This window comes from Peromyscus maniculatus, chromosome 20 (genome assembly GCF_049852395.1).
Source record: "Peromyscus maniculatus bairdii isolate BWxNUB_F1_BW_parent chromosome 20, HU_Pman_BW_mat_3.1, whole genome shotgun sequence".
NCBI lineage: Eukaryota > Metazoa > Chordata > Mammalia > Rodentia > Cricetidae > Peromyscus > Peromyscus maniculatus.
Genome location: NC_134871.1, coordinates 71,584,851 through 71,651,651, shown reverse-complemented (window position 1 = coordinate 71,651,651; position 66,801 = coordinate 71,584,851). Strand labels below are relative to the sequence as shown.

Below are 66,801 nucleotides of genomic sequence, written 5' to 3'. Positions count from 1 at the left end.
TATCTGAATTTAATTTTAGAATCTAGATAAATGTGCACTAGAGGTGGCTAGTAGCCTGCGAAACATTCATTGTCCCTTAAAAAAAAGGAAAGAAAAGAAAAGAAGAAAATCACTCAGGGTAGACTGGAAAGGCCCTTCCTGGACAGGGAGAATTGCAAGAGTACAATCAAGAGACATCAGGATAGACACTAAGTTTAAAGGTAGTAGAGCCACCTTTAAATACATATATCTATATATCTATATCTATCTATTTATCTATCTATATGTGTGTGTCTGTATCCCCATTTTGTGTGTTTATATCTATATCTATCTATCTATCTATCTATCTATCTATCTATCTATCTATCTATCTATCTCATAGACAATAAGCAGTCAGATCTCGGGGGTTGGTGGAAGACTAGATGTAGGCAGGGCAGGGTGAGAGGGTGAGACTGAGGCGGCTGGGGGAAGCTGGCCTCCACGTACCCAGCCTGGTGACACCAGTGGCTACAGGCAGAGGATGGGGTGGCGATCCAGGAAGTCAGCAGCTGCCTCTGCTCTGGTTCGTTTCCTACCAGGGCTGCAGATGTAAACTAGAATCACCCGTGTCTGGAAAACAGAGTGAGTCCTCAGATAACTTGGAAAGAAGAGCTAGTGTGTGTGCCACAGAGAACTTCCAAAGGAAACACCTTCTCAAGTGGAGAAAGCGTCCAGGAGTGAGAGTCAGGCTTCCTGAAGGGCCGTTCAGCAAAAACCTTGAGGTCTCTGGTGAGACTCCTCAAAAGTCATTATCAGAAGTCAGCTGCAACATGTCATCTCTTGGTGGCCTAATGCGGATGGGACACCTGCTACTTTTCTAAACAGTCACAGCCAGCAGGAGGGGACTCTACGAATGCAGCGGCATGGCCAACATTCTCCTGTCCCTTCTCCCCCTTTCTCTGGCACCCACCGTCCTGAGTGTCTTGAATAACCTCCCAAAGGTATTTAGGTACATCAAGAGAGAACGTGTACACCTACTTGCTGTTCTTTCTCAGGCTTTCTCCTGCTCTGGACTTCTTTCCTAAACCTGCTTGACTGTCCCCACCCCACTGGGATTTGAATGCATGCCACACAGCTGATAAGCCTTTTGGAACCTGGCTGTAGCTTCTACCCATAGGTGATACAGCACTGCCTGGTTTCCGCATTTTGTGTGAATTTTCAGATACCTGCAGATACCTCCTCCCTTGGCCTAGACCCAAGCGTCTCCCTCAGCGTCATAGAGCTGGAAAGACAGAATCCCTTCCTTAGCTGTTGACTGAAGAAGCCATGGGAATATCTCTGGGCCATTCTTTTTCCTTGAAAAGTCACTATGTTCTAGTTGTTGGCCAGTCCCCTCTATAGCTGGCTGGAGTCTTCCCACCCTACAATGATTGGCTCCTCTAGAGTCACCTCTCTAACAGAGCTGAGCCCTTTATCTCCAGAGATGACTGGGTTCCCACTTCCCTACCTCCACACCAGCTGCCTCCTCTCCCACTACATCAGCCCCAAGACAACCTCCTGGAGACCCTGGGAACACAGCAGCTCTCCCCAGACCTGTCACCTCTAGCATCCTGATATGGCTTAGCTCAATTCACCATCCAACTCCTTCCTGTGGGTTTTCACTGAGTCAGGGGCTGTTTGCTAGCATTTAGGGAGAAAGAAAGCCAAAAGATGATATGGAAGTGGAGCCTTTGATGTTCTTGAGTTTTAGGAACTAAAATCCTCAAGAAGCCTTCATTAGAATAAAGATGGAGTGGTCTCATATATCTACATTTATCTATCTATCTGTCTATCTGTCTATCTATCTATCTATCTATCTATCTGTCTGTCTGTCTGTCTGTCTGTCTGTCTGTCTGTCTGTCTATCTATCTCAGCTTGGGGATTGGGAATATACAACTCAATAGCAGAGTTTTGCTTAACATATGTAAGGTCCTATTTTCAATTCTCAGCACTGTAAATAAATATAAAGCAAAGCAAAGCAAAACAAATAAACAAAAAACCGGACCAACCAACCACCACCACCAACAAAAAAGGCATAAAATCTTAGTCTTATGAATACCGATAAAAGTTTCTTTGGAAAAAGAATATTAGTATTATCATTATTGTTATTGGAGACAGTGCCTCACTCTTTAGCCTAGGATGGCCTGGAACTTACTGTATATCCCAGGCTTGCCTTGAGCTGGTGGCAATCCTCCTACTTTGGGCTCCCAAGCACTGAAATTACAGACAAGAGCCACCAAGTCTGGTTAAAATGTTATTTCCTTGGGTCAGGATTCTAAAGGTATCAGTCTCATTGCTTGACTCATGACAAAAAATTAAAGTAAGACCCTGCACCGTCAGGATGAGAAAAGCATAGATATTTTATGATTATATTGGCCCAGCTGTACACAGGAGACACAAAAGGAAAAGTTGGTAATACTCTCACACGCATATTTTAAATAAGTTTTTATTAATTCACTGAGAATTTCATATGTTCAAGTATTTTAATCCTATTCACCTCCCACAGATCCAGCCCCACTCCTCCCCTGCCCGACTTATGTCCCCCACCTTTTAAAATTTAAATTTTTAAAATTCATTTTACATACAAACCCCAGATTCCCCTCTCATCCCTCCTTCCACTCCCCCCAGCCTCTCCCCACCAATCTCTCCCACCTTTTTGTGCCACACATATACTCACAGCTATGGGGGGTTATCTGATAAGGGGGCGTGGTCGACCTACCAGGGCCACACCCCTTTGAAGGAAACTAATTCTTCTTCCCTAGTAGCCATCAGCTGTGAGTGGTTTCTAGCCAGGGGTGGGGACTTGGAAACCCCTTCCCACTCCACATATTTTCTTATGTAGGATCTCAGGCCAGGTTGCTTTGGAATAGAGAAGGAATCAGTGTTGTGCCCAAATCCTGAATCATTGTTCAAGTTGGTGTTGTTGACATCCTGAATAGCTTCATCATTGATGACACAAGTTTACAATGAGGCGAAAAACTCCAGTAAGTTTCCTGATGAAAGGGAAATGCGTTCTTTTTCTCTAGATAGCAGCTACTTCCGCAAGAACTCAGGGCATCGAAAGTGGCAGAAGCACTTTTCATTTGCATGTGACACGTATTCTGGAAGTCAAGCACAATCTGATCTCAATCACTAGATGTCAGCAGCACCACCGTGTCAGAGTGACAAGCGAAAACTGTATCCAGAGCTTTCCAAAAGATCCCTAGGACAGCAACCATCTTTAGGGTGTGCGTGCGTGCGTGCATTTGTGTGAGTGTTAGAGTGGGGACATTATTAGAGCATTCTGAGATTAGCCTAAGGCACATCATTTCAACTATATCCCCACTCCTCTTATCTCTTCCGGTCATGGAAAAGCATTATCTCCACCTGAGAATCTCCACCTGAGAGAATAGTAGATGAATTCTTGAATGTATAACTTTCTTCATTAGTTTGTTCTATTCGACATTAAAACAACATATTCTTGTAACTGAAGTTTTCCTGTGTCCCACCCAGTCCGCAGCTGCTCACACCCAAGTAAGCACACACAGGTTTATATTAATTAAAACTGCTTGGCCATTGGCTCGGGCCTACACTGACTAGCTTTTACACTTAAACTCAGCCCATTTCTGTTAATCTATATGTCGCCATGTGTTCCATGGCTTTACCTGTGTGCCATTACATGCTGCTCCCTGGATGGCAGACTGTCATCTCCTGACTCAGACTTCCTCTCCTGAGAATTCTCCTTGTCTGTTTATCCTGCCTATACTTCCTGCCTGGCTTCTGGCCAATCAGCATTTTATTTATCAACCAATCAGAGCAACAAATTCACAGCATACAGAACATCCCACAGCACCTCCCCTTTTCTGTCTAATCAAAAAGGAAGGGTTTAACTTTAACATAGTAAAATTACATATAACAAAACAGTAATCAAGCAAGAATTACAGTTATAATATCTAGTCTATTTGTATTTGGCAAAATTAAAGAAAATATTCTATCTATCCTATATTTGTGAGTCTAAAGTTTTATCTCTAATTTATCTTTTATCATAACCAAGGAAAATTGTAATTATCTAGTCTTCAACTACATCTCAGAAGTATATAATATTACCTAAGTAAACAGGAAGAACATTGAAAGCAACTTCCAAAAATATAGAATGACAGACAGCTGGCTGCCTGGACAGTCACCAAAAGTTCCTCTGCAATGTTGGGACATCTATCTTTTCAGCCTATAGGCCTAGTCTCTCATTCACTTTTTCCTGTGTCCTGTAGAATGTTTGGAAGTTTCTTCTGCGAAGTAGGAACCTGAAGGACCATCTTGTCTTGCAAAGTTCAGTGGTCACCTTCCTATGAGTCCTGCATGTCCATTCGATACAACATTTTGTCAAGCAGTCCAGGCAAGAGCAGTTTCTTGTCCAAATGGCTAACTTTTGCCATGAAGAAGATGAACTCCATATGAAGTGTCTTTGGTGCCCGTCATCTTCCTTGAAGTAATTGGTGCTGCCAGGAGCAGATGTGTCTCATTGTCCAGAAAAGTCTAAGTTTTTAAAACATTTTAAATACCATATTCTGTAGGTCTTTGAAGTATTTGAAGATTACCTACATAACTGAATTATATCTATGTATACCTGGAAAACTAAGCTAACATGACTATAAGTTTGACTGTCATAGATGATTAACTATTAATCTGTATTTCTTAATGATATATTATAATTTAAATGAGCTGCACAAACATAATACCTTAAACAAGAGTAGAAATACACATACAGTATAACAAAATTAACTTTAAATTTTTATCAAGAAACTAAAATCCACAGCAATGTAAAACATTTTAAACAAGGTATTGTTCTTTAACAGTAGATTCAATAATCTATCCTTTTATCTTATCATATCTATATCCTATATTTTATATAATATCCTCCTTTTTTTTTTTTTTAGAAAGAGATTGATTATGACCAATAACAATATGTAACCAACAACTGAAACAAAGACAAACATCTATAATCCATTTTTTGGGAATGTGGGCCTAGTTTTCAGGCTACTTGCTGCTGATAAAGGGCACTGTATTCTTATGAGGATCGTGAGAAAATGAAGAATTATGGTCAAGTCCTGACTGAAATAGTCTGTGAGGCTGCATTGTCTGAGCCAGTTGCCTTGAAAACGTTCTGAATGTTGGATCATCTGGGTCAATGGTGTCATCAGAGACTTTCAGGGGGTCTTGGCTGGTCAAACCTGATGTATTTTAATCTGGAACAAATGCATAGTCTCTTGCTTCCTGTGGAAACAAAAGCAGAGCCTCCTTTCCAAAGCAACATATCCTTAGATCCAAATTTTGAAGTCAAGGTACCTTTAACATATACATATTGGTTTAACTGGGTAGCCTTTACAATCAAATGCCTCTCTGCAGTTAAAAATCCTAAAGACAACACAGTCCAGATTCTCTGTGTAATATCAATCTTTACATGGCTTATTTTTTATATTACTTTTACTCTCTCTTAAAGGCTTTATTTTTTTTAAAACTTTCTGTTTCTTTACATAACTGCATATATACCTTTTCTCTCTCTTTTAAGCCTACATACATTTTTTTTTTTTTTTTTTTTTTTTGGTTTTTTCGAGACAGGGTTTCTCTGTGTAGCTTTGTGCCTTTCCTGGAGCTCACTTGGTAGCCCAGGCTGGCCTCGAACTCACAAAGATCCGCCTGGCTCTGCCTCCCGAGTGCTGGGATTAAAGGCGTGCGCCACCACGCCCGGCTCGCCTACATACATTTTTACACACACTGTAAACCATTTAAAGTCTTGTTCCATCTGAATCTACCTTATTGTGAATCTATTGCCTTAAACTGCAGCATTACTAGGATTGAAATGGCATCTTTGGCTGCTGGCTCCACCCACCTCAGCTTCTCAACATGGCGGAATTATGTTTACAGCCAGCTCTGGGAACCATGCTCACTGCCGACTCTGGGAAGCAGTGGGTCTATGCTTCCATCCAGCAGTGTGTAGTTCAGAAACCTCTTTTTTTTTTTTTTTTTTTTTTCTGTCTGTTCTAGCAAAGGCTAAATCCACCATGCAGTATAATGTGCAGCTTGGAGATGCCCCAGGTCAAGTCCACATGCCATGAACCTACCATAGCTCAAGCCTGCATATTGTGGTGTTTTGCCGCCCACATGAGACATGAAGCAGGAACCTGTTTTTGGCTCTGTTTAGAATTGCTTCTTAAATATTTTCAGGTTTCAGGTGGAAACTCAAGCCGTTGGGCGCCATTTGTAGCTGAAAGTTTTCCTGTGCCCACCTGGCTCCTGTGTCCTTGTGGTCCTGCAGCCGCTCAGACCCAAATTAACACACAGAGGCTTATATTAATTATGTACTGTATGGTCTATTGGCTCAGGCATCTCGCTAGCTAGCTCTTACATCTTAAATTAAACCATTTCTATAAATCTATACTTTTCCACATGGCTCGTGGCTTACCGGTACCTTTACATCTTGCTTCTCATGGTGGCAGCATCTCCTCTGTCCTCTTAGAAAATTTTTCTTCTTTAAGATGATAGTTAATTCACTTTTGGTTTTTGACTGCCTAATTCAATATTTAAATTTTTTTTGTATTCTGTACTTCAATATTGTAAGATTTTTTTTCTTCAAATGATCTTTACAACCCAGACATGAGAGCAACACTCTCAGGTCACACTGCTAACTATAATGAAATGAAATGGACGGAAAACTGAGGAGGTTCCCTTTGATCTGCAGGTGAGCAAATTTTCAACATGTGAACAATTCAGACTCTCCGAATGTCCCTCAAAATGAGAATACTTCCACTAGGAAGTCAATATATTTTTCTTTAAAATTAAAGATTGGTCACTATAAAGACTGAACAACCCCCCCCCTCCACAAACAACTAAGTCATCTCTACTCAATGCCTGTACTCCCCACAAAAACAGAGAACTAGCAGGAGCTGAAGCCTCTACATCTGAAATCTCAGTTCCTAAGATATGGAGGCTACGTGCTTGAACTGTGTACTCCATTCTATGTACTCCATTCTCCATGTGCCCCATTTATAAATTTATCTACACACACACACACACACACACACACACACACACACACACACACTCATTTGCTCTCAAGTAAGACACTTTTTTGTGTTTGTTGATAAATTATGAGGAATATGAACTAGCTGTGTACAAGGTTTTATAGGTACTTTGTAAACATCAGAGTCAGTTGGGTCCTTTTCTCCAAAAGCCTGAAATCATGTGATGCAACCAGGAACCACTGCTTCCCTAGACGCTGTTCACAAGGTGCAAACTGACGAAGGGCGGAGAAAAAGTCCTCATAGCTGATGTTTAGGTGAGAAGGCAAAGAGATGATCTCAGTCAATCTGATTTGTCAGGGAAGAGAGCCTAACATGCTGTCCCCAGGACCAAACTTCAACACTAAATCAGGGCCAGGGAAACTGTGTGAACTAAGTAAGCCGTCTAGCAGATCTACATCCAGATCTGTGGGTCTCCTCTGCTGCTGAGCTACTAACCGGCAAAAGTCCTGGGCAGCTCTCACAGCACCCGCTTTTCCATCTTCTGGGGACAGCACCTTCACTGCTGAAGGGCAATTTAAAACTTGATCGTCTTTGTCCTTACTGTTTGCAAACTCTGGTGAGTATTTGGAACGATCTAAGCCCAAAGGTTCCTGCCGTTGTTTTAAAATTTCATCCATCCGTCTGGAATTACTTCTCTTGAAAACACCTTGGTGGTCGTAGAGAGAAGATGATTAGAAACAAAACCCAAGGGCCACTCTGCCTACAGACGAAGAAGAAAACAAACAGTTAACTGTGTTAAGGGAGCTGCCACTAATCGCTGTCATGGAAACTGAGAGGGGAGTGAATTGCAAGAAGCAGCCTGGAAGAGAAGTCCATGGGGACCGAGGATTCAAGTTGAGAAGAGCCAGGGCAAGGTCAAGATACAGGCAGGGGGGAGCTGTCAGGTAAGCAGCAGAGGCCCCTTCCCTGAAGATGCGGCCTGCAGGCAGCTGCAGAGGGAAGGCACAGATGTGGTCTATAGAACGGCTCTCTAAAGCAAAGCTTGGCTGGATCCTTGTGCCAGACAGAAGGGGCGGGAAGATGCCCACGAGACATCTGGGTGGTGCCGGTAAATTTTAGGTCTTTGATGAAAGGATGGATACCCATGATGCCCTGCACCACTGTGTCACGTTCTCGCTCCTCCCATATCTGCTGGAGGACACCTGACACTCCCTGCCCATCCATTATCAGAAAAATGGCGCTGTCTTAGTCAACTTGTGACCTTCCCAGGTTCATGCCGAGGTGTTCCCACCCCTCCCAGGGGCCCACACCCAGTTTCCAATCTGTCAATAGGTCCTTCTTGTTCTGTCTAGGCAGTGTGGAGTGTCCTCTGCTGGTACAGAGGTGTCGTTACACACAGACGCTGCTGCCGGGACTAGCTGGGCAAGGCTTCTGGGTCCAGGGAGGGAAGACGCTTTAGTCGGAACAGCTCAGGACGATTCTTGGCAGTGACAGCAGGAAAAGCGATTTCCTTTGTTCTGTTCACTGGGTGTGAAGATGTGGGGAGGCCGCTCGATCCCTCTTGGTATGGGGATTCGCTGGCAGAAGGTGCAAGGTCTTATCCCTGGAGACTGGGCTCAGTCCTGAGCACTGGAGGGACAGCCCAGTGGTTAAGAGCACTGGCTGCTCTTCCGAGGACACAGGTTCAATTCCCAGCACCCACATGGCGGCTCACAACTGTTTGTAATTCCTGTTCCAGATGATCTGACACCTTCACACAGACATGAATGCAGGCAAAACCTCAACGCATTGAGAAAGAGAGAGAGAGAGAGAGAGAGAGAGAGAGAGAGAGAGAGAGAGAGAGAACAGAAAGGGGACTTGAAAGATCAGAGATGGTGATGGAGGCTGGGGTGTGATGGCCAGTTTTGGTGAAGATGAACCACACCACTCTTGCATGGAAGAGGGTCAGGCTTCTTAGGAATTATAGCGGCCACTCTAAAGAACGTTCACCCAGGCCCAGCAGTCTGCATGGCAGGGGCTGTCCTTTGAGAATGAGTTAAGCTCCCTGAACGGAGGTGACTCCAGCTAGGGGGCGCTATAGAGCGAACTCAAGCCTTGGGTAGAAGGCAGATCTCTTCCAATTGCGCGATCCCATGTCTGTCTGTTCCCCACTCTCGTCCCACATCTTCCAGATTCTTTCTTTCCCATGCCAGATAGTCTCAGGTTCCTGGACTGAACTTCTAGAATATTTTGACCATCTATTTTAAAAACTGTAAAGGCCGGGATTTGCCTTGGGCTACCTTGTAGGCTTTTTGGAGAACATTTTTGCTTGTTCAGTTAAAAAAAAAAAAGCTAGGGGCTGGAGAGATGGCTCAGTGGTTAAGAGCACTGGCTGATCTTGCAGAGGACCTGGGTTCAATTCCCAGCATCCACATGGCAGCCCACAACCATCTGTAACTCTAGTTCCGGGGGATCCAGTGTCCTCTTCTGGCCTCCATGGGCATGAGGCATGGGCCTATTGCCTACACATACATATGTGCAGATGATAAACACTTATGCACATAAACTGAAAATATAGAACTCTTTTTAAAAAGAGTTCAGTTTTTGGAATGATTTAATCCTGCCCAGGTTCCTGGTACATATGCAGTGTGGCTCAAAATCTCGCAGACAGGGACTGTAAAGATGCCAAGGACGGGGTGGGGGAGTGGGGGGTGCAGGGGTGGGGGATGTGGGGGTGGGGTGGGGTGGGGGTGGGGTGCTGTGCCTGCTGCAGTTCCTCCACTCCCACACTCTTCTCTGTAGCTGTAGTAATGGTCTACCATCTCACCAGGATATTTACAGGACGGGGAATGGAAATAGTTCATTTGAGGTCGTTAGGGCCTATTGTTTACCCTCAATCTAAAAATTCCACAAACAATGTAATAGCAATATGAAAGAAGATAGAAAGGAATAAAAAGTCACCTCTATGAGAAATGATGGCTTCCATGTTTGTTCTTGACTCTGCAGCCGGAACTGCAAAGTACATACAATTATTAGGACGTTTAAAATAGACATTTTCAGACAGGCCTGGTAGAGTAGGTATAATCCCAGCTGCTGCAGAGGCAGAGGCAGAGGCAGAGGCAGAGGCAGAGGCAGAGGCAGAGGCAGAGGCAGAGGCAGAGGCAGAGGCAGGAGGATCCCAAGTTCAAGGCCAGCCCAGGCAACCTAAGCTGAGATCTGGGGTGACGAAGCTCTTGCCTGACATGCGTGAGGTGCTATTCTATTCCTAGTACTTTAAAGAAATACCATTTGGGAGCTACAGAGACGACTCCGTGGTTAAGAGCACTGGCTGCTCTTCCGGAGGATTCAAGTTTGATTCTCAGCAACCACACATTGGCTCACAGTCATCTATAACTCCAGCCCCAGGAGACCCAATGCCTTCTTCCGGCCTTTCTGGACACCAGGCATGCACATAGTGCATAGACATATCACACAATCAAAACACTCACACACATGAGGTGAAATAAGTAAATGTAAAGAATTAAAAAATGACATTTCACTCAAGGTCCAGACAAATGCCGCAATCTCTAGGAGGATATGCTAAGAGAGGACCCCTTCCATTTTAACCTCTCCATGTCCCCGTGTTTGAGATATGATGTGCCTCTGTCACCTGAGTGATTTGGGAGGCCTTAATGAGTGGCAGGGTCATCCTTTATTTATTTCTGACTCTTTTAAAATAGGTTTAACATCACTAAGAAGCAGCATATGGGGTCTTTAATTTTGAGTCTTCAAACTGCTTCAGGTACAGAAGTGTGTCCTCGTGAAGTGCGCTCCACGATCTACAACACGTTCCCTGGCTTTCCTTGCTAGCTAGCACGTGCCAGGACAGTGTTTCCTGTGCGGGGCTGGGCTGGGAGTGGTGGGGAGGGGAGGGAGCCTGGCCGGAGAAGCAATGGCATTTGTACTTTGCAGGACTGGAGAGGTCCCTAGCGCCATTCTTGGGGGCGGCAGGCCCAGCAAGGAGAGGGGACTAGTCATCTCTTTAGAAAGACCACAGAGAGCTAATACCTCCTGAAATCGGGGATCAGGTGGGGAGTTGGGGGTGTGCAGTAAGCCACATAATCATTTACTAGTGGGGAACTGGCCATGGGCAAAGTGGGTGCTGCAATGTTAGAAGATCTAGATAGGGAAAGCTGTGTCAGTGTTGTGTGACAGACTTTCCCTGAAGAGATACCATACACACACACTCACACACACTCACAACACACATACAATCATACTCATGCACACACTGACACAAACTCATACATTTGCATACACGCACACATTCACACATGCTTGCACACACTCAAACACATGCACACTTACAATACACTCTTACACTCACTCATACACACACTCAAACACACACAGACACCCTCACAAACACTCAAACACAGCATACTCAAATGCACACTCACACACATACACTTACACACTAAAACACAATCACATACACTTTCACATGCTCTCACACACACACACTCATACACTCACACACATATTCACATAGTCACACACACACAAGCTCACACACATCCACACTCAAACACACATACTCATTCACACATGCTCAAACACCCACACTCACATCTACTCACATACCCAAACACACACACACACACACACACACACACACACACACACACACACACACACACACACGTTTACTCACCTCAGAAAAGGGAGCCCATGAAGACCATTGCAACAATGTCTAATTTTGTGAGCCAAGGAGGTTGTTTTGGGCTTACTAACAGGAGTACAGATGAGGGGTTAGTTATGTGGTGCAGGGGTAGTTCAGAAGCAGAAAGCCCACCTGACGTAGGAGATGACTCCCTAAAACCTGCAACCCCGAGCTCTATTCAGTCAACCCCACAATCTAAACATCTTCTCAGTTTGGCTGACCCAAAGTCTCTCCCCCTACCCATTGTTCAATCCCTTTTGTTCTGTTGGTAGAAGCCCTCAGGAATTCTAGCTTCTATTCCTCCTAGAGACCTGACTTTTTTCACTACTCCAGGCTCTAGAGAAGCAGTTCTCAACCTGTGGGTCATGACCCCACTGGGAGTCAAATGACCTTTTCACAGGGGTCGCCTAAGGCCATCGGGAAACACAGATATTTACATTACGATTCATAACAGTAGCAAAATTACAGTTAGGACGTAGCAACAAAGATAATGTTATGGTTGGGGGTCACCACAGCGTGAGGAGCTGTATTGAAGGGTGGCAGCGTCAGGAAGGTTGAGACCCACCGCTCCAGAGCCTTCCATCTCTCTAGGAGCAAATGCTCCACTCTGGAGGGGATGTTGCCGTTCTGAGGAACATGCCATGCAGCAGTGCCAGGGTAGCCTAGCCTCTGAGACCGTTTCCGGGTGATGTGAAGCCCCTTGTCTTGATTTTACTAGAAAGGCAAGCCAAAGGCCTCAGTCATGGGTAGATGCCGTCAGCTCTGCCCTGGGATGAGCAGCCTTTGGGGTGCTGCTGTCTTGTTATCACCCTTCTTTCTCTTTTCCCGTGTGTGTGTGTGTGTGTGTGTGTGTGTGTGTGTGTGTGTGTGTGTGTATACACAGGAGGCAACTTGGTGTTGTTTCTCGGGTGCTGTCTGCCTGTTTTCCTGAGACAGGGTCTCTCACTGGAGCCTGTGTCTCCCTGAGTATGGCAGGCCAGCCGGTCAGTACGGCCCAGAATTACAGGCGCACACAGCCACTCTTGGCTTCTTGCGTGGGCGCTGGGTACTGAATTCAGGTCTTCACGCTGACACAACACTTTGCTGACTGAGCTACCTCCATATCCTTGTCACTCATCTTTTTTTAAAGACCTGTCCATCAAGTTCACCCAATTCAGGAGACAAACCATGAACCACACCAAACATTTAACTTTAGTAAGATATCCTGCTTCAGATGTTATCGCCATGACAGCTGCCCCTCAGATACACCAAGCAGGTTCTCCTGAGATGCCACAGAGGCAGGACCTGCTGGGGTTAGTCCTGTGGAAGAAGGTGGCAAGGTCATGGGGTCCTGGCTGAGAACCTACATAGGACACTTCTCACATCCGTCTGTCGGGAGTGTTACTGGGGATGTTCTTGCCTAGGCCAGGCCTAGGGAGAGGTGTGGAATTGCTATCTGCTAATGAACCAAACGGACCCATCTTTATGCAAATGCTTCCTCATCTCAGAGTTCCCCTCTTCCTTTTCTGCGCGTAACACACATCGGTCCTCTGAAAACCAGCTCTCAGGTTTCCTTCTTCCCCAGCTCTTGCATCACTTTTTCTAATTCTATTTTCTTTTTTCCTGGTAGGCATGTCTGGTGGTGTGGCAGCTCACAGAAACCAGCTGAGTGCCTTTGTTTTTAGCTATAGTCCATCATCTCACGTGATAGCTTGAAGTTAGCCATGGTGGGTGTTTTTTTACACCACATAAATTAGAAAATACTCCAAATCAGGGCTTTCCTCCATAAACACTGACCAGCACATCACCTCCACAGTGTATAGCTCTATGGTACCCTGGCTCATGAGTCTCTCATCCATGGGATAATGACTTTCTTGAGGGAGGGGACCGTGTCTTTACCTTTTCATCCCAAGGATACAGTAGAGTGTATGTTGTACACTACAGATGAGCAGGGAATTCTTGTTGTTTAGTGACTTAAACAGACAGAAACCAGAGGGAGGGACCCCATGGCACAGGTCTCTGGTCCACCAGTCCAGAAGAAAGCAGGCCTGGGTTGGGTCTTGGAGAGTGGATCAAGGTCGTGGGTGGAGAAGGGATGGGTGGGTAGACAGGATCCCCAGGCATTTCTCATCTCAAAAGAAGAGCCTGTAAGTCAGTCTCCAGTTTGGATGGTTGTCACCCGCCTGTCTCATTCAACCTCGATTGTATGGAATTGTAGAAGTGGTGTAGGAGACGGAGCCTAGACTCAGCTTTCTGTTCCCAAACCCTGGACTGCCTCACACTCAACATTTGCACTCTTTATTCACCATGGCCATTGGTGTAAGTTTCCCCTGATGTCAGCATAGCTGATTTCCTCTTGTCCTGTACCTGGTGAGGCTGGAAGAACATTCCAGGCAAGTGATGAACATGATATCTATCTCTGTGTTCCCGAAGAAAGAATGAAACAATTCTCAGGCGAGATCACCCATGATCGGCATGTACTGCGAAACAGTTGGGTGTCTCCATTCCCACTGTGCTAACTGCTAAGGTGTGTTTGGGATTAGAGAAAACCTTCTGGGCTCCGGGGGAGGAGTGCTCTGGTTTTGGCTGCACCTCCTCATCCATCCTCTCTTGGTTTTACAATGGACTGAAAGGATTTCCATGGTAAAGACATCAGGCTTGGAGGCAAGGTGGTGTGTCAGAAGCCTTGGGCCGCCTCACTGGTATATGTAGCCTGCCACGTGCCACCGCAGAGAGGTGTATGCTTAGCAGGAGCAGGGGAAATGCAGTCATTTCACGGCAAAGCTGCCACCAACCCGTGACTGCTGAGGCGGGGGTTGGGCAACTTGGTCCTGAACAAAATTAATCAGCCCCTTTCCTGGCCCATCTACAGGGAAGCCAGTAGGGAGGTGCAGCTGATCTGGTGCCCTGACAGCCCCAAGGGAAGGAAGCATTGCAATGAAAGATTTAGACGGCTGTAAAGGACACAACTGTGTGCTCCTACTTCCCATCATTATGGGTAATTGAGTGTTGACTGCGGTGTTGATTAGGCCCCTGCCTCTGCTCCTGAGCTTTGCTCCTGAGCCCTTTGTTTTGGCTGTGAAATTAGTGCTGTCTGGGCTGGTACAGGTTGGTGAGGGAGCAGCTGGGCTGGTACAGGTTGGTGAGGGAGCAGCTGGGCCGGGATCCTGCTTTGTCACCGACCTCCACGAGTCACTCAGCTGGGCCTTGTCCTCTTAAATGTTAAGACAGCAAGTAGCTAAGGGGATCTCTGCCAGGTTTCTGAGCTGTCTGTGCAGAGGCCAGGAGGGAGAAACCCCTTCACGGGGCAGAAAACCTCAGCTCAGTTATTGTCCCCCAGTGCAGGGAATTGGGCCAGAGAGGGTGGAGCTGACAGATGTGGGGATCCCTGACAGATGTGGGATCTGTGGTCCTCAGCAGTCCTCTTTGCTCCTTAGAGACTCTACTGTGTGTGAAATGCTTTAGTGCTGACCATAGTTATTTCAAGGGGAGGTTGCCAAAGCGAATGACATGTACAGGGGTGACCTGCAGGGGCTCTGTCCCTGCTGCTCCTCCTTGACAAGGTACCGAGTGTAGAATGAGGTGCATCTGAGGTTCCCGGGCAGGACCACTTCCCTGATGGCCAAGAGATATGTCCTTCTTCATTTTCCTGTGTCTTCAAGCACGCAAGTACCTTCCCTGGAGTAGAAATGTGGATGCCTTGGCTTGATCGGTGAATGCTGGCCACCCCTGTTGAGTCATTGCCCTCTGCCCCACAAATACGTGCAGCTGAAATTTCAATGAGAAGCTCCTCTAAAAGCAAAAGTGGCACTGGAGAGGAGGCTTGGCAGTTAGGAATGCTTGCTGCTCTTCCAAAGGTCCAGGGTTCGGTCCTCAACATCCATGGTGGTCAGCTCTCACAGCTGTCTGTAACTTCAGCTTCAGGGGAATCTTTTGTCCTCCACAGGAACCTCCCCAACATGCTACATGAGTGTGTACACACACACACACACACACACACACACACACACACACACACACACACACACACACACTAAAAAAAAAGCAAAATCCATTTATTATGAGGAAGTCCATTCCCCAAAGCTGCTATATAAGGGCTGGATGCCTGGCACCGGCCCGGGGGAGGAGCCCAGAGCTGGCTGGGATTGGCAGGAAGAAGGGGCAAACCGTGGACAAGGGGACACATATGCTTTGCGCTGGGGGCCGTGCTGAATGTTGTGGGCACAGCTGGTCCTTTAGCTAATCCTGGCACTGTTATCTTTTCTTCACAGGTCAGGAGACAGAGGCCAACCAGGGGTAGGTCACCCTTGCAAGGTCCAGAGGGTAATCAGTGATGAAGCCGGGCCTCAGTCCAGCGGTGCAGGGTGGGTAACGTGTCCTTTGTGTCCTTCATGAGTGCATAACCAGAGCGGGGCTTGGGGTTGGAGACCCGCCAACCCTCCTTCAGACAGCCTGGGCTCAGGACAGCACCGATGCCATGTTCGTTGAAGGGCCCCATTGCCAGGATTAGAATCATCGCTGTCTCCCCTAAATAGATAATCCCTCAAAATCATTCCCATGGGGATACCACAGGCATTGACAATAAATACTGAGCGTAGGGCAGAGAGAAGCCCCAAATGACGGGGAGAGAACCCTTTCCTCGGCTGGGCAACTTTCCTTTCCAGTGTCGTAGGGGAACTGGGGAGCAGGACTGCTCGCCGTTGGGTGGCAGACAGGTGCTATTGTTTGGGACATAGGCGAAATCTGCTTTTCAAGGTAAAGTGGGTTCTTGCCTGATCTAGTGTGATTCAGGATGGGTCATGGTGCCAGACTGCATGGTGCCAGGGGCAGGTATCTCTTGTAGCTGGAGCACTCCCAGGCAGGAGCAGGGCTCCGAGTCTCAGTGCTCATCTAGGGAGGAAGGATGTGAAAGGAGAACCCAGGAGGGTGTGTAGTGAGTAAGAGACCAAATCTGAGGGAGGAGCTGGGCGAATGTGTCCATCCTCCAGCACTGGCTCCCTGCTTCCCAGGTGCTTTGCCTTCCCTCTCAGGTCCAGTCATTTACCCAGTGGACCGTCCTTCGTGTCTTCTTCCGGAGAACCCTGGAACTCAGGGATTCGCACTCTGTCTTGCAGTCCTCGCTCTGCTGTCACGGCCTTCTCCCAGGCAGGCTGGGTACTCCCTATGGTGCGGTGGCAGCCCAGCTTTACGCCTGGACTCCCACTGCACCCGAAGCAGGGCTTTGGGTAAAGTAGGCCATTCCCTCTTTTCTTAACTGTTTGTCTTCACACTGTTTTTGTGTTCCCAAAGTCAACAGGACAAGGGTCTCTGAAATATGTCCTTTAAAAGTTTCCTGCTGATGTCACACACCCGATAGGAGGTAAGCTACGCTCTCTCCTCACAGAGAGGAAGGATGACAAGATTTCCTGTCCCTTCCAGTTTGTGGCATCTGGACTCCCGAGACTTCAGAGAGCCAGGGGTCTGCTCTTCTTCCTCATCAGCCTGACAGTTTGTAGTTCTTTTCCTCTCTCCCAGTCCTGTGGCTCAACACTCCCCCAGCCCCTCCCACTCTGTGCCGGCCCACCCACCATCTCCACCCTCTGGGGTGTGAGCAGAAACCAAGAGAATCCAGACACAGCAAAGTTCTCTCCACACGTGTCTTGGTATGTGCTTAGGGAGCAGTGGCCTAGGAAAAGACAGCCAATCGGGATCTGATTGGGCACTGTCATGTGCCAACGTTGGTTCTGGGCGCCATGGCCTGGAGCAGCTGGTGAGAAACACAGGGAAGTCAGGGCAGTTCAGGACAGAGGCGAATATATTTAGGTCATAAAGCCTGTGAACATGTGAGATTCCTTCTCAAGGAAGAAACTGCTCCTGGGTCAGCATTCTACTTCATGCAGGTGGCCCCGAGTCCAGCCAGGGACTCCTGCTTAAGAACCAAGCTGAGGAGTTGGCGATCTGAGAACCCAAGTGTTCCTTGACACTCAACCTGGAATAAGAGAAGAAGGGGAAGTGGAGGCAGAGCTGTGACGGAAGAACAAGGAGCATAAGTTTAAAGGAACAAAGACATCTGTTGGGGTTACCAGCTCAGGAGAGCTGGGGTGGAATGGTGGGGGGGGGGAGGGGCAGGTGGAAAGGAAGTCAGGAGGGTGAGCACACCGCACCACCAACCGTCTGGAGTTCGCAGAGATGCTGGGAATCCCTGTGATGAACACCATAAACAAATGTCCTGGGCATAGACTCTGTGTACCTTGGAGAAACTCTTCTGTCCCCATTTCCCAATCTGTCATGATTCTCCTCTCATGGGGTTGTTAGCAGATTGAGAATGAGAATAGGAAAGTACACACACACTCAACACACAACACTCACACACACAGAAACACACTCACAGACACACACATGCACACATACACAGTCAACACACAACACTCACACACACAGAAACACACTCACAGACACACTCACACACATACACTAAAATATACACACAGACACACTGAACACACAACATTCACACACACACAGAAACACATGCACATATACACTCTCACACACACAGACACACAGACTCACACACACAGACATACACATACACACATTCACACACACACACACACACACACACACACACACACGGAAGTACTGATCCAATGAGAGGACTTTCCGGTCCCACCAAGGATGCCACAGAGAAGTGGAGCGGCAGCTTTGGCCCCCTGTCTCCTGCTCTGCTCCTGGGGGACAGTAACTCCAGATGCTGTCTTCTCTGTGGCATGGGAGGGGTCTGGGGAGACCTGGTTGGCGAAGCCAGGCCCTTCTTCCTGCTTCCCAGCATCTGTACCTGGCAGGGCAATGATAATGTATGTTGGCAATGATCTGGCTTCATGGATTTGCCTGGACAAGCCTGTATAACATCTTCATCGTAAAATTCTGACATTATAATTTTTCTTACTACAGAGACATTATTTCTGCCTGACAGGGAACGGCTGGCGTGGAGTTAAACCTGCAGTGAGGATTCTGTTCAGACACTTGATGACACCTGCATCTTTGGGTCTTCCTCCATGTGGGAGACACAGCACGGAGGCACGCAGACCCAGACAAGGCAGGTGGGTCGAGGTGGGCAGCGGACAGTTTAGGTGCTGGTGTCTGAGAGAGGCTTGGAGATAATTACACATGGCCAGAGACTCCAGTCTTTTAGAGATTTCTTTAAAGTATTCCTGCATGGTGGGTGTGGTACCCCAGGAGGGAAGGTGAAGTGGCCACCTGCCCTGGTGCCTTGGAGGAGGAGGACGCTGAGGGACGGGGAGAGAGCAGAGCTGCAGAGCTGGTTCACAGTGGTTCAGCTCCATTTTGGAGACAAAAAGGAGTCTCAAAGAGGTGTCTATGTGTGGGTCTGCTCTAGACATCTCTGAAGGATCAGGGATGACCACCCCCAGGAGCTCAGATTGGGGGCACCAAATACAAGGAAGCTTGTCTGTCCAGATCCTAACATCTGTCTATAATGTCTGTTCACCCCGCAGGCAAAACCCGGTCACCAGCTGTTGACATCTGACTACTCTCCCTTCCTCTCCGCTCTGCAGGGCTCCTGCAGTCCACCTTTTTTTGAACCTGACTGGGAATGGTTGGACACAGGGATTGCATAGCATATTTTGTCCCTAGGCTCCCCAAGAGCTGCCTCAGCCCTCAAAAGGGCTTATCTCTGGAAGTTCTTGAAGCATGGTTGTTATCTGAACCCCTTGGCTCTGGAGTCCAGCACCCACATTTCACAGAGGAGAAACCCAAGGCCCAGAATGGCTAGGGGTTGGGCCCAGAGTGGTCACGAGTCAGGGGACCCAGGTCCTCTGACACCTTCTCCAAGCGGCTCTCTGATGGTCACTAAGGCCTTCGGTCCACAGGCAACGAATGGGGCTGAGTGAGGTGACATGTGAGGTGACAGGCACATGGTCCAAGGACTTGACCTTTGCTTCTAAGCACTCTTCCTGGGTTAGCACACAGCTTCGCTTCTAAGTCCGTTAACCAGAGGTGAACACACTTCTCTGAATACCCAATGGGCTGTGAAGTGTGCCCAAAGCCCATAAAAATATAATTCAGGTCATAAATTTAATACAGCCGGGGTGAATGACTGTAATAGCTCTGTTTTTAACCACTTAATTAGCAATGGTTTCATTTGATTTTTTTTGTTTTGTTTTGGATTTAAAGGGTTTTTTAAAGAAGAATTCTCAAGATCCATTGTTTTCGATGTCAAGAAACGCAAAGCTATTCAAAGAGTTCTGAACAGTTGCCTTTCTCCAAATCTCACCCAAGAGTAAAGCCTGTGCTTGTTTTAGATGGTTTTTATAAGAAGTTCATTGCTAGACAGAGCAGCAGGGATTGCTCAAATTTAGACTTTCAAAATAAAATTTGTTTCAATGCATATTTTGATTCATTTTTTGGGGGAGAGGGCTTCGCTCCACCAGCCTCCGCCTACGATTATCCCCACAGAGGCAATACGGGAACTCTGACAAGAAGAAGGAGCTCTTCCTACTGGCGTTGGAGGGGAGGGGAGGGGAAGCCAGGTGTGAATTAGGACAGTCAGTGGTGGCAGTGTGGTATGGGATTGGTAGGAGGGCCCCCCACTTTTGAGAGGCTGGGTGAGACGGGGGGAACACTAAATGTGAAGAGCCTGGGGAGTCTCTGAACCATGAGGACCACATGACCCCACAGCTGCGATGATGCTCCTGTTTGGATTCTGCCTAGGGTCGGGTATCTGACGACCTGGTTCTTCTAGGTTTGAGTGGCTTTGTAGGAAATGGACAGTGCCCGGATCTGGCCGGGGAGAATGTGGTAACTGTATCTCTGGAAGGAGGGTTGTGGCTGGAACAGTAGTGCTGTCCATGGATGACAGTTTTCTCTGTATGAATGAAGGCATGGGACCACACTTATGTACCATGTTAGCCAACAGGGCACAGGTCTCCATGAACCTTTACGATGCCTGCACAAAAAGCTGAGTAGATGCAGCTGCAGATCCACCATGTAGAGAGCAAATCCACAATACAGAATACAGTTTTCTGGGCCAGAAGGCTGGGCATGGCAGTACATGTCTATAATCCTCACACTTGGGAGCCTAGAGCTGGAGGGCCTTGAGCTCAGTGCTAGCCTGGGTTATGGGACCCCATTTCAAAACACCCAAACACACACACACACACACACACACACACACACACACACACACACACACACACACAATTAAAATTAAATTACATGTGTCATATATGTCCACAGCAAAAGGGAAAGGAAGTGACTTTCATTCATTACCAAGTTCTATGCTAGTGTTTTCTTTCATTGACTTATTGATTTGTTTTTCACCAATTACTACATTCCACAAACGTATGACAGATGCCTGCTGGCCACTGGGCCCTGCCCACTCCTGTCCTCATTGTCCATCTGCCTCTGAAGCTTGCACACCCTGCTTTTCCCAGAAGCCGACATGTGTGTCCTGGAATGTCCTCCTTCTGGGACTGTCCTGCAGAGGAAGGGAACTGCCACTTAGCCTTTCCAGGAACAGCCAGTTTGACGAGGGCCCCTTAAAGCCAGCGGTCCCATGCTTTTCTTTCAGAAGAGGGGGGGGGGGGCGAACAGAGCCCAAACTACTGAAAAATGAACAGGTTAGGTAAGACATGAAGGGGAGGCTTGAGTCGGGATGGGGAACTGGGTCAGGGCCTGGGACTTGGACTGAGTAAGCAGTTTAGAATAATCGTTTGGAAAGAAAGGCCCCGGAGGAAGAAGTTGAGCAAGTGGCTCCCGCTGGGCGTCTGCCAGGCTGACCCACCTTTGCTTGCAGCCACTGGCTCCATGGTGGTGCTCTTTGGAGCAGCGTCCTGGTGCTGGGAGGGAAACAGAAGGGGGCTGCAGGCAGTGCAGGCTCACTGGCCACCGTGGGACTGGCTCTACTCTGGTTTTTTGCCACTTTCAGCAATCAGGGGCTGGAGGAGGAGGGCTGTGGTTTGTTTTATTTTTTGTTTTAAAAAAACCCAAACACTTATTTAGTATCCTGAGAGTGCCTGGGTATTTATTCTGTTCAGCTAATGCACAGACGTTGGGAAAGGGAGATGAGCTGGTTCGAGGTTAGGAAGAGGGAACCCTGCTAGAGAGACACAGAGACGTGTGACCATTCCCAGATCTTCAGGGACTCTACAGGGGAGGCCGCAAAGACTCAGGCAAGCTCACCACTGTAGTCCTGGACCAGGGCCAGCCTGCAGTCCCAAACCAAACCTCAGAAATGAGGAGGTTTTGGTCACAGGCTTATTCCTGGGGTGACTACGCTGGGAGAGGGAGGTTTCTGGTAAAGATGAATATGACCTTGGCTCTTCTCTGCGTAAGTCTAGGAGCAGGTTCATTATAACATGGGGAACATTGTGCCGAGGAGGCTGTAAGGGACATGCTGCTAAGGCGGTGTGGAGCAGAAGACTTCCTGCTCTCAGCACCCACCTCTGCTTCAACTTCACTTCTGTGGGTTAGAGAATGACTCTCCCTCTGCTTACCACCGAGGCCTCAGTGTTCTGCCCCACTGGCCAGCAGACAGGCTTTTGCAAACCCCTGAGAAGCACCAGGGGCTTGAGCTTGCTGGCAGCAGGAAGGGGTTTGTGCCGCAGCATTCCTGCTCTGTTTTGAGAGACAAAAACTGTCCTTTTCACGGGAGCTAATATCTTTGTAACACAGTGAGGATCTGAGGATCTGGGTGGGATTAAGATTCCCATGGACATAAACATCAAACCACAGCCAGACCAAGGGTCTTAATTCCCATCTCACCCCCTTTAATAATGCAAAACATGCTATATTTAAAAAAAATACATCAAAATTATTTTTAAAAAGGTTAAATTAAAAACAAAACACATAGAAATAAAATCTCCACACTTCTAACCTCCACTTTTCAATAGACGAAGAGGATTCTTCCCCAAATTGATTTTCACACACCACAGGCTGGGTCTAGAAGGGGCAGGTGCTCAGTGGAGACTCGAGAGAGCAGAATTAAAATGTTTGTGTTGACCAGGCACTGGGCACAAAACTAGGACGCAGCAAATGCCCCCTGCGTGTTTATTCCTTTTCTTCACTTAGGGATTAAGACCCTCTGAATCTGGCATGGCCTCAGCAGAGTCATATGTGGAGCAATGGACAATTAGGGCGTTGCTGAGATATCCATAGATAATGACACATTTGGCTTTGGAGTGAGACTCTGGAGCTTTTAGCTCTATAGTTGATTTGCATGATTGTAATTATATAAGCTGGATTGGGAAAAAAATCGAGGAGACTCTTGGGCTGCTTCGTTCAGCTTCGTTCAGCATCTTTCACTGTAAATCAAACAGCCCAACACGTTCCCCGTCCTTATCTCTGTTCCCACCCCGCTGTGTGGTTACCACACAGGGCCGGGAAGGGGAGAAGAAGAGGGTTCAATCCAATGCATCAAGTTTCAGTCATTAACTAGCATTGTATCCTGCAATGTGTTCTTCTTCCTCCTCTTCCGCCTCCTCCTTCTTCTATTCCTGTTCCTCCCTCTCTTTCTCTTCTCCCTTCTTTCTTCCTCCTCCCCTGCTTTCTATAGCCGAGGAAACCGAGCAACCGAGGCTCACAGAATGTGACTTATACAATGCCATTTCTCTCAAACAGTGAAAGTGTGACCTAAGCCATTAGAAGAGAGACTAGCACACTGAGGTTGAAAGGAAAAGAAAATGCCTTTGTTTCACTCAAAATAACAGCATTTAACATTTATGATAGTATAGTTACCAAAACATTGCATATCAGTTTTCTACTCCGTAGCTAAGGCAACGAAACCACAAAGTTTAATTCAAGGTCATATAAGCCAATACATGGCCAGACTGCGATGTAAACCTAGAACCTCTGATTTGGCGTTGGTTCTGTTTCTCTGCAGCATCTGTCCCATGAGCAGCCACTTGAACAGGAGAGGCTGCCCGGATTTGGTGTGAACATAGCATGTGCAGCTGATGACCCTGCATAGACAGACTGGCTGGGTTCCCCAAAGCTCACCCGTCTTTGAAGGCAGTGAAGAGCCTGCCTTCTCATGGCCTTCCGAATCACAAGGCAGTACACGGTTTCTGAGCAAGAGTTGGTCCACTCTTGGATCTCAAAGCCATGTGGCCTTTGCGAGACTTTCACGAGGGCCCTGAGTCACACAGACTTCAGAGCAGAACTCTTGCCCCTTCCCCCCTTCATCCCCTCAGCTCCCATGCAGAAATCGATAGAGTTGATGGTCGTCAAAGTTGGTGGTGACAGGGCTGAAAAGGATCCCTTCCCTAATGCTCGGCCATGTGTATGTTTGGTGTGGCCTGGGAAGAAGGGGGCTGAGATGAGCTGATAAATGCTACACTGTTGCAGCATGGCAGGCCCGTTCCTCTTTATAAGCAAAGGCTGATTCTCCACCACAGTCACCATATGTAGAGACTGTCTTCCCATCCCCCTTGGGCCACAGGGAAGCAAGAGAGCTGGAAAGCTGGAGTGCGTGCTCTCAGAGCCTCAAATCCCACCTTCCTCCCCTGGTAAGCTAGATAGTAAGCCCACACAGGCATGGGTGGTGGCCAGCTTCCCATGGGTCGGTCCAGAACAGGGAGCAGCATTTTGCAGGACATTTTTTTTTTCAAGTTGAGAAACGCAAATCCTAATCTCTTCTTTGATGATTTTACAAAAATCAAATTGCGTGACAGATGCGCAGATAAACAGGAGTTCGCAATCGAAGCAGGTTCTGGAGTGGAGCTGATTAGTAGATGTTTTAATGGCCATTAGGTTGATAATCACTCACCGAGAATAGCTTCCAGGCAGACCAAACCCATGCATAAGCGGGCCCACACCCAAGCTCACCAACACCTAGTTGGCAGATATATAAGGGGACCCTGCGAGTCTCCCAAGAGCACAGTTCAGTCTCCAGGTTCTTCTTGGATCTTCTTGGATCTTCTACTTCCCTTGCTGAGTAAAAAACCATCATGAGCTGTCAGATCTCGTGCAAGTCTCGAAGAGCAGGAGGCGGAGGAGGTGGTGGAGGATTCCGTGGCTTCAGCAGTGGTTCGGCTGTGGTCTCTGGAGGGGGCCGGAGATCAACCAGCGGCTTCTCCTGCTTGAGCCGCCATGGTGGTGGCAGAGGAGGCTCTGGTGGAGGTGGCTTTGGCAGTCAGAGTCTTGTTGGCCTCGGAGGGTACAAGAGCATCTCTACTAGCGTGGCTGGCTGCGGCAGTGGATTTGGTGGCAGAGGCGGCGGCGGCGGCTTCGGAGGCGGCAGCAGCTTTGGTGGCTTTGGAGGCGGCAGCAGCTTCGGAGGCGGTGGTGGCTTCGGAGGTGGCTCTGGCTTCGGAGGTGGCTCTGGCTTTGGAGGAGGCAGAGGATTTGGAGGTGGCAGTGGATTCGGAGGCGGTGGATTTGGAGGTGGCAGTGGATTCGGAGGCGGTGGATTTGGTGGAGGCGGCTTTGGTGGAGGCCGTTTTGGAGGCGGCGGCGGCGGCTTTGGGGGGCCTGGAGGATTCCCTGGTGGAGGCATCCACGAAGTCTCCATCAATCAGAGCCTCTTGCAGCCTCTTGATGTCAAAGTAGACCCAGAGATCCAGAACGTGAAGTCTCAGGAGAGAGAGCAGATCAAAACTCTCAACAACAAATTCGCCTCTTTTATCGACAAGGTGAGTGGGAGAGGCCCGCGCCTTCTGGGATGAGATGCTGGGCTGCTGCGCCTGTGGTGCCGGGGGAAAAGGCAAGGAGAGACTGTCGGGAATCATTGATGTGGCCACCAAAGCCAGGGGCCTTTGCGAATTTCAAATGGAAGAGATGCCGGCTTTGGGGGCCACACATTGTACAACAGTTTCTTCGCATTTGATTTTTCAGTCCAAATATATACTATTTATAGAAAAACTTGCCGTCATAGAAAAGTTGAAATAGGCAAGTAGTGGCAGAGCATGTTGGGCCAGGTGACAGCAGGATTGGAAGGTGGTATCGAGAAAGGATAGGTTTTGTCTCTCCTGTGCATTATTTGTCTAATACAATCTAGAAACCTGTGCTTGAAATATGTTTGGGGATGAATAGAATTCCAGCCCTCAAGAGAACCATCTCATTTTGGTGACCCATAAAGTCTCTATTGGTGTCACTTTGGGGTGTTCCTGTCTTGTTTCCTTTGCCTTGAATTAGACAGGAATTTACAAGGTTCTTAAAACTCAGGCGGAGGAGCTCTGCCCACCCCCCAGGACTCTCCTATTTGGTGCCATCTGCTACTAGGCCAGCAGATGCCTGCTTTCTGTTTTCTCCAGAATTTATGGGACCTTGGCAGAGTCCTAGAATGGGGGAGGGAAGTGCCTGGTGTCTAGGGAGCAGCTGTGAACAAAATAGTGATCATGAAGTAGGAGAGTTCTGAGAGCCGAGCGGGACAGACTCAGTGTCAGAAGTCTGTACATGCTCTCCATGTGTTGATGTTGGGGGTGGGGCTCAGAAACCCTGCCTAGTGTTTTCCAGCCTCCCGTGAATGGTGAGGGTGAAGCATTGTGACTTCTACATCTCCTGGAGCAGCACCAGAGGTTCTTGGGGGCAAGAGTGGCTCCCTGGTGTGACAGGTGATCCGGACCTTATGGATTCTCCCATCTGACCACTGCAGGTTCGGTTTCTGGAGCAGCAGAACCAGGTGCTGCAGACCAAATGGGAACTTCTGCAGCAGCTGGATGTGGGCACCCGCACCACCAACCTGGACCCCATCTTCCAGGCCTATATTGGCATGCTCAAGAAACGAGTGGACAGTCTTTCTGCGGAAAGAAACTCGCAGGATTCAGACTTGAACAACATGCAGGATCTCGTGGAAGACTTTAAGAAGAAGTAGGTGACTGAGGGAACCCAGAGTGGAGATGGAGTTTTGACTGCAGCCATCCACTTGCTGACCTCATGCTGGTGCACCAGGGTGGTGTGGAGGGGCATCTTTGTGGGTTACAAAGAAGGCGGGGTTTTGGATCTTGCATTTGCTCAGATTAATGAATAGAAAGCTACCTTCATGTCGAACTTTCATAGTTTTAATCTAAGCATTTAAAGAGAGTTGAATCTCCCAGTAGAAAAAGGGGAAGGAGGGAGCTGGCCAAACAGAGCCAGTCTAACTGCTGCTGTTTTCTGGGGGCTCAACAGGTATGAGGATGAAATCAACAAGCGCACATCTGCGGAGAATGAGTTCGTGACGATTAAAAAGGTAAGCAAGGGAATGCCCTGGGCAGGGTAGGAATAGAACTGCCTGACACCTCACTGTGTCTAGAAGGAGAGCCAGAAAACCTGTGTGAGTGCACACACAGAGCCAGCAACAGGGTGCGGCACACCAGGAGCTGGCTTTTTTAAAATTTATTTATTTATTTTTTATTTTTATTTTTTTGAGAAGAACAGGGTCTCTGTGTGCTAACTTCCATAGGTGATTTTCCAATTTGCCTATTGTATTTGGGAGAGCACCTCCATTGATTACCCACTTAAAGAGTGTCATGAAAAACGCCCACAGAAAAAAGTACTTTATTCTTCTAAAAAGCAGAGGAGGAATGGGACTCTTTAGAATGTCTGCTTACTGATGAGTTATGCTGATAAAGGTTTGAGCTAGAAAACTACAAAGTGTTAGCCCAGGTCCTGCAAGGATTTTCGAGAATAGTCCAGGTAAATTCAGGAGAGTTTGGATGGACAAGCAGGGTGGGAGGCATGAAGACTGAGGAAGGGCACCAAAGCCATCGCACCTATTATGGGAACACACCATGTCTCCAGCAAGGGAGACTAGTCGGTAATGTTCGGCCCATTGCAAGCTCTCACGATGCTGGGGTGTCTGAGCAGCTGATCTGTGCGTGGCGCTCACTACAAAGGTAGTTTACATGTTAAACGAGGGTCTGTGGAGATGCAGCTCATCTGGAAGTGCCCTGGGAAGCTGGAGGTGGCTAACTGACAGGCATTAGGTGGAGGCAGCAGAGAGGATATGGGACCCATGCAGGGGGCCATTCAAGGTGGGGTATATGAGTTGATCGAGAGGCCTCTGACTTCTCTGCAGGATGTGGACAGTTCCTACATGGACAAGACAGAGCTGCAGGCCAAGGTGGACATACTGATGCAGGAAGCTGATTTCCTGAGAACACTCTATGACATGGTAAAGGGAGCTGTCCCCAACAGACTCCAACTTCCCACCTTTCCCACCAAAGAAAAGTCCTTTTCAATTGTTGAAAAGCCTGCCGGAATGGGGTTGTTGATAGTCTGACTTCAATGCAGTGAGACCATTGCAGTCCTGTAAGCGGTTTCCCTAGAGCAGGAATGGGGGAGAGGGATTTCTTCTTCTGATGTCATGTGAGGTTTGGAAATACCAGGTCACCTTTCCTTTCCTCCATCCCCTGCATGTCCAGCACAGAACTTCCCTGTGTCCATGTGCCCATTGTTCTCCAGAGGTTAAAATTCATCATACCTCCCGTTCTCTCCCCAGCCCACTTCTGAGATAGGAAGGAAACTTAAAGGAATCTGCCACGGACCAGGTTCTTGCTAGGCCTACTGGCCTGGTGGTGAGGGCATTTTACTAGGATGCCCACCAACACCTTCCTGCCATCTTCTCCATCCCGAGGATAGCCCTGTGGGGGTACCACTTTCCATCCCACCCAAGGCATGCTTAGTTTGAGAGTCTACCTTTCCTCAATGTCAGGGAAAGGAGGCCTCTCCCTCTCTGTGGCTATGGGCAGAAGGTCATGGCTCATCACTGTGTGTGTGTGTTGTAGGAACTGTCCCAGCTACAACAGAATGTCACTGACACCAATGTCATCTTGTCCATGGACAACAACCGGAACCTTGACCTGGACAGCATCATTGCTGAGGTTCAGAATCAATATGAGCTCATCGCCCAGAAGAGCAAGACTGAGACAGAGGAGCTGTACCACAGCAAGGCAAGTCCTGGGGATGCAGAGGGAGCCACAGCGGAGCCTCACCCCTATCTGGGTCAGGTCTGGGAAGGGCATCGGAATGTTTGTCTGATGAAAGCTGAGCATCATTCCTAAGACAGTTCAGAGACTTGCACTAAATCCTCAGGGGCATGTGAGATTGTTTCTTAGGTTGGTTGACCACCCCTGGCCTGGCACTGGCCCTCTTTAGCTCGGACTAAGCCTTTTTCAGACAGGGCTTCCCTGTGAACTGTCTCCCCTTTCCCTCATCAGTATGAAGAACTCCAGGTCACTGCTGTAAAACATGGGGACAGCTTGAAAGAGATCAAGATGGAGATCAGTGAGCTGAACCGCACAATCCAAAGGCTGCAAGGGGAGATATCACATGTGAAGAAGCAGGTGAGGCCTGGGGCTCAGGGTGGGTCCCCACCTCTGTCATTCCCCCCAAGTGTAGGAGAGAGATTGCGGGACAGAAGAGAAACAGAGACGTTTGCACCAATCCCAATCTCTTCCGGATCAATGCTATTTAAGACCTTCAGAGTAGTTCAAGACACATTCTGAGGTGAAGATCAGCAAAGGGGAAGGATTGCTTGACTTAAAGGGAGTAACAGCAAATAAAGCAAGATCTTGTTTGGCTTGCTGTGTGACTGGAGACACAGCTTCCTGTTCCATCATGGTGCAGCCCCTAGGCAGCCGCCGCGATGCCTGTGTTCACGAGGGGCGGTGAGTGGGAGGAAGCTGGTCCACGTTGGACCTTGGCTTTGGAGCTGATTGCTGGGGCAGAGTCTGCTTAAGAGGTAGCAGAAGTTCTGCAGAATAGAGTCTCTTCATTTGCACATAGAACGGGATGGATGATGCGTTCTTGTGTTAGGAGGGTTGAGGGCATTGCAGGGAAAACATATGGGTTCAGTCAAAGGGATATGGGAGGAAGCTAGCTTGAAAACAGCAGCTACAGGTCACAGCACAGTGGTCTGCAACATCTGTTAACTCCAAAGAGGGCGTTACTTCCAGGGCCAGTGATTCTGGCCTCCCACACCAAGTGTCTTGTCCTTCATCTCCTCTGTCAGGCTGACCGTACTCTGCAACACAGAGGCCTTCTCTTCTTCTCTCCTCATAGTGTAAGAGTGTACAAGAGTCCATCGCAGATGCAGAGCAGCGTGGAGAGCATGCCATCAAAGATGCCAGGACCAAGCTCACTGACTTGGAGGAGGCCATGCAGCAGGCCCGGGAGAACCTGGCCAAGTTGCTTCGGGACTACCAGGAGCTCATGAACACCAAGCTGGCCCTGGACGTGGAGATCGCCACCTACCGCAAGCTGCTGGAGGGGGAGGAGTGCAGGTGAGGGGCGTCACTACAGAGGGTGTCACCGTGTACACTCTCCTGTCTCCTGGAGTCAGGGCAGGAGTGAAGGGAGAGAAGGCTGGGGACTGGGCAGGGCCTCTGGCTAGTGAGATTAGCATCAGTATGTTTCTCCAAGCAGACATTCAGGATGAGAACCATAACATTGTTCTCTTATCAATAGAGAATGGCGAACAGGACCTGTTACAAGACGTTAAACTAGGTGGTAATTTAAACATCCTGGCCTTCTTTAAAAGAGAACACAAAATGGCATGAACATAGGCAGAGAGACTGAAGGGTGTATCTCTAAGTCTATAGGGTGACTACCTTCCTTTCCCTCCATGGTTTGGCCCAGAATGGGGAGATGGCCTCAAATGTGTTGGAGGGACACACTTTTTTTCTTTTAAGGCCTCTAGAATGACAAACAGAATCATCTGACTACTTTAAAGAGGAACACTTTCTTCCTCTGCCATCAGCATCCTTAGGGGACTTAAGGTGGCTGAAGCTATTGGGAGAGGAAAAGCCCTCGGTGTCAGTAGCTAGTATGACACAGGAGCTGCCTTTCCAAGCCACTGCCCTATACATGTCTGAAAGGCAATGCCTCCTGTGCCCATGAAGGAGCTGGCAGGCACTGGAACCTGGGCTGGAACAGCCAAGGCTTCGGTGGAAACGGCAGGAAACCTGGGAAGGGTAGGCAGCTTCACAGAGTTTCAGTTCCTTCTGCTGAATGTTCATGGTGAGGCCTCGTTTTGAAATGTTGGGTGTGGCGTGGACTCTGCATTGCAAATTCCCTGAGGTGGCCGTAAACACAACGTGGGGTACACAGTCAGAAGTGACTGGGACTTTCGGCCGCTCTGGATCTACAACGCAAGTGTGTGTTTTGATTGGAGCGAGATCTTGGGATGGATTGAGATTCAGGTTGTAGAGATGCATGGGGTCTGTCACCACATTTGTCATCCTCTGTCGTCTGTCAGCATAGAAGGTGTGGCTGACTGAAGCAGCTAAGCTGCATATTAGGAGGTGGAAGTTGTAAAACAACTTTGTTCATCCACACGGAGTCCAGATGCTCAGTCACAATTTTTTTCCCCTCCCTGGCAGGATGTCTGGAGACTTCAACGACAACGTGTCTGTGTGTACGTAGTGGGGCATGTGCCTGTCTTAATGGGGCGGTGGTGGGTAGAGGTGGTCAGAACTCCTGGGTTGACATCATCTCTCCCACAGCCGTGACAAGCAGCACCATTTCCTCATCCGTGGCATCGAAGGCTGGCTTTGGCTCTGGAGGTCAAAGTTCTGGAGGAAGAGGGTCTTATGGAGGAGGAGGAGGAGGAGGTAGCATCCATGGCTCTGGAGGCAGAAGCTCTGGCTCCAGGGGAGGGTCTGGATCCGGAGGAGGTGGATACAGCTCTGGAGGAGGATCTAGAGGAGGATCTGGAGGAGGATACAGCTCTGGAGGAGGATCTGGAGGAGGAGCCGGAGGAGGATACAGCTCTGGAGGAGGTTCCAGGGGAGGATCCGGAGGAGGAGGATACAGCTCTGGGGGAGGATCTAGAGGAGGATCTGGAGGAGGATACAGCTCTGGAGGAGGATCTGGAGGAGGAGCCGGAGGAGGATACAGCTCTGGGGGAGGCTCCAGGGGAGGATCCGGAGGAGGAGGATATAGCTCTGGGGGAGGCTCCAGGGGAGGATCCGGAGGAGGAGGAGGAGGAGGATATAGCTCTGGGGGAGGCTCCAGGGGAGGATCAGGATCTGGGGGCGCAGTATCTGGCTCTGAAAGGGGGGGTTCTGGTTCAGGGGAAGGTTGTGGCTCCGGGGTGACCTTCTCTTTTAGATAGAGATGGGTCTTCTCCCTACGCTTTGATTCCAGAATGTCAGCTGTATCTCTGTATCTTTAACTCGGAGCAACCCCAATTTTTGTAATCCACCTCTGATGGCATTTCTTGTTTTTGGAGAGGGGGTTGATGAAAGACCTCTCATAAACAATTAGAGTCAGAGATACACACTGTGTTCTGGAGGAGAATCTGTGTTGCCCCAGTGTGCCTTCAACCCATGTCCCGTTCCTGGCCTCCTTGCATTGCCCATCTGGCCGTCCTTTCCAGATGGTGCTCTGCTGGGGACCCCAGGTAGCCTCCCTCCTCCATCCCCCAACAGTGGCCCGGGGAACTATGCCTCTGTGTACAAAGCCTCTCAAAGGGACTCTGTTTTCTGAGCACTGTGGTTTGGGTATCTGCATAATAAACTTCATTTGCAATGGATATTGTGCAGTGTCTATTGGATGTCAAGCTTTGGTGGAAGTGGGGTCCACAGAGAAAGGAGATTTGGGAGTGATAAAAGCGGGGCTTCTGGGGGAGGGATGAGCCTTTGAGGGAGGGGTGGCTGGGGTGCTCAGGAGGTTTTCCTCTAGTAGGAGGGGGCCAGGGATGGCCCTGGAGTAAGGGCTGGTGCAACATGGTCAGGAAGGATTTGCCAGATTGGGGGACTGTGGCCTTTCCAGGTGGTGATCTGGGGGAATCTATAGAAATTTTTTTTTCTTGGCAGAAGTTCTGTTCTTGAGAAGCATTTCCCACAGAGTGTCCCCCCTTCAGACAAGAGCTTTGCTTTGAAGTTACTTATCTGCAGGGAAAACTAGCTGAGCCCTGGATAGACACTCAGGTCATTACAGCGCAGCTTTTCAGTGCACAGCACACTCCGCCCAGCACAGGACGGATTTATGTCCCTATGAGTGGCCCCCTCCCTGGCCAGGCTGAAACAGAACATCCAAGTGGGATCTCCAGAAAAATCTGCTCCTGTTTGCACAGCAGGGCAGCCCTGTCTCAACACACCAGGTGCCTCACTTTCCCTTTCATTCAGGGACTCCCTGGAGTCTCTACCCAGGGATGTGCCACTCATGAGGAGTTTCTGAAGGTGTGGAGAAGATTTCAGCTTTTTCCTCACAAAGCCCTGATGCCCGACTGGAGCTTCCAGGGAGATGAGGAATATTTGGGCAATTGGGTTGGTAGTCAGTGGTCAGAGCGAACAGAAGACAGACCTTGATGAGGCCCTCGTCTCACCCTCGGGGGATGGAGGAGAGCCTGGCAGATACAGGAGGTGTTCACAAAGAACGGGTGCTTTTGCTGGCCCTGAGCATCTGGGATGAAGAATGGAAAGTGTCGGGAGGAGGCACTGCAGGGGCTTCAGATGGCAAAGTGGCAGTAGAGGAGGCTGAACACTCTCAGCAGGGCTTCCAAGACCACAGCCAGGTGGAGATGTCTATGGAAGTAAGAGGGCGAGCTGGGAAGAGTCATGGCGGGTTGGTGGTGGCTTTCTGGTACACCCGTGGTATAAACATGAACACAGCCATAAGCAGGAACTAGTCCCCAGACCCATGGAGCAGGAAGGGAGCTCCAGCAGTCAGTGAATTTGAACTTCCACTTTAGCTAAGAAAACAGTCCAGTCCCAGGAGGAGGCGTGGAATCCTAACCTCCACCTGCCGGTTCACATTCTGTTTCTGGGCTTCAACAGCTGAGAGCTGCCCGGTAACTTTTGCGGGGTAGAGAGGTGAGGCAGGGCAGGAGCAGGTTTCACTCCCAGCACTTTCATTCTGGTACTCTCAGTGACAGGCGTCTTAGTCCTTGAATTCGCAGCTTCTCAGTCCTTCCACGGATTCAGCCTACTCAGACCCTAGCTGCCTTCATACTGGACTCCCAACAGCCAAGTCAGCCCTGAGTGAATGTTAATGGAAAGGTACAGCCCGAGGCTTTCAGAGGTTGGGACTGGGCAAGAGGCGAGCTTTGCCCCCTGAGTAGAATGGAATAGAACCTGGTCATACTCTCTACTCATCACCCCTGCCCTATTTCCATCAAGTTCAAAGATTGATTTGTCAAGTTCTGGGCTTTAAAAGGCAGAGAGATCCAGGCAGGATTGTGTGAATTCCATTTTCACAGGAAAAAAAGGACAAGAATTTACTTATACTGTGATGATGTGAGGTTTTTGGGATACCTAGTCCCTGCCTTTCTCTCTCTATAATATCTCATGTAAATCCAACTAGGTTTTTTGCTGACTCCTTCTCATGAACTCCCTTCCCATCGGACTTCTGCGGGAGTCCCTCTGAAATTGACCACTCCAGTTGTAAAATGGCCAAAGCCTCATACTGGGAATGAGGTACTTGTGTGACATTGGGAGAACTGTTTTTGCCTCCCAATCTTTATTTCTGTATGATTTCAGGGGGCTGGACTGAGAGAGCCTCTAAGACCCTGAAGCTCTTAAGGCAAGAACACAGTCTATGTGTCCTTCATTTTCCCAGTGATAATGGTTTGGGACTCTGAGTCGGTGAAGAGGCTTAAGACCAGTCTGAGCATGAGTGTGAGCGTAGGCTGCTCCAATTTCTTCTCATTCTCCTTAGACAAATGTCTCACACCATGATGGAGGTGAGGGACTGTGTTTGGCCACACAGAGACAAAGGCAGAGCATCCTGCAGGAAGTTCATGGTCTAGGTGGGGATGGGTCGGGGATTCACAAACAGCTGTTCTTACGAAGTGGATGTAGTTAGTGCAATGGCTACTCTGGGACCCACTGTGTGTATTCAAGTCATTTGGGTGCTTGTTTAAAATACACACTCGTAGTTGCAGCTCCCTGGAGTTCCCATCAGAGGGGAGTGGGGAGGATCCTGGAAATCCACATGATTAACCAGGCCCAGTCACACCTGAGTCTGTGGTGTGAGAACTGCATTCTGCAGGCTCTGTGTTGGGCTCATTTTCTCGTATTTTTGAAGTTCAGTGGGGCTCTTAGTAAAAAAAGTAATGGTTAGATGAGAGACTGTAAGCTCTCGGGTACATTATTTAAAAATTCAGAGCCTGATTTTACACATTTACAAAACAATAAAATAGCATTGTCTTATAGGGCCATTAGAAAGATAAACACAATGAAAATGTTAAATGTCTACTTATTCTTTAGGGCCCGCGCCCTCACCACACGCAGCAGGTTCTTCTTCTTCTTCTTCTTCTTCTTCTTCTTCTTCTTCTTCTTCTTCTTCTTCTTCTTCTTCTTCTTCTTCTCCTCCTCCTCCTCCTCCTCCTCCTCCTCCTCCTCCTCCTCCTCATTATTATTATTATTATTATTAGACAGTGATGTGAGACTAAAAAAGGTTTCCCAGAGGCAATGACTGTATATCTAGGCCCTGAAGGACATGCAGGATTAATTACAAAATAATACCAATTCTATACAAACTCTACCAGAAGACAGAAGAGTCAATACCTTTCGTTTTGTTTATGGGACCACACCAAGACATTGTAAAAAACCTAAACATGTTCACATCCCTCAAAATCACAGATTCCAAAATTCTCAAGATGATATGAGCAAATTTGACTTAGGGGTATGTAAAAAGGATGCCACATCATGCTATGGGAGGTTTATCCCAGAAATGAAAGGTTGGTCAACATTAAGACTCAGTTACTTGATTCACTCTCCAGAAATGAAAAGGAAAACCCATATTTGGTATATTGTCATATTATAGAAGAAAAACACTCATGGCCACCTGAACAAATGCAAAAACACCTGAAGAAATCGAATGTTCACTCACAACTAAACCAGACAGCACGGAATGAATGAACAAGATGGCGGGCACCTGCTGGCGACTCCCTGGCAGGTGAACCTGGGATTCAGTTTTCGGATTTGAACTATGATCTTCAGCTTGCCAGCTCTTCCATCAGATTCTGGATTGTAAAACTTCTACAGTCACATGGGGCAGATGTGTGTGTGTGTGTGTGTGTGTGTGTGTGTGTGTGTGTGTGTGTGTGTGTGTGTGTGAGAGAGAGAGGGGGGGGGCGAGGGGGAGAGACAGAGACAGAGAAAGTTCCCTTATAGTAAACATTAAATGTTGAAGGTCTTAATGCTTTTCCTATAAGACTGGGAATGGTACTAATCTTATTTAGTATTATATTGGGGCTGCTAAACAGTCAAAGAAATTATAAAACATACAAGTTGGAAGGAGGAAACAAGGCTGCTTTTATTTATACATTTGACTAGTATTGACTAGCATTTCTGTGTTATGGTGACTCACACAATTGCTGGCAATATTTGTAACTTGATGATCTCCAAATATTTTATTACTTTCCATTGGAAGAAAAAGTAGGAGGTACTGCCTGAAAGCCTAGAGCTCACCAGCTCCACACAGGGCATTCACTGTGTGTCCCCTTGGGCACTTACAGATCCAGTACTTGATTCAAGTCTGCACGTGTGCATTGAGCGTGGAACCAGTTGGCCATGGTTCAAATCCTACATCTACCATTTAGTTGGTTGCATTGTTTTGGAAAAGCTCTTAATCTTTTGAACCTTACTGTCTACTTCTGAAACACAAAGACATTAGTAATCACCTCCTAGTACTGTTATGAGGATTAAGAAACACTATCTTTGTCAAAAACCTAACAGTTCTGGAATATAATGTTTTTGTGGTGGTGTTTTGTGAGCTGCTGGTATTGCTGCAGATGGGAAGGACACAGACTGAAATATTTCTCTTTGTAAAATGTTAACACCATAGGGCGGGAACAATGGCTCAGCAGTTAAAAGCACCGGCTTCTCTTCCAGAGGACTTTGGTTTCATTCCCAGCACTCACTTGTCAGCTCACAACCATCTGTAACTCCAGTGTTTGGGGGTCAGATGCAGACTCCATGGGCATCAGGGGTGCTTGTGGTACATAGATAAACATGCAGACAAAACCCTCCCACACATAAATAAATAAATTAAAAATGATTAAAAGTGAATACTATTTCCATGCCCTGAGAGTTTTAAATAAGACCCTGGTTATGCAGCCAGAATGTCACTATTCACTCCATTTGATAGATGATAAATACTGAGGCTGAAAAGCTCACCATCATAGAACTAGAAAGTGTAGCCCTGGAACTGGACATTGTGGTCAAGAGGTTGCATCCCTTCTCTTGCTCACTACACCGGCTGTCTTCACATCTGTCTGGATCTCCTCCCGTGGCCAGGCTAGAGAAATTCATGTGGTGGGTGGGTTCCATAAAGAGCCTGGCTGAGTAGGGAGGGCACAGAATTAGGGTATCATATTTTGGTCTGAGCCCATAGGAGACCATGTGGGAAAAGTTGTGCTGAACCCTGCCAAGTGTGTGTGTTGTCTCAAGTGGCTGCTGCCAGGTCTGCTGTCTCAGGAAAAAGAGGAGAATTAGGGCTAGAGATGAAGCCATTGATCAGTGAGATAGCCTTACTTTCCTGGCATATGTAACCAGTGGACAAAAAAAGCCCAGGCCCAGAATACTCACTCAGTCAGCTGGCCACTGAGTGAGCAAAAGAGTCAATGTTCTAGACCTGCCTTGTTATACCTGCCCCCTCCCGTATGTATGTATGTATGTGTGTGTATGTATATATGTATGTATGTATGTGTGTGTATGTATGTATATATGTATGTGTGTATGTATGTATGTATGTATGTATGTATGTATGTATGTATGTGCATCTGCTTCTGAATACATGAAGGTCATGACCTCAAGCGTCATTTCTTAGACTCTTTCCACTTTCATGGAAGGGAGGGAGATAGAGAGAACCAGATCCCATTTAGGGCTGAACACTCAACAGCCAATTTTTCTCAGTGCTTTGACAAGTTATGAGTCTCTGTGTGTATCTCTGCCCACTGTAAAAAGAAGCTTCTCTTATGGAGGCTGAGAGCAGCACTGATCTACGGGTATTAAAATCAACCTTTGAGAGAGTTTGACAACATGTCCCCTTACCGAAGCAACAGTAGTAGGTTTTCCCCACTTAGGGCCTATGACCTCCCCATCTACGGCCTTTTAACCAGGTTTACGGTTCTAATGGATCCTTTCTGGTGACGTGGGCCTCAAATCTGATCAGAAGGCAGTCGGTCACCGTCATAACGGTCATACCACTCTTGCACTGTTGAGCGTATTTTGCCTGGCATGCAGAGTCCGCCACTGGGTAAGAATGCCAAGGACTCCTCGCCCCAGCATCCTCTTGAGCATCCTTGCTGTTTGCTATTTTAAATGCCACAGGCCAGGAGAATGAACCTGAACAAAGTGTAATGCTGTAGATGATCTGCAGCTCCTTTCTCAGCACAAACCCTGACTCAGATGTGGCTCTGGACTGCAGAAAACTGGGGGCATGAGACAAAGCCTAAGAGGAATGTCCTCTAGGGCAAAACAGGGCCACAAGGGCCGGGAAGTATGGTGGGAAGAACCTAATGCAGTCAAATAGGCTATTTGGTCAAGGTCTGCTGGCAATGCTATCCCTAGTATCTAGCTAAACAACAGTGGGGAAAATAAAAATTGCTCACTCTGGAAGTGAACCCAGAGTCCTGTGTGTCTGTCTACCATTACCCTGTGTCTAAGTCCCTGCGATGCTCCTGGCTGTGCTGGCTGTGGCACTTGACGTAGCAGAGGTAATGACTTCTGTCACAGTATGCTGGGGGTCCATGCCAAAGGGGATCACTGACACTCTTGCCAGGCCAGCAGGATTCTCAAGTCCACTGTGACTGAGCTTTTCACTTCCTGTTTCTCTCTCCTCCTCTTTCTCTCTCTCTCTTTCTCTCTCTCTCTCTCTGTGTGTGTGTGTGTGTGTGTTGTGTATGTATGTATTTATGTTTGTATGTGTGTATGTGTATACATGCAAATGCATGTAGATCAGAGATATACCTTGGATGTTCTTCTTCAGGAACTGTCTGCCTTCTTTTTTGAGTCAAAGTCTCTCCCTGGGACCAGGGGCTCACCAACTAGATTAGGCTGCTGGACCAGGGACCTCAAGGATCTACCTGTCTGCCTCCTTGGCACTGAAATTACAAGCACACACCAGCATACTTGGCTTTTGACATTCTGGGGATCAAACCCAGGTTCTCCTGTGTGTGCAGCAAGTACATTACTCATATATCGTCTCCAGCCCCAACTTCCGCTTTCTAAGTCTGATTCCCAGAACAACAGAACAAGGTGCTGGCGACCAAGTAGGAACCGTGCAGCAAACCAACGCCAGCGCTGACACAAGCAGCCTGGAGCTGGTCTCCCCAGCTGTCTCAGCAGCCGCAGGGAGCATGGGGAGCAGCAGAGCAGAGCAGGTAGCAGGCAGCAGAAATACCTTGGAAGGACTGAGTGGCTGGGGACCCTGAGGCAGTGGATGATGGAGAAGCAGTGCCAGTCTAAGTGTGAAAGAAGAGCCATGGCCTAGAATCCACCTCTTGCTATGAATCCTGGGCATCACCCTCTTTGATTTTCTTCTTATTAATTAGTTTCCTCTGCTTGTGCATTCAGGATCTCAAGAGGGGAATCATTAGACATAAATGTGTTATGTGGCTTTTCCTGGGAAAATGCAAACACCTATCCATCCTAGGCAGGGCATCCAGTTAAAACAAACAAACAAACAAACAAACAAACAACAAGCAAATCCCTATCCTATTCAAGCCTAGCTTAGTGAACCAGTGAATTTATATGGGTCACTTACAGACCCACAGGTGACTCAAAGGTAGCTGTGTTGCAGAAAAGCCCACCCCCACATGAGTGATGATTTGTGAAATCTATATTTCTAGTGCTCTTGGTACAACATGTAGGTAGCTTGGCTGCTCAGTCTCTTCTCTCCATCGATTGTTATCGCTTACACAACCCTGGGATGGAATCCTTGGAATCCTGTAAGCTTCAAGATCTTCCTAAGACCTGTGAGTTTCACTTATTTCTTGGGCTTTCTAAGTTTCATTTACTTCCTAAATCTTTTCTTTTCTTTTCTTTTCTTTTCTTTTCTTTTCTTTCTTTTTTCTTTTCTTTTCTTTTCTTTTCTCTTCTTTTCTTTATTTCTTTATTTTTGAGACAAGGTCTCACAATGTAGCCTAGCTGACCTGGAACTCACAGAGATCCATTTGCTTCTGCCTCCCAAGTGCTGAGATTCCATGCTTGGTTGCTTCCTGAATTTTAATGAGGAGATAGGTACACGATACTCCACTCCTTTTTCTGTTCATCCTCCTCTTCCACAATGTTCTCTGAGCTTTGGAGAGGGTGATGTAGATGCTTGGTTATTTTCTTCCCTCTATGGACGATTACTGGGTCATTATGCTACGGCAACAACCAATTATTCTATGAGCCGTCCAAACTCACCTTCGGGTGCCGTTGCTTCTGCAGGTCTGCCATGTGTCTCCTCCCTCGTGGTGGCTTCAGGCCAGCTCACGTGTGTCCCCTCTCTAGGGATGAAGGACTTAATGGAAGCAAACACGTCCAGGAGCCACACAGTTGGCAGAGTCTAGTTTGAGGTAGGGCCCAGCACCATCCACTCTTTACAAATCCCCAAGCAGAGGCCTGGGCCTCAGCTGTCTGTGGATAGATCTCAGTGCTGGGCTCCTTAGTTGTCCATCTGCATTTTCTCCGCTCCACCACATCGGTCTAACAAACTGCATGAGGAATTCGTTACTTCTGGCGATTTTTAAACACTAACTCTAGTTGGATCTGAGTACTGTTTCCCATCCCTGGGACGAGTGGTTGAGCAGGGTCAGTTAGCCAGGGAGGGTTTCAGAGCTCGCATGGCCGTGAGGAGTCGGGGTGGGCTTGGCTCCAGTGCTCAGCATCTGCGTCAGGACACCGTTGGCTTCACCCTCATGTATTCTGCCTCTCTTGTGAGGGAGCTTGGGAAAAATGGGAACCTTTATGATTGGGAGAGGAAAAAAAAAAGATTGTCAGTGGCCATTGCATGTGGTGAAATTGGGGACATCTGAGGAAATGTTTTTTCTTACTAGAAAAAAGTTATTTTTGCATAAAGATGGCTGAATTTGCTTGGTGGAAGAATGTTAGGGGCACTTCATAACCACTGTGTAGAAACTATTTAGTCAGGTAATCAACTAGTGGGATGCTTGTGCTTTAATGAGGAAATTACCGATTGTGAGATTTGGGGATAGTGAAACTCTTGGATCACATATGTTGGCAGCGGCAAGTGTCAAATTGGATTGCCTGCCTAGAATTCTGAGCCACATTTGGTCTTCTTAGTTCAGAATTCCAGAACCTAGCACAGCACCTGGGACAGTCAGCCTCAGATGTTTGCTAACTGATGGTAGATGCACGAGAACTTGAAGGAAGGAAGCTGGCTGGCCGTTAGGGTGGGCAAGTGAAAAGGCCTGTGTGGCTCGCAATGTGGAGTCTGAAGACCAAGCAGGGAGTCCTTGCTGCAGAGGCCTGTGTTTTTCTAGGGGCTCTTCATCCTCTGAGACTCTTACGGAGAAAGGGTTTATTAAATGTTTGCTAAAGAAACGAAGCCCTCAACTTTCCAAGCCTCTGCCTTCCCATTGGTGAAATGTAGATTGTCACCATCCCTCTGCAGACAGACTAAGTAGATGGAACAAGCTGTGTACAAGGAGCTCTCTATACTGCACAGTGTTGCACCAGGGCCAGCCATTATAAATGGTGGTGATGACCACCACTCTGAGGTTGCAAGACTGAGGTAGAAGTCTATGCAGACAGGTGAACGTAGGTGGGCACCTGGCTGGCTGGCACAGGGGGAGCAATGGACCTACCCAAGGGCACAGCATAAGGTTCACCGTCAGGGGGCAGAGCCTGGATTCTGCATCCCTGGCAAGTCAGGCATGAGAACCGTCTCCAGCAGCCTTGGGGAGCTGGGCCTTGGGACTTCCTAACCACATGAAAGCAGCCAGTCAGGGTCCCTGAAGCAGGTGATCTGATGCCAGCACAGGTGGAGGATTTCTCATAGACGACATTGTCAATTAGAAGTCTCCTTCAGGCCTCCTACTATCCCAACCCTCTGAAGAAGTACAGTTGGGATCATGACAAGCTTCCTAGCCAAGATCTTTCTGAGGGATAATATGGCCCAGCTAATTACCCCATGCTAATAAGATAAGACTCAATTGCATGCAGAGGACTTGCAAGCCCAGCACTTTGGGAGTTTTCAAGTTACCCCACGTCTTTGATTTTGATAGGAGAAAATGATTTTTTTCCTTCCAGGCAAACTAAACCCACCAATTAGGGCAATTGTTCTCTTGAGCTCTATAAAAGGGAAGGCCGAAATCACAAGCTGGTGAACCGTCTCATAGTCTCTCAGGGAAGCTTCTGTGTCTCATTCCCACTCCGTGGCTTCTCTACGATGAACCGCCAATTCACCTGCAAGCCCGGAGCTGCCAACAGGGGCTTCAGTGGCTGCTCAGCTGTGCTGTCCGGGGGCAGCTCATCCTCTTACCGGGCAGGGGGCAAAGGGCTCAGTGGGGGCTTCAGCAGCCGGAGCCTCTACAGTCTGAGGGGCGCCAGGAGCATCTCCTTCAATGTGGCTGGTGGCAGCGGGCGCACAGCGGGATACGGATTTGGCCGGAATAGGGCCAGCGGCTTTGCTGGCAGCATGTTCGGCAGTGGGGCTCTGGGGCCTTCAAACCCATCCCTGGGTCTGCCTGGGGGCATCCACCAGGTCACTGTCAACAAGAGCCTCCTGGCCCCACTCAATGTGGAGCTGGACCCGGAGATCCAGAAAGTGCGCGCGCAGGAGCGGGAGCAGATCAAGGCTCTGAATAACAAGTTCGCCTCCTTCATCGACAAGGTGGGACAGCTGATAGCTAAGTACCCCCTTTCTTCCTCCACTTTCACTGCCCTTGGGGGCCCCCTGTCTGGAGAGAGGATGGTGGGACCCCCCCCCCCCCGCCCCAGGATACAGACACAGCCCAGGACAGAGCAGAGAGGAAGCAGACAATAGCCTAGATATGAGTGCTGAGGGATAGGACCAAAGGCATGTAAGGAGCTCAAGAAGCTTCATTTGGAAGGTCTCTAGGAGGCAGAGCAAGCAAACTCTTGGTAGAGAAGTGAGTGGGTTGGGGGCAGAGCCAGTGGGATTTAGAAGGCAGAGGAGACCCCATTGATGGCCTTGGAAAGGGCAGAATGCCAGGGCCTTATGAAGTCTGCATTTTGACGAGCCCTCTGGGAATATTGATGCTGACCGAAGTTTGAGCACCAAGGAGTACGTGGTAGGCAAGTCTTGAACAATAGAAACTTCCTGGCAAACCACAGAGGAGAGCTCGAGGTCCCAGTTGGATTGAATACCTGGCTTCCAAGTAACCTGGGAGAAGCCCTGGATGTGGAGGGAGACAGCAGGCCTAACAGAGTAGGTCACCAGGCCCTGAAGGGTGGGAAGCTGGTAGGCAAATTCACATCTAAGAACTTGCCACAGAGAGGCATTCCCACAGCTCATCAATATTGACCTAGCAGGTTTAGACCGCGCCAGGAGACAGACAGCCAATGTTGTGACAGGTTGGAGATAAATGTGTATTGGGTTTCTCATGACCTCCAGAGCTGCCTTCTGGCTGCTAGACTAAGGATGACCAGAGGGAGGTACCTGGGTGTCATTTTCTTCTTTCAGAGCTCACCTTTGAAGGTCACATAGCAGATCAAAACTCATCCTTTTCCTCGGGAAAGGAAGCCTGCCATCCTGCTGACTGTGGAGAGGGTTCAGGTGGCTGTGGGTTTGCATTCCAGGTGCGCTTCCTGGAGCAGCAGAACCAGGTGTTGCAGACCAAGTGGGATCTGCTGCAGCAGCTGGACCTGAACAACTGCAAGAAGAATCTGGAGCCTGTTTACGAGGCCCACATCAGCAGCCTGCAAAAGCAGCTGGATGCGCTGTCTGGGGACAGAGTGAGGCTGGACTCGGAGCTGAGGGGCATGAGGGATGCTGTGGAGGACTACAAAAAGAGGTGAGTAGGGACACTGTGGACTAGCTGGCCCCTGGGGTGGGGCCTTCTAAGCAGGTCCTGGGACTTCTGCCTGTGACCTCAGGGGGACTGAACTTGGGTAGAGCAAGCCAGCCATCTGAGCTCACCTGGAAAGATGACAGCCTTCATGGGCTGGACCGTGGGTACTCAACCTGCTGGGCGGTGCCAGGGATTCCCCTGGAGCCAGTCTGCTCTTTTGTGTGTTGCTTCCTATCCCTTCTAGAGAGCCCTTGTGTATGTTCAACACAGGACTCCAGTTCCTAAGCTCACCCAGGGTGCCCCAAGTTCCAGGGAAACCCAAGCAGAGCAGGAGTGGAGTTCCTGTTGAACTTCTCTCATTGAGTCCTGCGCGCCCGCGCGCGTGCGCGGGCGCATACACACACACACACACACACACACACACACACACACACACACACACACACACACACATTTGGTTTTTCAAGAAAGGGTTTCTCTATGTAGCTTTGCACCTTTTCCTGGAACTCGCTTGGTAGCCCAGGCTGGCCTCGATCTCACAGAGATCGGCGTGGCTCTGCCTCCCGAGTGCTGGGATTAAAGGCGTGCGCCACCACCGCCCGGCCTCCTGCACATTTGAGCCATATTCTTTCTTGACTTGGGTGCGGGTAGTTCTAGTTTCCTGGACTCCCACCTCAGGTTGGAGTGGCATTGCCCTGCTCCTGTGATTTGGATGCTGAAAAGGGAGGAGGGAAAATGGACTCACTCCCCAGGCATCAGAAGAAACCTAGACCCAAACTCTGCAGTCACCAAGCCCAGGTTCCTACTGACGACTCAGCCAAGCACCCCTCTCAAGCTGGGACAGCGGAAAACACCTGTTTAAGGATCCACACTTCAGATGTCTTGTTGTATTTCTCAGTGAGAATGTACAGGTATAGACGCACAAACCCTGGCACCCCCAGCCCCGGTTCACAGATGCTTTCCCTGCAGGTATGAAGAAGAAATAAACAAGCGAACAACCGCCGAGAATGAATTTGTGGTGCTTAAGAAAGTAAGGAGGGCACCTGGCCTCAGTCCCCCGTGGTGGGTGCAGGGGTAAGAGCAGAGGAGGGGTGAGGCCTGCACTCCCCGGAGGGCCTGGGGCTGAAAACCCAGAGAGAGACAAGGCTGGCTGTGTCCATCGTGGACACTGGTGGTCGTCTAGCATAGATCACTTTGCCATCTTCACAGCTGTGTAAATGGACGAGAGTCCAGCTGTGGATAGTCTGTCCCAGCCCGTGGTCAGTAGTGCACAGGACTCTGAGAAGGGCCAAGTCCCTTTTTTAACTTATCTCAGCAAGTCGCTTCGGCCGCCTCAGTGACTGTGGGGAGGGACAGGGTCTGTGCTCTCCTGTGGAGAATGGGGGGATAAAGTCAAGTTCCTGCCCCTGGGGTCTCGAGTCTCTTCCTGGGACAGTCAGCCGCAGGGTGGGGTTCATAAGAGAGATTGGTCAGTAGGAGGTGTCTGGATTCCCTTTAGGATGTGGACGCAGCGTACATGAGCAAGGTGGAGCTGCAGGCCAAGGTGGACGCCCTGGATGGAGAGATCAAGTTCCTCAAGTGTCTGTACGAGGGGGTAAGGCTGGTCCTCGCCTCTAGCTTCGGACTGGGGGAAGACTTAGGCTGATAAGATACCTATTTATCAGTCAGTTCAAGAGCCCAGGGCCCTCCAGCATTCGGGTGCTGAGGGCTTTGTAGTTCAAAGGCTGGATGATAGCTGAGCAGGCTACTTTCCTCATCTTGCCCCCGCTTGGGATAGATGTGCGATTTTCTTCTCAGTTGGCTTCCCAACTGGGTAGTTTTTCAAAGCCTTGGGCTCTGTTCTTCTATAGCTTTAGGGAATGTGGCAGGTGCCCGTTTGGATGTCCTGGGGTTATCCTTCTGGGATAGGGCCAGCATTTTGTCACCTTTCCCTGGTTACAATAGGCATTTCATGCATTCTTTTTTCTGTAGGAGATTGCTCAGATGCAGTCCCACATAAGTGACACATCTGTCATCTTGTCCATGGACAACAACCGCAACCTGGACCTGGACAGCATCATTGCTGAAGTCCGTGCTCAGTATGAGGACATCGCCCTGAAGAGCAAAGCCGAGGCAGAGATGGTGTACCAGACCAAGGTGGGGTTGACTGTACACCTCTCCAGTGATGTGTGTGTAGGGGGATCTGGCTTGGTCTCATTTTTTTCTGTTCCGTGACTCACTTCAGCCTCTAGCTAGCTGGGAACACAACACTGATCTTGGCACTGTGGGAAGCAAGAAGGGAGAAGACACAGCTCTGCCCTTGGGGCTCCCTTTAGGCTGATGGCAGCCATTTCAGGATGCAAACTCAAGACGCAAATGATGCGTCCTAACTCGGGGCTAGGTGGGATTGGGCAGGACCCACCTTCTGGAGGCAGAGAGCCCTGAAGTGCACCTGGGGGAGGGGAAACATGAGTAGTCGGCATCTCAGCTCTATCATTACAGTGAATCACAGGTCTCTTCAGTGTGATCTGGGATCAGGCAACCCCCACTTTTTCACTCAAGTCCACCTACAAGGATGAAGAGGGTGTTGCTATCCTTCACATCTTAGCTCCCCCGATGGGCGTGGGTAGGAGGAGACTCTTAGATAATCTGGTTTCTCTGATCATGATGGTAACTTTCTAATTGTTCCCTGCTGTTCATCGGACTCTTTCTCTCGATAAATCACCCGTGGGAGACCTTATCTCTCCTTCCCCATCTCCTTCCCAGCCTTGGATGGAGAGGTTTAGCCTGTTGGGGAAGGGTTAGCCTTCAGAGCCTAAGGGACAACACAAGCCTGGACTTTTTGATGAAGGCTCAGACTTGTGACCTGGTCCCACCAGTTCCTTCCCTATTTACTCTCACAAGCCAGGGGTGAGAATGGCCATGTCATTTACACCCCCCCCATGGGTTGTCAGGATCCAGAACTCAAACACAGGCTGTCACCTCCACAGTCCTTTCCAGAAGAATCAGAGGAGTCTCACAGATGTGATTATACACCATTTGCTATGTGGGTTATTGGTACCTCCACTTCACCATGGGCTTAGCAAGAGGGATGCCATGGCTGGGTGCTGACCACAGTGGCTGGGTGCTGACCACAGGGCTATGAGGCCGGTTTTCATGGTCACCATTTCAAGATGAATAAGTGAACCCCACAGGTGCAGGAAACTCAGCAAGAGCACTCAGTCAATAAGGGGTGATGGTGCTGCCACTTCTGGGGTGCTGAACCAGGTCAGGGCTGAGCATTCTGGGAAGGGGGCGAGGCAACACATCACCCCAAAGTGCCAAAGATCATGCCTGCTGTTTTCCCTTTAAGTTGCATTCTGAGCTTGAGCTGGGATACTCTGTTGACTGTTCAATGGACGACCCTAACGGTTTCATGGCTGGCATTCAACGGTGAACCTGCCCTCCTTCCACGCCCAACAAGACAGTTCCATACAGCTTGTGCTCAGCTAAGCTAGCAGGGAGAAGGGGAAGTGAGAAAATACAGCAGCCGATTGGCTCCTCATTCTGTCAGTCATCTATTCGCTCATCAGATCTTTTTCTTGAGCACCAGTGAGGTATTATACTATGTACTGAGAATTCAGAAAACAAACAAACAAACAAACAAACAAAAAAACAAAAACAAAAACAAAAAAAACCCAAAAATCCGTCCACCGAGGAAGGCACAGACATGTCAGTGAGGTCTGATATGTTTGACTTCTGGAGCCCAGGATCATGGGCTGATTGCACCTAGTCAGAGGATTAGGGAAGGTCTCCTGATCTGGCCTAGCTACAGCTACTTAAGGAAGAGGGAGCGGGTGGGGGAAGGGTTCTGGGAGAGGGAGAAGTCATACTCCTTCAGAGGCATGGGGGCACGTGAGGGTCATTTAAGGGGGGATATTAAAGGACTGTTCAGCAAAGCTGGGGAACCAGATCCATGAAGGCAGGGCAATGAGAAGTGAGCACCTTGACTCCACGCTACGAGTCTGAATTTCATCTTGACCTTGAAGGAAGGGCGGGCCATGGTTGGGGACGAACCTTGCAAAGATGCAGTGTGGAGCGTCGGGACACTGCCAACAGCCCTGTGCCTGCTCCAACCTCTGGAAGATCAGCCAGGCTTGAGGCGGATGAATAAAACCGGGCACAGACGGTTATAGAGACGAAGGCTCTGAAGCTGGGGGCTGGGGCTTCCTTCTCTCTTCTGCCGCATGGCCCCAAGCAAAGGCACCTTTTCTGGGCTAGCTTAAGCATTGATAACCCTTAAGTCACACATATGCTTGCTTACCCCCCCACCTACCAGTTCCAAGAGCTGCAGCTGGCAGCTGGCCGACATGGAGATGACCTCAAACACACCAGGAACGAGATCTCTGAGTTGACGAGGCTCATCCAGAGACTGCGATCAGAAATTGAGAGTGTGAAGAAGCAAGTGAGTGACAGGGACTCCTGACTGGGCCTCCTGCATACCCCCACGGGAAGGCTGGGGGGCTGGTGGCTCCCTGCCTGTCTCCTTCTCTTTGTACTCTGTCCTAGAAACCCCTTCCCCAGAGAAGCCTCATTTCCTCAACTACTGTGCTCCCCATCTGAAGTCTAGAACAGGGTTTCCCCCAAAGCTACAATACTGAGACTAACACACTTCCCTGGGGCCAAGTGAAGGTCCTCACTGCCAGATACACTCCGGGAAGTGTAGTGAGACAGAGCACCCCCCACCTCCTCCATTAGCACATGCACACAGGAGTAAAGTAGGACCTAGGTACCTCAGAACTCAGGGGGGACGCTACCTCCTGCCCCTCAGTGCTCCAACCTGGAGACGGCCATCGCTGATGCCGAGCAGCGAGGTGACTGTGCCCTCAAAGACGCCCGGGCCAAACTGGATGAGCTGGAGGGCGCCCTGCAGCAGGCCAAGGAGGAGCTGGCCCGGATGATGCGGGAGTACCAGGAGCTGATGAGTATGAAGCTGTCCCTGGACATCGAGATCGCCACCTACCGCAAGCTGCTGGAGGGCGAGGAGTGCAGGTGACAGCTGGGACGCCGTGAGAAACTTGGCAGTCCTCCCCGGGTCCGGCTCCCTAGACTGTGGGATGTGGACACTGGAGGGGCTAGAGATGCTTTTCAGTTTAACCACAAACAAGCCTCAGGGCCACTTCCAGCCACACAGTATGACAGCCACGTCCTTTCCATTTTCCCTCAGCTTTTCAGAGAGTTTCAGCTTAGTGTTGCCAGCTTCAAGGCCTTGGTGGCCCTTACAAAGAGCTCGTGTTCATGGAGGGCCAGTGGGTGCCGAGTTCAGTCTCTCAGCAGACAGCGCCGTCTCACGCCCCTCCTCCAGTTGACTTGCTTTATTTTCACAGGAGACATGTCTTTTCTTCTTTTCTTATTTGGTTATGTAATTCTGGTTTTGTTCATTGCAACATAATGACTTTTTTTTTTTTTAAAGAGAAATGCATTTTTTTTTCCTATAAAAGGCAGTCAGCTGAAAATACTCAATTGATAATAATGTGGGTCACACAAAGTCCAGTCCAGTTGGAGGGACACAGGACAAGGACTGGCCTAAAGTCATGCAGGAGCTTCATATATTGCTATTTTAGTTGGTCTATATTCCATGTCTCTGCTTACTCAGGCCTCAGCCACCCAGTAGTGAAGCAATGGGCTCAAGAGAAACTCCACAGGTGGAGGGGGGCCCTGGCAGTGGTGTTAGTGTGGGAGCCCCAAGACTACAGGCCTCCTATCTCTGAAGTGAGGGAGGTAGACTGGGGAGGGCAGGAGCGACTCAAAGGCTCTATCCTTGAGACAGAGGCTATTAACACTTTCTGACTGGCTGCTGGCTGGTGGGGTTGGTGGAGGTGGGACTAGACTGGCTGGTGATCCTGGCCCATGTCCAGTGCATGGGGAGCATGCCCAGTGAGTGGGAAGCCCAGCTCAGGGCCCTAAGTGTGATGGAGGCTCTCCCTGTGTTTTTTCTGTGCAGGATGTCTGGGGAACACACCAGTGCTGTGAGCATCTGTGAGTATTTCACGTCTCTGAGGGCAGAGTTCCAGGCAGCCAACAAGCACAAAGTGAACGAGTGGGTGCCTGTCATCAGGGCCCCTGTGGAGCATCCTGTGCTCATCCTCCTGCCTCCACCGTTCTGAGCTACTTCTTCATCAGTAGAGTTAGCTTCCCCCAACTCCGAGTTTGCACACTCACCACTTCCCCAGAAACTTTGCCTGTGCTGGGATGAAGCTCTATAGCTGCTGCACACCTTCTCCCGCTACCCACACTCACCCTCTCCCGATACCCACACTCACCCTCTCCCACTACCCACAGTCACCCTGTCCCGCTACCCACACTCACCCTCCCCCGCTACCCACACTCACCCTCCCCCGCTACCCACACTCACCCTCCCCCGCTACCCACAGTCACACTGTCCCGCTATCCACAGTCACCCTGTCCTGCTACCCACACTCACACTGTCCTGCATAATGGGAAACTGAGTGCAGAGCCACCCGTCCCCTCTGTGGGTGGAGAGACCCATGTAGTCATGTGGACAGACCAGTGTTATCACTGGCCCCACAAGGCTCAGCCACTTTCTTCCTAATGGGTGGTGGGCAGCACAGGCGCCCCAATTCAAGCTGCCGGAAGTACAGTAGAAGTGACATACGGTGCCTTCTCATCTTAAAAGCAAGAGTTTGGCTTACATTTTGTCATCACCTGTCCTTGCTCTTCCTTGTTCATCCAAGGAGGAGCAGGTGCTTGACTGGGGATTCTGTGACACCTGGGCTGTTTTTCTCAAGGCTTGATTTGCTCAGGATTGAGCAATTTTGGGGTCCACGTGAGGGGTTTAGCTAGGAGGGAGATTGAATTGGGGGGCTGGGAGTTGGAAGGGACTGAGGGCCACTCTATCGTGAAACGCCCACTGATCCCTCTTCTCTCATTTCTCCACAGCGGTCATCAGCAGCTCCACACCGGGGGCCGTCGGTGCTGGGGCCAGCTTTGGATTTGGCAGCACCAGCACCTATGGTTACCGGACAAGCTCTGTGGGTGGGGGCTACAACATACTGTCCGGGGGCTGTGTCACCGGGAGTGGGAATTGCAGCCCCCGTGGGGAGACCAAGGCCAGGCTGGGCAGTGCAAGTGAGTTTAAGGATGTTTCGGGGAAGACCTCGGCTTTGGGCTCACCCACGAAGAAAACCATGAGATAAACCAACAGCCGATCCCCCACATCTGCCCAGCCTCGATTTTCTCTGGATTCTCTTCCAGGAAATCCTTCTGTTCTATTTACCATCACCCGATTCTTACGTTTCTTTGTTACATTGTTACCTTCTTCTCTCCAGCCCGTCTTCTTTGTCTTCATTAGGCAGCACCAGGATTCTAGGGAGTTACTCACGCATTCTTCTTCCCCACTGCAAAGGAACCGATTCTCAGCCTTCCGTGCCTTTGTGAGGACCCGATCCCTCTGCCTGCATGTCCCCTTCAGATGAAGGTTCCCTGCAGGCTGACCCTGATTCCCCGGATGCCCAGCACATGAGACTTGAAGCGTATTGCTGGGCAGTCCTACAAGAACCAGCCCACCCTAGAGCAAACACCCGGCCATAGTTGCATCTGGCAGGGTCTCTGTCAGTTTTAGGACTGGGAGTCCCCATCCAGCCTGGGTCTCATTTAGGCCCCAGCTCTCTGCTCCCATGTTCCACTAATAAACTTATAAAACTCATGTAAGGTCATATTGCCTCTTTCCTTGAAGAAATCCTTATTTCAGGCCACGTCCCTTTTGTATGTGGAGTGGTCACTGAATGGGAACCTCTGGCATCTGAACTTCCTCCGTTCCACAGGATCCTAAGTATCATTTGATCTGCATGAATTAGACCCTGCACAAGCTGGGTCCACGCCTAGGACTGTCCACACCTGCACAGACCCCAGCACCACCTTCACTGATACCCAGCATTCACTTATCCACACCCCACAGGTGTGTCTTCTGATCCCTACTTTCTTCAGGCAACAGTCAGGGGGTGTACAATGTTTAGCAACATACAGACTATCAGGAGAGGAGTCAAGTGTCTGGCGGCAAAATTTAAAGCTGATCAAGAGGCACTGGAAAGCCAATACTGAAGAGCTTAAGATGATATATTTTCTGATTAAAAACCCCAAAGGTCGATTCCTCTTTAAAGAAATGACCCAAGTCCTTGTGGTCCTCAATAAAGTTTGCACTGAGTCAATGATATGCATGTGTGAATTTGTGTGTGTGTGAACACATGCATACGTATGTGTGTGTGTGTGTGTGTGTGCTTAAGTAGATGCTCATCCCAATTACCCACATCACTTTGTTTACAGAACACTGTGTGTTTGGAGATGTCTCTAGGTCCCTAGGCTGCAGGAATTATTGTCAGATGTGACCGAATGCAAACGCATGTAAGAGAGTGGTGTCCATTCAGGTGGAGGCTTGTGTGTGGCGTCTGAACAGGATCGCTGTAGGCTCAGGGTGTCTTGTTAGGGTTAGCTGCGAAGAGACACTGTGGCCACAGCAACTTTTATAAAGGAAACATTTAACTGGGGTGGCTGGCTTACACTTTCGGAGGTTCAGTCCATTATCATCATGACAGGGAGCACGGTGGTGTGCAGGCAGACATAGTGCTGGAGCTGAGAGTGCTACATCCTGCGGGCAACAGGAAGTTGACTGCCACACTGAGGGAAGCTTGAGCAAGAGAGACCGCAAAGCCCACCCCCACAGTGACACACTTACCCCAACAAGGCCACACCTCCTAATAGTGTCAATCCCTTTGGGGGCCATTTTCTTTCAAACCACCACACCGGGAGAAAACAGACTTCAAGGACTGCGCTAGGAAGTTTGAATTCTAATTCGGTAACTAATTGGTGATCCTGAGCAAAGCTCTCAGCTCATGTGAGCTTCGTTTCTTGGTCTACAATGAGGCAGAATGATACCTCTGGTGTTAGCTGGAACGAGACAGTCAGAGGAGGTCAGGCACAATCCTGGCATGTTGAGTCCAGACATCTTAAGTTGATGCGAATGGAAACAGAAGCCTGCCATCTCTTTGGTTCAAAAGCTTGACGTATGAACAGTGTGTAGGAACTAGGAAAACAATTCACAAAATCCGTACTTGGGAGAGACCATATCATTTGGGATTGTATTAGATACTTTTCTGATTCTGTGACTGCATTCCTGACAAGAAGCAACTGAAGGGAAGAAGGAAGGAAGAAAGTAGGAAGAAGGAAAGAATGGGAGAAAGAAAAAGGGAAAAGGGAAGCAGGAAGGAAGAAGGGACGCAGGGCAAGGAAGGTGTGATGGTAGAAGATGGGAGGTCACATTGCATCTGCAGTCAGGAAGCAGAGAGAAGCGAGGATCGGGGATGCTGGCATTTAGCTCTTTCTTCCCTGTGTACAGCCGGGAACCTCAGCCAGGGATGACACCGCCCACATTTGGTGTTCTTTTCTAGCTTCAGTCAAACCTTTCTGGAAACATTCTCAAAGACACACGGTGATACGTTTCCATGATGATTCGAAATCTTTTCAGAATGACAATGAAGATTAAACATCACCAGGACAATACAGCTGTATTTTCCAATAGCTAATCTCAGGAATAAATTCTTGGGGCCAGCGAAAAAGGGGCCGTTCAATGGTTCATTCTTCATTTTGGGCATTTTATGGATTTGGACAAACGTAATGACATGTATCTACCATCATGACAAAAAACAGAGTTATTTCACTACTCTGTAGCTCCTCCAGCAGTAAGCGAGCTAGGAAGTCCTGGGACAAGACATTTGCTTATTCCGTGTGTTAACACATGGAATACAGGGATGAAGAAACCCTGTGTATGTGCTATAGGGAGGTATGACCACGAGAAAAGGTAACTGCACCCCGGTGAGGCAACACGACTAAGGAGTACCCAGTGGCCGTCCTGGCAGCGAGGAGCCATGGGGCGGGGGGGGGGGCGCGGAGGGAGGGGGCAGGCTGTCACAGGAGGCCGTACGTCCGGATGCTTCAGTCAGGCAGCTTCCTGGATGGACAGGAGGACGCGAAGACTAGAGCAGAGGCACTCGAGTGCACAAATTTGTTTCCTGTTGCTGGAGTGCGGCCGGTGAGACAGGAGGCACTCAGGTGAGGGGCGTGGCCACGCTGAGCTGGGGAGGCAGCAGCAGGGCTCAGGGAGACCCCTGCTTTTCTGCTGAGAGTTATGATTCTCTCCTGCAGAGTGGGAGGGAGAACTGACCCCTTGGCTGCCAGATGAGCTTGGATCAGCAGGACCTGGTCACTGACTGCGGCTCAGGGTGCTTTTGCTCCATGGGTCTCATATTCCTCGTCTGATTAGTGGTTAGTAACAGTTGTTACCATCTGAAGATGCCGTGAGAATGAAATTTAAAGGGAGTAGTGTTTGAAAGTCATTTATCTCACTGCCTGGTGCTTAGAAAGCTTCATAAATGGCTGTTCTGGGAATTATGAGGTGCTGAATGTTATTCCACGAGGCTTAAGTGAAGAGGGAGGCAGAGAAGATCTAATATAAATCAGATTATATGATGAGCATGAACTTAGGATAAAGAACATTAAAAGATATTTTTGCTGGGCAGTGGTGGCACATGTGGTGGTATTGTGTTCCCCAAAATATTGTGCACCCTAATAAACTTATCTGGGGTCAGAGACAGAACAGCCACTAGATACAAAGTCTAGAAAATGGTGGCACTCACACCTTTAATACTAGCACCCCAGAGGTAGAAATCCCTCCGGATCTCTGTGAGTTCAAGGCCACATTGGAAACGGCTAGGCATGGTGACTCACGCCTTTAATCCCAGGGAGTGGTGGTAGAAAGCAGAAAGGTATATAAGGCATTAGGACCAGAAACTAGAAGCATTTGGCTGGTTAAGCTTTCAGGCTTCTAGCAGCACAGTTCAGCTGAGACCCATTCTGGATGAAGACACAGAGGCTTCCAGTCTGAGGAAACAAGACCAGCTGAGAAGTTGGCCAGGTGAGGTTAGCTGTGGCTTGTTCTGTCTCTCTCAGCTTCACCCCAATACTTGGCTCTGGGTTTGTTTTATTAATAAGACTCTCTAAGATTTCTGCTACAGACACACACCTTTAATCCCAGCACTCAGGAGGCAGAGGCCACACTCTAGTCTACAGAGAAAGTTCCAGGACAGCCAGGGCTCTGCAGAGAAATCCTGTCTCGAACCCCACCCCACCAAAAAAGGGGAAAATTTTCTGCCATCTATCTTCTGTGCTTAGATCCAGAGACTCAATGCCAACTACCTCATGGACAAACCCTGGAATCTGAACATCTCAACTTAATACAAAAAGGTCTAATTGCTCACCCACTCTCTGCAGCAGACCAGGACAGCTGTCTCCCAGGGCTGTTCCAGTGGGTGTCTAGAACTTAGGTTTTTCTTAGCTAGGGCAGGTGGGATACATAGCTTTCTAGGTCACTGAGATAGAAGAAAAGAACACCAAGGCTCCTAACGGCTTTATCACCCCAGATATGGCTCTCTTCGATGGCACTCGCTTCTCACTGGCCAGTACTAGTCCATGGCTCCAAATATCAGTGGAATCCCAAAGGATGATGGGAGATAAAGAGGAGAGGGAGGTTATCTGGAATCATCTGATCATGTCTGGAACAAGCTGCCTCAGTTGTTCACCCGTCTGAGAGTTCCTTTGCCTTTGGCCAGAGCTGGAAGATGGTGGGCACACTCTCCAGAGTCCATGCAGGCATCCTTCCCCTCTGGTTTCGACAACAACCCTGGGCTGCATGTTATATTTAGGTCTTTTTAATGACCATTAAGAGGAGTTTTCTACAGCTTGGAGAATTATCTACATGGTAGCCACGTTTTTCATTTGAATGTGTAAATCAAGCAAGAAAATAAATAGCAGGTAGCTGATAGAGAAAACAGCAGGTAGATAGCAAACATTATCCAATCAGGCACTTATAGCATCCATCAGAATCGACTGGAATAGCCCAAAATTGAGAGAGCAAACAGAATATGACATTATCAAACCCGGGCTTAAACACATGCATCAGAAGTCAACTGGGAAGCAGACTGTAGACGATTTTTTAAGCAGTCTTAGTAAATAAGAAACACAGAGCCAAATACAGAGGAAATAGCCAAAGAGATCAGAGCAATAGCCATGACTAGCTTTAGCTTACTACAAGCAGTTGCTTCCCCAGAGAGGGAGTTTCTTCCTGCCTGACTTGTGTTCTTATTGTCTTTCTGTTATGCCTTCTCATTGGCTCTAAGCCCAGCCGCATGACTTCCTCGTCACTGCCTGTCTATACAGACCTCCAGGTCTCTATGGTTGGTACTGGGATTAAAGGTGTGTGTCACGACACTTGGCTGTGTCCTTGACCACACAGAGACTCTGCCTGCCATGTGATCAGATTAGGGCATGTGCTACCACCGCCAGACTTCTGCTTAATGGCTATTTGACCTCTGATCTCCAGGCAACTTTATTAACATACAAATAAAATATCACATTTCACCACAAATAAAATATCACCACAACAGACAACCATCTGGGGTTCCCAGTGAGGAGATCCAGGTGGAATAGCAATCAGGAAGGGCTTTTAAGTACACTTATGTAGCAAGGGGCAGATAGATAATATCAAATTGGGCACTTACAACCATCCAGCAAAAATGATTGGGGAAACTGAGGCAGCCAGCTGGAGTTCCCGATTGAACTTTTCCATCATGGGTGGGCATTGCATGGCAGAACTCCCGGCTTCCCATTCCCTCTCCAGGGATTTTTATCTCATGGGACAAACCATAGTAACCTCTGCTGGAAATGGCTGACCTAGTTATTCTCAAGGATACAGTGATGGACTCCGCTGTCCAGTTCATCACAGAGTGAGGAAGGCCAGCCCATCCCTGGACAGGGAGGAGGACAGTTTGAACAAACATGCTTGGGTCTGAAGTGAGGAGAAAGGACTCCTCTGAGACCCAGCTTCCCAGTGAGCTCGAGGAGTGCATGACAATTCACCAATATGATATACATTATAAGGAGGTAATGCCGACCTTTCCAGATTTGGGCAATTTAAACCCATTTAATGATAAAGTAGTGACATCTTGGAGCTCTGGCTTCCATAAGATGTGTAGCTAAAGTGAGCACTTTGGCTAAAAAGGCTCTGGATACCCTGAGAGTTTCTTTTGTGAATAAGGGGAGTGTTTTATGTCTGATAGAAAGATCAACTTTCTCTCTTTTTATTCTCTGGTTTTTTTGAAATGTACCTCATTTATAAAAATATTTTCTGCTCATATTTTAAAATCCAGAAATAGTAAAAGGTTGGAAAAGACAACCATTCATTAACCCTACCTCAGCACTGCATGTGGAAAGCTTGAGGTTCATAATGCCCTTTGGCTAGCGGAAAGCACAAATATCTGCTGTTGCCAATACCATTGACAACACCCATCTATTTATTTACTTATTTTGGGCTTGATTTTTTTTTTTTAAACAGGTTCTCTCTGTGTAGCCTTAGCTATCCTGGAACTCACAATGTAAATCAGGCTGTCCTTGAACTCACAGTGATCCACCTGCCTCTGCTTCTCAAGTGCTGGGATTAAAGGCATGCACTACCATGCCTGGCTGGGGTTTAATTTAGAAAACTTTAAGGTTACTGGAGTGGCAGGTACAGTGCTTTCCCACGTGTCCTCTGCCCTCACACAGGCACAGCCTCCCCATCATCAGCATCACACCTGAGTGGTGCATTTGATATGGTTGATAATGCATAGCATTGCTCCTGGAGTCCATAGTTCACCCTAGAGTTGGACACCTTGGTTTTGCTTGTTTGCTTGTGTTTGGCAGGTATATGTGTGTGGAGTCCCAAGGCTGATGTCACATGTTTTCCTTGATCACTCTCGACTGTAATATTGAGACAGGGTTTCTTAGTTTACTCCAGAGCCCACTGATTAGGCTAGTCGAACTAGGAATCTAGTTAACTAGCCAGTCTGCTCTAGGAATCTCTTGTCTCTACCTACCGCACACTGGGATTACAAGTAGAACACTGTGGTGATATTGTGCTCCCCCAAATATTGTGCACCCTAATAAACTTATCTGGGGTAAGAGAACAGAGCAGCTACTAGATATAGAAGCCAGAAAATGGCGGTAGCACACATCTTTAATCCTAGCATTCCAGAGGCAGAGATCCATCTGGATTTCTGAGTTCAAAGCCACACTGGAAACAGCCAAGCCTGGTAACAAGAGCCTTTAATCCCAGGAAGTGGTGGCAGGAAGCAAAAAGGTATTTAAGGCATGAGAACAAGAAAGCAGAGCAGGGTTAAGCTTTTAGGCATTTAGCAGCAGTTTAGCTGAGATCCATTTGGATGAGGACTCAGAGGCTTCCAGTCTGAGGAAAGAGGATCAGCTGAGGAACTGGCAAGGTGAGACTGTGGCTTGTTCTGCTTCTCTGATCTTCCAGCATTCACCCCAATACCTGGCTCCAGGTTTCTTTTTATTAATGAGAGCTTTTAAGATTTGTGCTAGATCTGGTGCCCAGTGTTTGTGGTACAAATTCTCAAAAAAGCTACTTGCCTATGGCCTTGCGGGTCCCAGCTCAGGCCCAAGCTACACTTGGCCGATTGTGATGGTGCACACCCATAGGATTTACTGAAAGAGGCAGAGGCAGGAGGATCCTGAGTTTGAGGCTAGCCTAGAAGGCTTGCTAAGGAGAAGCTTCGGCAGGGGCCGAGCCACAAACAGTGGTGGGACCATGGAAGCAGTGGCTACTGCTCCACGTTGCCAGCTCCTTCTCATCGTGTTGGTGACTGCGGTGATGCTGCTACCTGGGACAAAAGGTTTACTGCTGCTTGTTCAGAGAAGAATTGCCAGGACCATTGTGTTACAAGAAAGCATCAACAAAGGTCATTAGGAAAAGTTTGGCAAGACAAATGGTGGGGAGAAATTGCTGTGAAGATTTTCTCTTCTAGGGAAAAACATTTTGGTTCTGAGAGACAGACTTTTATCAGACTGATTGCTCCAAACCACAGAGGAGGCGCGCGCGCGCGCGCACACACACACACACACACACACACACACACACACACACACACACACACACAAATCTACAGGGAACCATGACCACTCCTAACAGCAATGTTGAAATCTTCAAAGGGATGATGGGACCCCACAAAGATGATCCCACATGGACTATGGTAAAGCCATTAAGCTGATTAACACCATGGAAAAGATTGGCTTTGGACTACAAACTGGTTAGCTGAGATGATCCAGAATCACAGACTACTCAAGCAAGGACTTGAGACAAGCCCTGCACTTTCTCATTATGCAGAGACTGGAAAAATGGTATAGCTAAATCTCTCAGGACTTGACAACTAACCCAAAAAAATTTCTTTTCAGGATCCCCTAAAGATGTCTTTGCTCCCAGAAAGCAGGAAGTAATTTTAAGAAAACAGATACCCACATTTCCAAGAGGTGGGGTGGGTATTTTCTGGTCATTCAATGGCTTATGGATAATTATTATTGTTTATGATGGTTGGTTACAAGTTGTCAATTGTTAATGGTCAGGAAAAAAAGCTGAATAAGATTAAATTCAGAGTTTTTGTTTAAAAAAAGAAAAAAAAGAATATAGATATGAGGTAGATCATTGAATCTACTGAGAAAAAAGATAAAGAAATAATAGGATAAATGGGTAGATCATTGAATCCACTCTAAAAAGAAAAAGGGGAAGATATAAAAATGACAAAAGGTAAATTATTGAATCTATTAGGAAAAGAAAAAAGAGAATATGGATATGATAAGATAAAAAGGTCAATTATTGCATCTACTTTTTAAAAGGAACTACTTGCTTTACATAGGATAAGTAATGAAAATTTTTTGTCTGAGTTTACCAAATGTTAATAGACTAGACATTGCTAATGTTTCTTGACGGTATATATTGTATATACTTATTGGATATAGTTTTTCTTGTTTTAGTTACAAGCTTTTTTAAATTTTAGAAAAAAGGGGAAATGTGGTGATATTTTGTCCCCAAAATATTGTGCACCCTAATAAACTTATCTGGGGTCAAAGAACAGAACAGCTACTAGATATAGAAGCCAGAAAATGGTGGTACACACGTCTTTAATCCTAGCATTCCAGAGGCAGAGATCTGTCTGGATCTCTGTGAGTTCAAAACCACACTGGAAACAGCTAGGCATGGTAACAAGAGCCTTTAATCCCAGGAAGTGATGGCAGGAAGCAGAAAGGTATTTAAGGCGTGAGGACGAGGAACCAGAGCCTGGTTAAGCTTTTAGGCTTTTAGCAGATCCATTCTGGATGAGGACATAGAGGCTTCCAGTCTGAGGAAAGAGGATCAGCTGAGGAACTGGCAAGGTGAGGTGGCTGTGGCTTGTTCTGCTTCTCTGATCTTCCAGCATCCACCTCAATACCTGGCTTATTAATAAGAATGTTTGAGATTCGTGCTTCAGCTCTCCATATCCATCTGGCACTTGTGTGGTTGCTAGAGATCAAAACTGTGGTCCTCATGTGTTCATAGCATATCTCTACCCACTGGGTGTTCCCTCCAGCTCTGGGTCCAGCTCTGGTGTAGGACATGTTGCAGGTTTGGGTATATGAGTAGCAACATGCACCCACCATTACAGCACTCTCCCTCCAGAATCATCTCACTGTCTTGGAAATCCTCTGTCATTAAGTGTGCTAATAGACTAGCAAGTCTTGCACAAGACATCTGCCTAATGTTTTTCTAAACCTAAAAACCTCCACCCTAACACTTTCCTCACACACTTACTAATTTCTCAAGAATGGGTGTTCTGGGGCAAAGGAGAGCCAGTTTAAACAGCACATTTGCAATTCTCATTCGCAGTTTGTTGTAGACTTCTGGTTTTGAAGGGAGACATTCTTTCCTCCATACCAACCCCTAGTGGGCAACTCAATCAAACAATGAATGGTCTACAGGTGACCTCCAGGGCTCGAGGAGACACAGCCACCTGCTATCAGGAGCAGGTGCCAGAACACCCCCCCCCCCCGCCTGCCCCCAGCTGCCTTTGATCCGCCCACGTCTCCACACATCAGATGTCTCCGAAGCCATGTGTCACTTGTGTCTCTCACCATCTGTAATAAAGGGAGTTCAGGGGCTGGGCGCTCCTGATTCATCCAGCAAAGAAGCCCCCAGGGGAGGCAAGAAAAGGTCATTTTATCTGTACCCTATCTGCTAAGAGGAGACCTGGCTGGAGAGGACAGATGTCCCTGTGTCTTAGTTTTCAGAAAAAGGGTGACCACAGTGGTTGTTACTCTTGTAAGTCAATATTCCTTAAGGATTATCCCCTTTAAATACCTTGCCTATTTTTCTGTTTTTAATGCCTAGAACTGATAAACTCTTCTTCTGGTTGTTGGGGAGGGGGACAGGCAAAAATGTAATGGGGGTGGAATTGAAATAACAAGACGCTGAAAAGCACAGCCTGGAGTTTTTTAAGGGCCCGTTGGACCCCAGCCCCTCCTCTGGCAACACAAGAGAGCCCATTTCTTCCCCATGGGGATGCCTTGGGTTTCTCTATCTCTCCATCTTTGCCTGGCGCCGCCATCTTCTCCACTCCCAAAACCCACATCACACGGTACCACGTGGGCAAACAGCTTGGCTGTTATTATGCCCTCTGACGGACTAACTGGAGCCCGTGTCAGCTGCCCCCAGGGACTGCCTGACCACCCTAGGATGCCCCAAGGGGAACGTAGGCTCTGAGACATAACGAAGAGCCCAGTCTGAGGCGCCTGTTTCTTCCAAAGTCATCCCCAGTGGTCCTGGTACCAAGGCCTGCTCTGAGTCCCTGGAGCGGGGGAGGAAAGAGTTAATCCAGGCTGGGCAGTCAATCATATGGGAAGTTTCTGAAGCAGAAGCACCCTGGACATCTGCTCCACTTGGCGCCCTCTCCCCCCTAGCCAGACCCACTGGAATTTTCTACTGAAGATCTTAGTAGTGATGACCTACATAATTGGAGGGAAGCCTATGGTGATAAGGTGGTGAAATTATTATAATGCAGGAGATAAGCACAGGAAATTCAGGATTCTGGGCCGTTTTATAGGGAGATTCATGGACAGGTGAAGAGAAAGAGACAGAAATCTTTGCAAGTGAATGGTAATTTCCTAAATGAAGGACCCAAGAAGTCCCCCTCCAATGACCCAAAATGGGTTCCCAACATACAAATTAGCTGACTCCATCCTGCCAGCCCAAGCAGGACTATTTAAGGGGCGAGCTGGGCCAAAAGTGCAGCCGCGTCCCTGCCCCAAGCGAGGCTTGCCTGCCGCTGCTGCTCTGCCGGTCCTTGCCCACAGCCAGCCATGAGCCGCCAGTTGACCCTCTATCCCGGTGCCGAGCGCCTGGGCTTCAGTGGCTGCTCTGCTGTTATCTCGGGCCGGTTCAGCAGCAGCCACGCCTCAGTCCGGGCCGGGATCAAGGGTACCGCTTTTGGCAGCCGGAGCTTGTTCTGCATGGGGGGCGGCCGGCGGCTGTCATTGAGCTCCGCGGGTCGGAGCGGTGGCTTTGCGCTGGGCCACGGAGGGGCGAGTGGTGGGCGTCCTGGGGGCTTCGTGGGCACCATTTTTGGCAGCGCAGGACTGGGGCCCACGTGCCCATCCGTGTGCCCGCCCGGCGGCATCCCCCAGGTCATCGTCAACAAGAGCCTCCTGGCCCCACTCAATGTGGAGCTGGACCCGGAGATCCAGAAGGTGCGCGCGCAGGAGCGGGAGCAGATCAAGGCTCTGAATAACAAGTTCGCCTCCTTCATCGACAAGGTGGGTCCCTGCGTTGCACTGGTGGGCGCCACAAGGTGCAGTGCATTCTCCATCTGCTGCTGATGAGTGAGAACTGGGGCGAACCTCTTCCTTTCTGTCATCTGTCAAAGGGGTCCAATGTGTTTTATCCCAGCGACTCTTCGCTGGGACCAAGGATTCAGTGTGCTTAGGATAGTACCTGGCACACTCACCCACTCATCCTTCCATGTGGGACAAGACACCTGTAGTGTGAGTCCTATGAGGGCTTCCGATGTTAGAGAGGAGGATGAGGACCCCCATCCAGAGCAGGGTCAAGAGAGGGATGAAGGCCAGGGAATGTCATAAGGCACAGAAATAAAGGGAGGGAGGGTGGATTTCCAGGAGAGGGGAGAGAAAATTCAAATCAGGTTTAGGGACATTTGCAGGGAAGGCATACCAAAATGTTCAGCAATGGGATAACATGGAAAGCGTCTTTGTCGGGGGTCAGAGGCAGGAACCCCAGGGAATGGGAAAGGGACAAGAAGTGGGTTTCTCTCACGTGGACCCTTGTAAGAGATCTTGGCAGTGAGGATGTTGGGGACATAACAGCAGCTGGCATTGATGGAGACATTACTGTATTCCTGGGTTACCCCATCAACTCCTATCAGCTCGAGACCTCTGCTTCTGTTCTGGCTTTTATGCAAAGGAGTCAAGGCCTGGAAGGATGATGAATAAACCATGCTGGTGCAACAGTCAATGTGTTTTTCTCCGCCTAGATCTTTACTCTAGCATGTTTCCTTCTGTCCCTAAGCCCAGAGACAGGTAGGAAGGAAAGGCTGGTAAGCAGCAGAGGAAATGGGAGGAATCCTGAACTATGTGAGAACTGGCTTTGAACAAACTGAAAAACCAACAAATTGCATCCAAACCCTAAGGGAAAAGGGAGCACCATCCTTCCCGAACGCCCAGTTTCTCCCCTACTTCCCTACCCCCCAGTTCTCAGCATCTCTAGCAAGAGAAACTGACCCAGTCACATGGCAACTTGCCAGGCAGATGACACTGTTGTTCAAGCTTGGCTCTTGCGTTCTCATAGACGGTGTCTTCCCTTGAACTTTCAGATCCCACGCGCCCCTGGCGGAAGGTGCCCTCAGATAAACTTTCATTTCCTCTGTCCCACTCTCAAAAGGCAATAGCGTTGGGGAACTGTGGGCCATGATCGCCTTTGGGTTCCAGGTGCGCTTCCTGGAGCAGCAGAACCAGGTGCTGCAGACCAAGTGGGAGCTGCTGCAGCAGCTGGACCTGAACAACTCCAAGAGGAGCCTGGAGCCCGTTCATGAGAGCTACATCAGCAATCTGCAGAAGCAGCTGGAGATTCTGTCTGGGGACAGGGTGAGGCTGGACTCGGAGCTGAGGAACATGCGGGAAGTCGTGGAGGACTGCAAGAAGAGGTGAGTGGGAGGCGGAGGAGGCGTCCCCGGGAAGCGGCTGCACAGTGCTCCCTGTAAGGCTAGCATTAGCTTTGGCTTCTTTGTAGAGACCATGAGTGTTTCTTTCTTTCATATCCTATGGGAAGAGACACCTGGATAGAAGGGGGTTGGGAAGATGGTAGGTCTACCCAGAATGCACCTCTGCGTTTCCCAGGAAATCTCTTCCACTTCTAGCTCTGGAAATGGAAGTCGAGGGCAAAGAGCACTGGCTGAAACTCATTTGTTTAGCTTGAATGGCTTCCCTTAAGTAAGGTTTTCTGTGATAGTTCCCCCAAAACACAGACACCCCACCAACCCTGGAACAAAATTTAAAACTAAGCAAAATGAAATTTAAACCTTAGTTCATCTTGAGTGTATATATCTGGTGCAATCTGATCTTTAAAGAAAATATGGAGAGATTAGAGGGACATGAACCTGGTATTTGGAAAGTTGGCTTCTAGCTGCCAGGCCTGTAGGGACAGCTGTCACAATTCCAAGGGGGTGGAGATGTCAGTGCTGACATATTTCTCTTGTTCCACATCTAAAAGGCCTGACCACCCTATTCTGCCACCCCTCCAGCCAGAAGCCTGGCCTGAGCTCTGCATAGAGACCCTAACAGAGTTGGTGATTGCCCTGATGGCAGAGAGACTATGGGCACAGGCTTAAGGAAAAATTTTCAAACGGTCTCAGTGAGTACAGGATAACTGAGATCAATGGCTGGGTCTCAGGTAGAGAGCTGAGCAGGGTCTACAGAAGAGGGGCAGAGGACACAGTCCAGAGGTTGAGGGGCAGAGGACATAGTCCAGGGCAGAGGCGGTGCCGACTCTGGACCTTCCGTGGGGTAAAGATCTGGAGTTCCTGAACTGCTTCTCACTGGGTGGCTTTAGGTAGGCCTCTCAGCCCTCTGTGAACTACAGCGTTATTGCAGTACCTGTAACATCAAACACTGATGACTATCTCAACATCTGAAAGAACTCTTGAGAGAATGGCCAACAGCAGTGTACCAACAGCTCTTAAAGCTCCAAGTTCAGCACAGGGCATGTGTTGCCTGCCGGATGCCCAGAGTCCTGAATGGTAGTTTCAGCTTCACTGTTAGCTACCTTTGTGACCTTGGCCAAGCACACTGATATTTTCCCCCTCACATATAAAATCAGGATAGACCCCATAAAATAACAGAATGGATTTTTTTAGAATGGTTGTGGAGCTGGGGGTGGTGGTGCATGCCTTTAATCCCATCACTGGGGAAGCAGAGTTAGGAGGATCTCTGTGAGTTTGAGCCCAGACTGCTCTACACAGTGAGTTCAAGGACAGTCAGGAATACATAGAGAGACCCTGTCTCAAAAAACAAAATCAAAAACAAATAAACAAAAAAGAAAGGAAAATAAAAAAGAGCTGTTAATGGGAAACAAATGAGATGGTGACACATCTAGCATGTCCTTTGGCAGGCAGGATTGAGAAAAACAAACATTATCTGCATTTATTATAGTTGTTTAAAATCCACATTTATTATAGTTGTTTAAAATCCACATTTATTATAGTTGTGTAAACAGGTGAATGTGTGTGTTGAATGTGTAGTCTCTAGAAGTAAATAATGCGAAACCATTTGTAACTATTGCCATTGCTTCTAACAGTCATCTTGATCAAATGTTTCCTATGTATCTTATGAAATAGAAAGACACAAAATACTAAAATCTAATCAGTCTGGCAGCTAACCCATGGTTTAATTTTTATCTCCAGGCAGCAGATATCATTAAATATTTACAAGATGAGATAGAGACCAGAGTGAGGATGAATATTTGTTATATAATGCCATCTCAAGGCTTTCAGTGACACACAAAATCTGGGGTAAACAGCATGAACTGTTTTCTCTGTGTTTATCCAACGTCATTAGGAAAACAGGGCAACCTCGGGAGACATCTCAGGTGTATTTATTTTGTTTGTTTGTTTAGTTGTATTAGGGATTGAACCAAGTGCCCCCTACATGTTAGGCAAGTGCTCTGCCCCTGGGCTACAGCCCCAGCCCCCAGTTACATCTTGATAACTCACCTTTCTAACTCACCTTGATTTTGCTTCATTCATACTTTCTGGGTGGAGGAGCTGCCCTTGATGTACCTTAGGGATGCATAAAGAACTGTAAAGTGTTACTTATATTTAAGCGTGTAGAAGGAGCTATTTTCTAGCATTAGATCTGCTCCTTTTGATGCAGTAAAATACATATAACAAAATTTTACCATTTGGGGCTTTTTAAATAAAAATGTCAACAATACTATTTTCTCAATATATAATATATCCACATGAAAAACATCCTGGGCTCATTCAAATACTGTTCCTAAGACCTTGCTTTAGCTGAAATGGGAGTCTGAAACTGGTATAACATAGTTTCAAAGTGAGAGTCCTGCTTCTGCCTGGTGGACTGGGCATCACATCACAGTGGGGTATGTGAACCTTTCTCCTGCAATGTGGAGGAGGCCACTTGTGAAGGATAATTACAGTGGATGCACATGTCCCCAACCCCAACCCAGTTCTGTCTCAGGCAAATCACGTCAGGGCAGACTGTGGACTAAAGAGCGGGACACACACACACACACACACACACACACACACACACACACACACACACACGACACACGGACAACCCTCTTTGAAGCAGTGTTCCTTCGCGGGGAAGGCTGTTGGCCTGCGGTAAATAAACACTGCAGCCATGCAGAGGTGACTGCTTACCACACGGTGGAAGTTTGCAGAGCTGAACTGTCCTGATGGCCATGCTGTGTTCCCCAACAGGTACGAGGTGGAGATTAACAGACGGACTGCTGCTGAGAATGAGTTCGTGGTGCTGAAGAAGGTAAGGGTGGGGCGCGGCTGGGGTAGGAAGGAAGTTAGAGCCTTTCCAACCACCTGTCACAGCGATGTGCACAGGGCAAGGGCAGGGACCCTTTGGGCGGCTCATTTCCTCGGGACTCTTAACTTCTCAGCTCCTTCGGCTAAGGGGAGGCCCCTGGGGGCTTGCTGCTTCTGGAACCTGCAAACTTAGCACCCAGCTTATATCCCGGGTAGCCTGCTGCATTTCTGCCGTGGCCATTGTACTCACACGAGTGAGTTTCTGCTTAGAGACTAGGCCGTTCTTGAAGCATGAGGTGGAGGGGATGAAGAGCCAAAGAGCCTCCATTCCAA

At 48.5% G+C, this 66,801-nt stretch overlaps 3 protein-coding genes, 1 long non-coding RNA gene and 1 pseudogene across 4 annotated transcripts in view; 4 read left to right on the top strand and 1 right to left on the bottom strand.

The window, feature by feature from the left end:
* Nucleotides 1-7,021: 7,021 nt before the first annotated feature.
* LOC102910145 (dehydrodolichyl diphosphate synthase complex subunit Nus1 pseudogene) lies at nt 7,022-7,717 on the bottom strand (annotated as a pseudogene).
* Nucleotides 7,718-7,833: 116 nt separating this feature from the next.
* Nucleotides 7,834-20,015, top strand: LOC121824386 (uncharacterized). Its single transcript, XR_006066268.2, has 5 exons — nt 7,834-7,939; nt 15,927-16,019; nt 16,686-16,880; nt 18,611-18,737; nt 19,152-20,015. It is a non-coding gene; the product is annotated as an uncharacterized LOC121824386 (long non-coding RNA).
* Nucleotides 20,016-22,843: 2,828 nt separating this feature from the next.
* Krt2 (keratin 2) lies at nt 22,844-32,099 on the top strand. The gene is made up of 9 exons (XM_006981873.4): nt 22,844-25,286; nt 26,249-26,463; nt 26,764-26,824; nt 27,653-27,748; nt 28,362-28,526; nt 28,794-28,919; nt 29,638-29,858; nt 30,957-30,991; nt 31,080-32,099. The coding sequence occupies exons 1-9, from the start codon at nt 24,603-24,605 to the stop codon at nt 31,688-31,690; spliced, it is 2,214 nt and encodes a 737-aa protein (XP_006981935.1). The 5' UTR covers nt 22,844-24,602; the 3' UTR covers nt 31,691-32,099.
* A 9,823-nt stretch (nt 32,100-41,922) lies between these two features.
* LOC102920840 (keratin, type II cytoskeletal 73) lies at nt 41,923-51,191 on the top strand. The gene is made up of 9 exons (XM_006981874.4): nt 41,923-42,366; nt 43,296-43,510; nt 44,477-44,537; nt 45,006-45,101; nt 45,479-45,643; nt 47,805-47,930; nt 48,297-48,517; nt 49,470-49,504; nt 50,426-51,191. The coding sequence occupies exons 1-9, from the start codon at nt 41,923-41,925 to the stop codon at nt 50,680-50,682; spliced, it is 1,620 nt and encodes a 539-aa protein (XP_006981936.1). The 3' UTR covers nt 50,683-51,191.
* A 10,421-nt stretch (nt 51,192-61,612) lies between these two features.
* The window catches only part of LOC102921155 (keratin, type II cytoskeletal 72), a 13,227-nt gene continuing 8,038 nt past the window's right edge, over nt 61,613-66,801 (top strand). The window contains exons 1-3 of the mRNA XM_006981875.4: nt 61,613-62,209; nt 63,398-63,612; nt 66,412-66,472. Coding sequence (XP_006981937.1) covers nt 61,757-62,209; nt 63,398-63,612; nt 66,412-66,472 — 729 coding nt within the window. The 5' untranslated portion in view covers nt 61,613-61,756. The remainder of the gene's footprint in view (nt 62,210-63,397; nt 63,613-66,411; nt 66,473-66,801) is intronic.

Excerpts from the sequence above, each read along its gene's own strand:
- LOC102920840 (XM_006981874.4), top strand. The coding sequence starts at position 41,923 with ATGAACCGCCAATTCACCTGCAAGCCCGGAGCTGCCAACAGGGGCTTC. Across the intron at positions 44,538-45,005 it reads AATTTGTGGTGCTTAAGAAA|GATGTGGACGCAGCGTACAT; the intron begins GTAAGGAGGGCA and ends GATTCCCTTTAG. Across the intron at positions 45,644-47,804 it reads AGATGGTGTACCAGACCAAG|TTCCAAGAGCTGCAGCTGGC; the intron begins GTGGGGTTGACT and ends CCCACCTACCAG.
- Krt2 (XM_006981873.4), top strand. The coding sequence starts at position 24,603 with ATGAGCTGTCAGATCTCGTGCAAGTCTCGAAGAGCAGGAGGCGGAGGA. Across the intron at positions 28,920-29,637 it reads TATCACATGTGAAGAAGCAG|TGTAAGAGTGTACAAGAGTC; the intron begins GTGAGGCCTGGG and ends CTCTCCTCATAG. Across the intron at positions 29,859-30,956 it reads CTGGAGGGGGAGGAGTGCAG|GATGTCTGGAGACTTCAACG; the intron begins GTGAGGGGCGTC and ends CCTCCCTGGCAG.